The sequence below is a fragment of the Miscanthus floridulus genome, chromosome 13 (genome assembly GCF_019320115.1).
Source record: "Miscanthus floridulus cultivar M001 chromosome 13, ASM1932011v1, whole genome shotgun sequence".
Classification (NCBI taxonomy): domain Eukaryota; kingdom Viridiplantae; phylum Streptophyta; class Magnoliopsida; order Poales; family Poaceae; genus Miscanthus; species Miscanthus floridulus.
Genome location: NC_089592.1, coordinates 36,710,833 through 36,782,921, shown reverse-complemented (window position 1 = coordinate 36,782,921; position 72,089 = coordinate 36,710,833). Strand labels below are relative to the sequence as shown.

The window sequence follows — 72,089 nt, the reverse complement described above, 5'->3', positions numbered from 1 at the left end:
TGCTTTGGCATAGTTGTCTTCGTAATTACGACGTTTGCCACCCTTTTTAACGATGTTGACCTCATTGTCGTCTTCCCGAGCACGCTTGCTCCTGTAATCATCACGGCGGTTATGTCGCTGATTACGTTGGTCGTGGTGGTCGCAGGAGTCGTTGCGCTGGTTGCGGCAGTCAAAATTGTTGTTCCGACCACAGTTGTCGCGGTAGTCATCGTGGTGTGGGGGGTGGTCGAAGCGTGGAACCCTTGCTGCTTCTTCAATAATTATCTTTTTAGCATTGTCGGCGTCCGCATATTTCTTAGCGACGGCCAGGAGCACTGTGACTGATTCAGGTCTCTTGCAGAGGAGCTTGTCCCTTAGGGCATCGTGGAAGCAGAGGCCAGTGATGAAAGCCTCAATTGCCTTGTTGTCAGAGATTGATGGGACCTTGATGCGCATCTCCGAGAAATGCCGGATGTACTCACACAGTGGCTCATCTTTTCGATCTCAAATCCATTGCAGATCGTATTTGTTGCCTAGTTGTTCACAAGTAGCAATAAAGTTGTCGATGAAAGCTTGCTTGAGCTCCTGCCAAGAATCAAAGTAGTTCACCGGCAAGCTGACCAGCCATTGGTGACCTACATGGCCAACAGCGACTGGGAAGTAGTTAGACATGACGTGCTCATCAGCCATGGCTGATCTGCATGCAGTTTCGTAGAGCATGACCCATAATTCGGGGTTCTCCTTGCCATCGTACTTCTGAAGTTTCTCAAGCTTGAAGTTCTTGGGCCATATGACTTGGCGAAGGTGTGGAGTAAACTGCTTCAAACCCGATGGGCCGTGGGCAGTGTCATATTCCATACGGCGATAACTTTCATAGGATGCTCGATCGTTGGCTCTGGACTATTTAGCACTCACTTCTACTTGGTGCTCACTTCACCACCAACTAGTTGGTTGGGTTGATTGGTTTTTGTTTCTTCGCCAACCAACTGGTCGGATTGTCTGTCGCTTCATTGTTAGTTATGCTGGGGCTTGCTAGCTAAGTTGGGGACTCCTCGGCATTTGGTTTGTTTGTCGCTTCATCGCTAGCTAAGCTAGGGATTCCCTTGGTGGTCGAGTCTTGCTTCATCTTGTCAGTGTGCTATCAGCTCGCACCATGTAGTTCAGATCAGGGTGCTAATCTTGGGCAGCACATCTAGGTCTTGATACACACATATCAGATGACGTAGCAAGCTTTTAGATTTATTTTCTTTGACACTACTACAAGATTCATTCTTCATCTTCTATTAGGCCCAGGGACTAAGTGGCTACACTTCACCTAGCTGTGAATGTCGTGCTCTTTTCTTGATTTACCCTACTTATTTGGCTAAGTCATGGATGATTCCTTTCAAACGGAGTCTAAGTGGCTACACTTCGCCTAAGGTGGAGAATTTTCAAATTTTTATCTTGTGTCCCTTAAATCCTTCTAGCAAGCCTTACTTGGCTAAGTCTAAGATCTGCATACCAGTTAAACCGGTCGGCTTCAATTTTTACCGCTCAGTTCACCCGTTAAACTAGTCGGCTTCAACTTTCACCGCTTGGATCACCGTTTAAACTGATCGGCTTTATGTCAAACTGCTCAAACTTACTCAAGATGGCGTTGCTCAGCGGATACAAGGTGCTCAAGGACTAGCTGTGGGGGGTATAACCCCAGATACCCATGCAATGGACATGGGTCCGTAGCACCAGTGGTTTTCTAGCCCATATGAAGAAGGCGTGTGATGCAAGATATTGATCGACATGCATCACATGGTTTTAGGAAGGAATCTTGAAGATAGAGAAGGATCTATTCAGATATGATAGATATTGTATTCCTTGTAAATACTTACCATATACCCGGATAAATCTAGATCTAACTGACTTGTAACCCTGCCCTCCAGACTATATAAGGCAGGGCAGGGACCCCCTTCAAATTCATCTCATATACAATATAATACACCAAAGACACAGGACGTAGGGTATTATATTGATCAGACGGCCCAAACCTGTCTAAATCGCTTTCTCTATGCCTGTGTCACCATCCGGCTCCTATTATGTGCACCTCTACCAATTCATCTACTACCATGGGTATAACCCTCGGTAGACTGCCGACCATATTTCGTCAAAACTGGCCAGCCTACAGGTTGGACTGGTCGGCCCCACCTAGCAGCCTCTGCCTCTCTGCCTCGGCGTGGAGTCCTCTTGAGTCTTCTAGTGTTCGTTTCGCTATGGATAAGTGCAATTAAATCTGACATGTAGGTCCACCTTGATGGTTTTCTGAATAAACCCTGTAGAAAATACCGATTGACCAAAACTCATGGAGTTTGTTAGTTTATACCCCTAGACCTTCGTTGGTGATTATATTTATGCCCTTATGCATGTTATATTTATGGTTTATAATAGTTGTTAAGTACCATCAACAAACTCTACCAAACTCAACCTTTGCCTAGTCTCTTAGCAAAGCTAAACTTAGTAAAAGGATCAGGAGTTTAAGGATTTTGAAAATGTTGACGCAACTCCTCAAAAGTACACATGCGTTCAAACAAGAATTCTCCTCTAGATTAGAATAAACCAATCTGACTTTCAAACTTACCCATATTACCTTCAACCATGGGGCTTCTCAGCCTTGACTTTGGTCTTGAGTAATTGAAAGACAGAATGATCAAGTCAAGCACTATGTCTCAAGTCCTTTGCTCAACCATTATTCTAGAGTTTTTTTTATAGATTTTCAAATTAAAACTCAGAGCTTCCTTTGTATGACACTCTCAAGTCTCTCTATATATGTGGTATTTATGGATCCTCACCAAAGGCAAGTAAAGATGTTATGCCTTTTTTTCTCTTCCTACAATTAAAGCTTATGTGGAGTTCATAGGTAGGGAGAAAGCATAAAAGAGCATACCTGTAATACATGTATTGTAAAGTCAAATCTCAGAACCAAAGAGAGTTGAGTCATACAATCAAATCAAGATGTGCATGTGTGTGGATGAATGTGGTGGATATATATGGTGGTTAATTGTGGGGGGTACAACCCCAGATACCCACGGGCTAGACCACATGGGCTTGTGCCCCTAGGGGCGGCCCTAGCCCACAAGAGTAAGCCTTGCGGGGCACAACTCTGCTCGGCGCCTCCCTCAAGACACCGGGAAGATATCCTAAAGATACTACGAGATCTGTTAGGATACGTACGATCCCAAGATTCCTGTAATCTATTATTACTTTCTGGTTATCTCTTAGATCTAACTGACTTGTAACCCTGCCCCTCGGACTATATAAGGTGGGTAGGGACCCCCTCCAAACTCACGCAATATCATACGATAGCTAATACAATCCAATAGAACACAAGAGTAGGGTATTACATCATACTAATGGCCTGAATATGTCTAACTTGTGTGTCTCTGTTGCCTTCTTGTTCTTGATTACGCGCCCCTCTGCCGATCAATCTACCTTTATGGGATACCCCTAGGAGGACTGCCAATGATATTCTATCAATAGCTGGCACACCAGGTAGGGGTGTGCATGTTGTTTCCTTGTCGAACAAGATGGTTTTTTTCCTCAGGCTCTTCGTCCCTCCCACGGCCCAGCCAGATCTTCATGGTCGGATCAATCTCGTGGATCATTAATGCTGATAGAGTCTGAGAGCTCCTCGAGCTGGTGCAGATCAATTCTGTGCCGATCACCCACGCACCTATGACTACAAATCCAATCTTAGAACCACCTTCGAGGTTGCCTTCATCGACGACTCACCGCTCGCTTCCTCGCTACCAGAGGAAGCAGATCAACAATGATGATCTGATCGCATCCATCGATTAGGTTGGTCTAAAGCTCATCGACTTGCTTATCCATCACTGAATCGGCTCTGGACACTCTCATTCAACGCTGACCTCCCTCTAATCCAGATCAATCAGAAGCTGCTTGGGAAACTCCAGGGGTTATGGCCCTACCCTTTGGGATCACCAATGTCGCTGCCACTTACCAAGATTCCCTAAGGGGCAAATTCACCGACCAGGTTGGAGATATCCATCCTCTTGCTGACCAGATCGCCGACCAGCTCCCGCCAGCCGTCAACATGCTGCACATTGCCCGAGTTCCTAGAGCATCCCTCCAAACCATCCCGGAGGAGTGTCCGGCCACTATGTCCCAGGGCTCTACGGAGACCGTCACTGAAACCACCACCAAACTACTTCTTCCCCCTCCATTCTGTGGCGGCGCCATCTTCAACGTCAACATCGATAGCCCCCTCTGAACAGTGAAACCGAGGAGGAACGCACCGCTCGTGAGAACCAGAACATCAACCATGCATAGTGCCGAGCAAACAAGGTAGCCCTTGCGAGGCTGAGCAGTAGCTTGACTCACAAGGAAGGCCACTCCAGCGCAACCTCGATGACAAGTTTCTCCGTGTTGATGGCCACGATGTCTACAAGACTCCAAGCGCCAATCTGGCAGTGGCTACCAACGAGCTCACCTAGCTCTCGCAGACACCTAGGGTCACCAAGGTCACCGCCATGCTTAAAGCGGTGCACTGTCAGGTCAATGAGATTCGCCAAGTTTAGAGGCCTTCGTGCTCCACAACTTTGATTCACCGATTACCACGCAAAGATCCAATCACCGTCTAGGTCGCTTCACCGACCAGCACCACGACGACAAGCAACCCCTCCATGGCGGAGCTAGGGGGAACCACATCGAACATCACCACCAACATGACTAGGAGGTCGATCAGGACGTCCAAGTGCACCTCAACAATCTCCGAGATGCACGCCAACGTATCAACGAACGCCACTTTGGTCGCCATGAAGAAGAAGTACGCCACTGCCAGGAGTATGAGCAAGAGTACAGTAATCCTGACTCAGCTCTCAAGCCACTCAACACCGTCAATGCTACAGACGATGGAGCTACCAACCTCAAAGGGCCCCCAGCATTCACGAGGGTGCTCCAAACACTTTAGTGGCCCCATGGTTTTAAAATCACTGGGGTCGAGCCCTATGAAGAAAGGATGAACCCAACATAGTGGCTACAGGCTTATGCCACTACTGTCCACGCCACCAGAGGAGACACCAGTGTCATGGTGAGCTATCTTCCTATCATGCTCATGCCAACAGCCATGAACTGCTTCACAAGCCTTGCCCCGTACTCCATCGGATCCTGGGAAGAGCTGAAAAAAGTCTTCACCGACAATTATATGGCTACGTGTACTTGGCTGAGCACCAAGCATGATCTCAACCGCATCAACTAGAAGCTATCCGAGCTCCTCCATAGCTACATCAGACACTTTTCCGAGATGAGGAATTCTATTCCCAACATCACAGAAGTTGAGGTCATCACCGCGAGCTTCGCTCCAAGTTCAACCGCAAGCCGCCCATAGGGATTAGCGAGATGATCACGGCCACCAACTAGTACACCGACACCAAGGAAGTTGAGGTGCGCTTCAACAAGGATGTGGGCACTCATCGCCCAACATGCCGCTATGACAACCACCCCAACGATCGATGCCACAATGACCGCCGCTACGATGACCGTAGTTACCATCATGATAGCGGCTGTGATCGACCAGAAGGACCCAAGTCTAGTCAAAATCGCTGCCACCGGCTAGACCACATCGTCGCTGCCGTCAATGAACCTCGTGCCAAGCGCAACTATGATGAGCAATACAAGAAGATCCTCGATAGCCCGTACCCTCTCTACAAGAATTCTAGGCACTAGATGAAGGACTGTCTCGGCTTGTCTAAGGAGTTCCAAGACAAAAAGCTGGACGACGACACCAATGACAGAGCTAGAGGCTACCGACCACCTAGGGGCAATAATAGTGCCTTCTAGGATCATGACAAGGTGGTCGCCACCATCTTCGGGGGCCTCGCCTCCACCGAGAGCAGAAGAGAACGGAAGCTCGCTGCTTGGCGGGTGCTCACCGTCACTACGGAAGATGCCATCGCCAACCCCAGCTATCGCCCATGGTCTGAGGTCCCCATCACCTTTAGCAGGGCTAAACTAATGGGTGGACATCCCCTACATAGGGCGTTTCCCCCTCATCCTCGACGCAACCATCCAGAAAGTGCTTTTCAGAAAAGTACTCGTCGACGTTGGGAGCATTCTAAATCTCCTCTTCGCTAGAGCCCTAAAGGAGTTGGGCCTCGATATAACAGATCTCACACCCTCATACTCCTCCTTCTAGGGGTGTGGTACCTAGTAGGGCATCAAAACCGCTTGGAGAGATCACCCTACCAGTACAGTTCGGCATGGCAAGCAACTACCGTGTCGAGCATATCAACTTCTACATCGCCGACTTCAACACCGCCTATCACGCCATACTTGGTTGGCCAGCTCTATCCAAGTTCATGGTTGTACTGCACTATGCTTATCTGGTGCTAAAGAAGCCTTCGCTGGCAGGAGTCCTGGCCCTGCGGGCCAACCTCTCCATCACCTATGCCTATGAGACAGAGAGTCTCGTCCTCGTTGAAGTCACCGACCTCTCCATCCATATGGCCTAGTGTGGTCACTAACACCAAGATGGTGCCCACCGATGACCTGGAGATCCCATCACTAGAGCCTCCACGCGCCTCCACCAAGTGCAAGGAAACCAAGGAGGTTGGCCATGGCCTCGACGACCCCTCCAAGACCATGAAGATTGGGGCTCACCTTGACCCCAAATAGGAAAGCGCGCTCATCTCCTTCCTACGTGCCAACACTGATGTGTTTACTTGGAAACCTATAGACATGCTGGGGGTACCACGGGAGAAGATCGAGCACTCATTGAATGTCTCACCGACCGCCAAATCAATCAAGCAGAAACTCCACCGATTCATGCCAGACAAGAAGGAGGCTATTAGGGTAGAAATAAAATGGCTCCTAGCTGCCGGATTCATAAAAGAAGTGTATCATCCTGAGTGGTTAGCAAACCCTGTTCTCATTCAAAAAATAGAATAAAGAATGGAGAATGTGTGTTCATTACACTGATCTTAACAAACACTGCCCTACAGACCCCTTTGGTCTGCCTTGGATAGATGAAGGTTGTAGACTCCCCCACCGGCTATGAACTGCTCTCCTTCCTCGATTGTTACTCCAGCTATCACCAGATCTCCCTCAAGGAAGGAGACCAGATCAAGACATCGTTCATCATGCCTTTCGGTGCATACTGCTACACCACCATGTCCTTCAGACTCAAGAACACCGGGGTGACCTATCAAAGGGCCATCTAGATGTGCCTCGACCAACAGATTGGCGCAACATCAAAGTTTACATCAACAATGTGGTCGTCAAGTCCAAGACTGTAGATGATCTTATGGCCAACCTCGAAGAAACCTTTACCAACTTGAAAAGGTACCGATGGAAGCTGAACCCTTCAAAGTGCATCTTTGGAGTTCCATCAGGTATACTGTTGGGCTACATCATTAGCGCACGTGGCATCGAGCCCAACCCCTGACAAGGTCTCCGCCATCACCAACATGAAATGGCCAACATGCATCAAGGATATACAAAAGCTTACAGGCTGCATGGCTGCTTTAAACCACTTCATATCACGCCTCAGGTGAAAGGGGACTACCTTTCTTTAAACTCCTCAAGGCCTTCGAGCACTTTTCCTGGTTGGAGGAGGCAGACATAGCTTTCGAGCAGCTCAAGTTGTTCCTAACAAAGCCTTCGATCATGATGGCACCACATGGCCAGACGAAACTCTCCTGATCTACATTGTCGCTACTTCTCACGTCATCAGTACAGCCATTGTGGTCGAATGCGAGGAGGTCGGGCACTGCCTATAAGGTGCAACGTTCGGTATACATTCATCAGCGAGGTTCTTAATGAGCCCAAGACTCGTTATCCTTAGGTCCAAAAGCTGTTATACGCCATCCTAATTACATCATGGAAGCTCCACCACTACTTTGAGTACTACAAGATCGCCGTGGTCACCGAGTTCCCTTTGGGGGACATTCTCCACAATAAAGAGGCCAACAGCCGCATCATCAAGTGGGCGGTTGAGCTCGGCACTTACTCGATCCAATTCAGAAGTAGACCTACCATCAAGTCTTAGGCGCTCGCTGACTTCGTCACTGAGTGGACCGAGATCCAAGAGCCCATCACCGCCACTTGCCTCGAGCACTGGGTGATGTACTTCGACAGCACCCTTAACATCAACTGGTGCTGGTGTGGGCATTCTGTTCATCACGCCGACCAAGGATAAGCTCCGATATGTCCTTCGAATACACTTTCCAGGCCTCGAACAACACCTGCCGAATATGAAACATGTCTCCATGGACTCTAGTATAGCCATTGAGCTCAGGTGTTAAATGCATCATGGTATATGGGGACTCCACGCTGGTCATCAACCAGCTCAATAAAGACTGATCTTGTTCTAGTGAGAAGATGGATGCATATTGCGCCAAAATCAGGAAGCTTGAAGGGAAGTTCTACGATATCGAGTACCACCACGTGGTACGAGATCAAAATCAGCTCACCAACCACCTATCCAAGTTAGGCTCCTCTCATGCCATGATTCCACTAGGGGTCTTCGTTCAAGATCTTTTGGCGCCATCCATTAAGGAAGATAAGGAAGTTCAGGAAATTCCCCCCGCCGAGCAGCTGGTACTTATAGTACCTTCGCCAGCCACCGATTAGAGGGAACAGTTCATCAAGTACCTCACCAGCACCGAAGTACCCGCTGACAAGACTGAAATCGAATGCTTAATCCATCGAAGCAAGCATTACGTGATGGTGGATGGCAACTTGATGAGGAAAAGTGCTAAGGAAGGGATACTACAGAAATGCATCGCCCAAGAAGAGGGAGTGAAGCTACTTCTCGAAATTCACTCTGGTTCCTGCGGCAACCACGCGGCCTCGAGAAACCTAGTCGGCAAAGCTTTTTGAGCTGGTTTTTACTGGCCCATGGCCATTTTTGATGCAGAAGACCTCGTCTAATGTTGTGAAGGATGCCAATTTTTCACCAAGCAAATACACATGCCGGCACAAGAACTGTAGACCATCCTAGCTTCCTAGCCCTTCGCATGCTGGGGACTGGACATGATCGGGCCTTTCAAACCAGCACCAGGTGGTTTCTAGTATGTGTTCGACCTTGGGACTACATTTACTGGCTATCACTTTTGGGACTTCTGCAAAGATCGATGCATCTCCAGTCAAATACGTCTCTGTTGCCCATCCTAGAGCCAACGACTAGGTCGAACGAGCTGAATGACATGATCCTTGATGCCCTCAAAAAGAGTCTATATCAGAAAGAAGAGAAGCATCCAGGGCAGATGGCTCAAAGAGCTACCAGCTATGGTCTGGGGACTATGCACTCAAGCTAGTCACAGCACTGATGTGTATCCATATTTCTTGGTCTATGGCTTAGAAGCCATACTACCAGCGGATATTGCCTTCCGAGCACCTAGGGTGGAAAATTATGATGAAGAGCAAGCCATAGCTATTCGTATAGAGGACATCGACAGGGCCGAGGAAGAATGCCTAATCACCTGTGTCCGCACAACCAAATATCTAGAAGGCTCGCGGAGGTACTACAACCGCAACATCAAAGGTCGTTCATTTGCTATCGGCGACCTTCGTTCTCCATAGAAAACAAAAAACTAAAGGGATGCACAAGCTCTCCTCCCCCTAGGAAGGGCCTTATATCGTTAAAGAGGTTACTCGACCAGGGTCTTATTGCCTATGTGACTTAGACAGAATCGATGTCCTGAAACTCTTGGCACATCGAGCACCTTATATGTTTCTATCCTTGAAACTGCTCTAGATATGTATTCTCTGCTCCATGATGAATAAAGGTTTGGCTGCCATAATTTGTCTCCATTATTTTCTCCATTATGATTTAATCTCCACTTATGGTTGCCGAGCTCTAAGCTACTCCTTAACAAACTCCATTACAGGGATCGCCATAACTGCTCCGCCGCGTTTTCTCCAAATCTCCAACGTATTTCGCCGAATGGGTTTCTCCAAATCACCGACCATGTTTCTCCAAATCTCCAACATATTTCACCAAACAGGTTTCTCCAAATCACCGAACACTTTTCTCCAATCTCCAAAATATTTCGCCGATCACCGAGCATCACACATTATGTTATGTTCTCTGTGGAAAGACCTAGTCCCCAATCTCTCCCTACACATGCTATGGACTCTACGCTCTGTGTTATGGGTGGTCGACTATGGTTCATTGGTCATGCCCGTTCCTCCTACACGTGCATGGGCTCCGCGCTCGATGTTATGGACTATGGGCTAGCCAAGGCCGAGAGCTCAGTAAAGGACTAACTTCTCAGGACGCCACTTATACTATGTTTATCTCCAAGTTATTTCACCAACCTCTGAGTAGCACATGTTCCGCTCTACGCTCTATGGAGAAGGCCCTAGTCTCTAATCTCTCCCTACACAGTGCCACGGGCTCCGCGCTCTGCATTACAGGTGGTCGGTTGTGGTTCTTTGGTGACACCTGTTCCTCCTACACAGTGCATGGGCTCCACGCTCAACTGTTATGGACTATGGGCTAGCTAAGGCTAAAGAGTTTAGTAATGAATTAACTACCTGGACGCTACTTATACCACGTATAAATTGCGTTAGGGTTATCACTACAATGATTCTACACCAAAATACCAGCAAACTATGTAAAGAGGTACTTTATAACATTTATACATATACATAAATGTTTTCTGTGCTCTCGCGTGCTTTAACTGCCCTCTCTAGATGTTATAGGTAATATTCTCCGAGCCGATCACCGAGCTTCACCATCGCCGTCCGTCTCGCCGAACATGTTGATGTTGCCGGCCAGCTTCTTCGCCGCGTCCTCCACCTCATCCTCTAGCTGCTGGTGCTCTGCCTCGGCCATCCCTTCAGCAAATCTGACCCCTATCACATGAAGGTCAATAGTTGGATAGTGGGACCGAACCACCGCAAGGGCATGAGTAATGGCGGTGACAACGGTGTCTTGGTTGAAGCTCTTGAAGTTCTCCCACGCTGCCTTGCACCTCTCGATGACGGTGTTCGAATGTGGCAGGTTTGCCATCGGGCTGAGGAGATGCCTCTAGGTCAATGTAGTTGAGCACCAGTTTGACTCTAGGCGACTATGGCGTTGAACTTCTCCCTTTAGGTCCTAGCTTCCTGTACCAGCACATCAAATTGTACCTTGACCCTCTAATGATAGTCTGCAAGCATTACAAGGTTCCATCAAGCAAGGAAACTACTTTAGCAGTAACTTTGACCAGGAAGTACTCATTGTTCAGCTCCTCAGCTAGTTTGTCTACTCGCCCTGTCTCCTTTGCCTTCTCCTCTTAGAGTTGCTCAAAGGCTTGGCATAGTTGGCCGAGCTCTGCATCTTGCTCTACAAGCACAACAATCATCACCAACACTACGACTGTCAAGCAATACAAAAACATTCACCAATATGCCATACCTATCTTATGCTTGGATACGCTTATGAGTTGCTTGAACTTCTGCTCCAGTTGCATGGAAGCATTCACTAGTTGCTCGGACTTCCCCATAGCTGCTTAGACACAGCTGCCAGCTGCTCAGATAGGACCCCCTTCTGGTATTCTAGGTCATGTGCATTGGACTCAGCAAGGTCTCGCTCACGCTGGGCCCTTTGGATGTTTCTCTCCATTAGCTTCATCGCCTCTTTGAGTTTATCATTCTCCTCAGCGAGGGGCTCCATCCTCTTGATTAGCTGGTGCTGCTGCTCGGTAGTCTGAGTTATCCCCTACAAAACGCACAATGGCAATGATGAACTCTGATCTCCTACGTCAAAGACGAGCACTCCTGATGCAGCACTGACCTCGATTTGTTTCACCACTTCGGCAAGGGCAGACTATAGTCTCCTCATCTTCCTAGTGGTGTCCTCCTCCTCGACAACCACCACCTCATCGCCGTGCTTGTAGAGGATTCGAATAGATTGGGGTCAAGGTTCATCACGCTCGATCTCTTCCACCTCATCCTCCTCTGCTGTAGCTAGAGGCACCACCTAGGGGCTCAGTGGTCGAATAGCGTGTCCTGACCATGCCCTCCGATGCTTCAGGGAGCATTGTCTGCTCCTCCGGCACCACAGGCTTCTCTGCTCCAGATTCTAGCATGTCGCTGGCAACTCCAGCCTCTGCTCCCGAGGACCCTAGTGGTTCCCGATGTTGCCTCGAGTGCTGTCGCTAACCCATTCACCGTCGATGCCAATGGTTCATCACTTCCAAGTCCAGTAGAAGGGCTAGTTGACTCCTCCATAGGCTGCCGAGCACCTGGGGAATCCAGGGATGGGGTCCACTGGCATCTCCTACACCTCGGGGCCAACTTTTGGCTACTCATCATCCACCCTAGGGCTAGCCTTTGGCTGCTCATCAGTCTAGATGGGTGGGGCCGGATCCTCCATACGCCTCGCTCTGCATCTGATCACCTCATCAATCGCCAAAAAAACTAAGGAACGACGGCAAAATAACTCCAAGGCAAGGATACTTACGGATTGGTTTGTCGGTATGATTTCTTGAATCGGCGCTGTCTACCCGAGCCCCTAGGCACGGTCGTGGGGTCAACTCCCAGTGCTCTAGGGTGGAGGTCCCATTTTCTCCACCATCAGCATCTCCTTCGCCCATTGCTCTAGACTTCCTTCGCCTACTGCTCGGGGGCTCCCATCGCCTACTACTCGGGTACTCCCCTTGCCTGCTGCTCAGGGACTCCCCTTCGCCCGCTACTCTTGGACTTCCTTTGCCTACTGCTCAGGGACTCCCCTCGCCTACTACTCGAGGACTTCTTCGCCTCTCTTTAATCGTACCTCCATGTGCATGTTGTGTGGAGGTGCTTCAGTGTTCGGGGGAGGAGCCGCCAGAGCCTCATCATCATCCGACCACTTAGACATTGCTGCACTACGTGTCCGAGTAGGCTAGTCTCCGCCAAGCGAAATGCCACCCAGTTTAAGGGGAGCGACACTCACTGTCTTTCTCTTTTTCTAGGCCGGCTCGCCTGCTGCTGCCCTCTTCCCCCAAACTTTCTCTGACACTAGGGATGGACTCTCTAAAGAGATGCTGACGGCTCCCTCCTCAGGCTATGTTGGTAGCCTAAACATCTACTCCCCACGGCCAATCTCCCCTTCGCATGCCCAAGAAGTACACCGCTCTTTCCTACAAATGGATCTTCGCATAAGTGAATCAGTCCACTGCTCGGCAACTACAGAAGATAAAAAGCATCAGGAACACACAACTGAGATATTTACCTAAGGAGGCTAGATTCTTGCAAGCTAAAGGGCATCATATACCCTGACATGTTGAACAAGGCAAACAGAGCGAATAGCTCTGTAGCTCAGCTCTTGCACTATGTCCCTTGACAACATCTTTGGCCTCTCCTAGGTACCATCGGTCTCCCCCTTGAACCCAAAGGCGGGGTGGGCCCTCTCCTTATAGGGCTGGATGTGGCACACTATGAAGCTCACCTGCTACCAATCCACCATTGGTCTTCATGCCCTTAATTAAGCTAAGGAGCTCCCTCACTTGCTCCATATCAATGCTGCTTGGCATGTCTGACCAGCTCTTCTGGCTCTCCGAGGACATGGTTGGCATCACAGTGGATGGTAGGGTGGATCTACTTCATATAAAACCACCTGGCGTTCCACCCCTTCAGCGACTGTGTTTAGCGGCATAGTAAGATACTTGCCCAGCATTCCATCACGCAGCTGAAGGTACACTTCAGCCTACCACCTTGGAACCACCACTGCCTCTCTTCTTCAGCCAGAACAGGTGGCAGAATAGATTGAAGTGGGGAAGGATTCCGAGATACGCCTCACAAAAATGGATGAAGATCGAGATATGCAAAATGGTATTTGGGTTGAGATTGCACAGACTAACCACCTAGAACTCCAACAAATCCCTCAGAAAAAGATGAACAGGAAATCTCAATCCTTGCCAGAAATAATCCTCAAACACCACTGCTTCATCAGTATGGGGAATTGGGAAGGGCTCACCGAGGGCCACCCGCCATCCAGTAGTAACGCGGTCAGGAAGAACTCCTACCTCCACCAATCTGTTGAGCTCCACCTCTACCATGTGCAATGGCACCCACTCTTCATCATGCCTGACTTCAGCATGCACCTTCTTGATCTCATCTTCTTTGTCTTCATAGCTCCCTTCTTCGGCGCCATCTCTCAGATCTGGTTAGGGTTTGGCGGTGGAATGTGAATCTCAAAGAGTGAGGGCTCAGGAAGAAGACGAAATGACAAAGAGGCAAAGGTGGGAGCACGGGGTGTGGCGGCATGGTTATAAAGCACTTCCCCCACCCTAACCACCCATTTTGCATTCGAGGGTTTTTTGGAAACCGTTCCCATGATTCGTGTCTCTCTAAATTCTCCGCAACGGCAAGCTGGGCATTACCTGGGCTTATGCGCAATAGCGGCCCTGTATCACCCATTTATCTCCGCAATTTGTTACGGCTCGCCGCATATTCACCTGACTTCTCTGCCAACCGTTATGGCTCAGTAATTACTACTATACAACCATTACTCTGGCATTTTCTCTGTGATTCTATTTTCTCTATGATTTCCTCTTATAGGCTTGGGGACTGCATTAGCATTATGTCTCGGTTCCTCACCACATTTGGGATTTTTTCTTCAATTGACTACTGTTTCTGACCCTAGCACCACGTGACCACGTCATCTACTGTCAGTCTCAGGGACTAAGTGGGCACACTTCACCTTGCAGTGAATATGCGCTTTTCAATTTAGGGCTCTGCTCTTGGACTGGTTGCCTGCTCGGCTAGTCTTCTGCCTTTCTTCTACTTTCTAACCCTAGCACCACATGACTATGTCATCTACTATTAGGCTCAAGGACTAAGTGGGCACACTTCACCTTGCGGTGAATGTGTTTTCTTTATTCTAGAAGACTCCGTGCCTCTTGAAGCTAAAGAAGACTATCTCCTTTTCTCGTGGTCGGACTCTAAGTGGGCACACTTGGTCCATTGTGAAGAAATTTTTGATTCTGAACTTGAGCTCCTTACACCTTTATGGCAAGCCATACTTGGGTTACACTACTCGGCGATGGTTCACGCTGCTCGGTGACAGTTCACAACTGCTCGGCAACTACTCACAACTGCTTGGCGAGGGTTCCCACTGCTCGACAACTGCTCAACAACTCATAACGGTAGTCGAACCATGTGTTTGACTGCTCGGCTTTGTTCGCACCTGCTCGGACAAGCTCAAGACGACATTGCACAGTGGGTACAAGGCGCTCAGGGACTAGCTATGGGGTGTATGACCCTGAATACCCATGGCAGACCACATGGGCTATGCCCCCAGGGGCGGCCAACCCACAAGACTAAGCCTTGCAGGGGCATGACTTTGCTCGGTGCCTCCTGCAAGACATCGAGAAGATATCCTAAAGATACTACGAGATCTGTTAGGATACGTATGATCCTAAGATTCCTATAATCTGTTATTATTTTCTAGTTATCTCTCATATCTAACCGACTTGTAACCCTACCCCTCCGGACTATATAGGGTAGGTAGGGACCCCCTCCAAACTCACATAATATCATATGATAGCCAATACAATTCAACAGAACATAGGAGTAGGGTATTATGTCATACTGACGACCTGAACCTGTATAACTCGTGTGTCTCTATTGCCTTCTTGTTCTTGATTACGCACCTCTTTGCCGATCAATCTACCTTCGTGGGATACCCCTCGGAGGACTAGCTGACGATATTCTATCGACATCAACCTAATTCTACTATGCTCCTTGAAAACATATCTCTCTTTTGACACTTAGAAACATTTGCTAGAGAACAGGGGCTATCTTATTCATCTCTCTTTCTCTTTTTTTAGGGTGGGCATCTAAGTACCCATTGATTTCAATATCTCGGACACTTATCCATTTTTTCTCATCTCTTTTTTTCTTTCTTTTTCTTAATGAATAACTTTTTGCATAGCCCATGCTTCTTTTCTGCAACAAAACTTTTGAGAGATAGCAACAAGAATTTGGAGCATTTATTTGGTGGGAAATTCCTATCAAGAATATTTTTGGTGTTTACTCCCAGTGTAGGAGTAAAACCTTTTTGGGTGGATCTAAATAGAATGACATGTTATTGTGCCTACCCCTAGTAGTAGGAGTAGTGCATATTTGGGTGGTGTGTACGTGATCTTGGTTTTAAGAGCATGACTAACCTCTCATAAGGGTCAACAAAGCTTGACAAAACTCAATACAATGCAAGTAGCATATATGTGGAAGTTTTCCTTAATCTAAATATCATATAGGCTCTGGTAGGAATTCAAACTTTGTCATATAGGAGCTCATCATGTAGGATTTTCATATTTTTCAAAAGATAAATCTCCGAAACTTTAGTGTCACTTGGAACAAGATAAACAGCAGCCCAGACCTTCTCATATCATATTTGTCAATTACCTAGACTTAGATCAAGCATATGCTACCCACGAGTTCCAAATTCAGAGTAAATTGTTATATCAAAATAGTCGTATCTAAAACTCGGGAGAATTCAAGGCTGAAAACTAGGTACTTGAAAGGAATTACGATAGAGCTACTAATCATTTCCAGTGCAAGAGATTATCCTCATACTCCATTTATTTAGTTTCTTAAAAGTAGAAAACTAGACACACATTTTTTATTTTGTTATCATTTTTAAGATCACACCTTACTATTATATATATATGGCTAATACAAAAAAATATTTATTTTGCTTTTAGTTTGTTATGCATCTTTTTTATTTCATTATTATTTTTAGCACCTATATAGCAAACTTAAAAATAGCAAATGAAAAGAAATACTTAGCTAGATACATGGGGGATGCTCCTCCCCCAAGCAGGATGTTGTCACGGTCTTTCTTAGAGTGAGTTTACCAACAAAAGTCATTCTCATCTGTCTACATGTAGGGTTCCTTGTACAACAGGTGTGACAGCGGCTCGAAAAATTGTACTTTCGGATGGATGACTTTACTCTTGATCATCCTGCAAAATACTCCAACAAGAACATCAAAACTCATGGCACAAATTAGGATAATAGGTTAGTGGTTAGCCATTCAAAGATTTGTTGTCCTTGAGGGTTTAGATAGATTTCCTAATTGGCAAAGTTCTAGCAGGATGTCTATTTAATATTTTTGGATTTTCTTATTTATATAATGCAGAAAGAAAATATGCATGCATGATATATATATATATAGTCTTTAGGCCACCACAGTGAATATTCCCAGTGGGTGTTTACACACTGTAAAATTACTTATGTGGGGCTTAGGATTTTTATAATGTGATGATATACAATAATGAAACTTTTTATCTTCCTTTTCTAAATGCAATGCTAATACAGAAAAGTAAATATGCTAAAGTGAAAAGAATTCATGCAATGCTAGAAAGTAAATATGGATAACTACCGATGTTACCTCACGGCCAGGGTTTGGATTTTTGAGTCCTTCGGATAGGACTTGGCTGGAGAAAAATCCTTTACTCTTTGGGTGCATCATCCTGGTCTGAGCGATGGAGACTCAGATGGTTGCACATCATATGACAGTGTCTCTGATGGTGATGTCACCTTCTCTTTCCATACCTGCTTGGTCCGTGGACTTGACTTAGGCAGAGTAGGTTCATCTTTCATAGGTTCTTTAGGTTCCTCATCTTCCTCCCAACTTTTCTTTGGGGATTGATTCTTTTGGTTTTGGGATGATCGATGTCTCCTCCTAGAGTAGGACTTCTTTGGCTACTTATAAGTGGTATAACTATTAAAATAACAGCGTACCTTCTCTCTAGGGAATTGGAAGTGGACTTGTCTAGATCCGACATAGATGATCAGCGTTGGTAGTGTTGAGGAATGGTCTTCCAAGGTTGATGGGCATATTCGTCTTCTTCTTCACCTATGTCTAGAACCATGAAATTGGTAGGGGCCAATTGATCATGTATTCTTACCATAACATCTTTCGCTATTCCCTCCGAGAATCTGATTGATTGGTCTGCCATCTACAATTGTATATATGTAGGGAACAAAGGTTCGTCACCAAATAACTATTCATACATTACCTTGGACATTATGTTAACACCCGATCCAATGTCGTAGAAGGTCTTGTGGAATATTCTTTGTCCACCGGTACACTCGATCGTTGGTACGCCTGGATCATCCTTCTTAGCAAGGAATGGTGAAGTGAGGAGGTGGTCGTACTCTGATCTGAGTTTGTTGATCATGTTTACTGATTCTTCTTGTGACTGCCTAGCTTTGTTCTTCCTCCTTATCATGTTCTTCTTCTTCTTGGTCTCTATTATCTCTTCGAGTAGGTACGACATTTGTGGATGTCTAGGAGATTGCAAGATATGATTCTTGAAAGAGAACTTCTTCTTCTTTTTATCCTTGATTGTGAAGCAAATCTTGGCACTGTCCATGTAGATGATGGCTTTTATGGTTCTTAGGAAAGGTTGGTCCAAAATAATGGGTGCCCTTACATCTCCACCTATTTCCAAAACCACAAAGTCTACGGGAACATATGATTGTCCCACTCGAACAGTGGCATCTTCAAGAACCCCCTTGGGGTAGCAGAGTGACTGATCTACAAGCTACAAATGCATATTTGTGTACAACAATGTATCTCCATTAATTTGATCATAAATTATCTTAGGCATGATGTTGACACTTGCTCTGAAGTCACAGACAACTTCTTGGAAAATGTGAGGTCCAATGACTGATGGGGATGATAGGTCTTCCTAGATCGCTCTTCTTTTCCGACAAGGTATAATCTATCCACCTTCCCATCGATGGTTGTATACAGTAATATGTTGTATTGTGAATATCAACAAGATTTGTAGTTTCTAGATCTTCCGGTTGCCCCTAGAATCTTACCTTTGTCGGATGGAAGAACAACAATAGAAAACTGAGCTATTTATGATTCTATCATTTTATTAAAGCTATGCTGATTCTTAATGGTAGAAGTAAAGCTATCCATTCTATTGTTTAAGTTCTCTAGAATTTTATCATTGGTAGCTACCTTTCTAGATAATCCCTCCATAAGTTTGGATTAACGAACAATTAATTCTCTCAAGGGTGGCTTATTGAAATTATTAAAATTATTACCTTGATAGTTACCTTGGTAGTTTGGTCTCTGTTGCTGATTCCATCCTTGATTCTACGGAGGACAAAAGTAGTAGTTGTTGTTGACAAAGTTCACATCCTCATGGGTTTCAGGACAGTTGCTCCCTGAATGCTCAGTGTTTCCCCACACTTCACATGTCATGCGAGAATCATGAATGTGCATGACTTCTTGCTTCTCATTGGCCCAATCTTCAAGCTTCTTCATCATCAGGTCCGATCTTGGTAGATAGCATGTCTACCTCCTTGAGTTGATACATCCCTCTAGCTCTCTTGCGGGTTGGAACATGTTCTTCATTCTAGCCTTGATTGGAGGCCATCTTCTCCATAAGAGCTACTGCAGCTAGTATGGTGAGTGACAGGAATGCACCTCTAGTAGTAGCATCTATAGTCTCATAGGTACTATTGGTCAACCCATGATAGAAAGTTTGCATGAGTTGCCAATTCTCCATCCCATGATGATGACATTCCGCAATGTAATCTTGAAAGTGTTCTCATGCCTCAGGGATAGATTCATCATGCTGTTGTTGAAAGCTTGAGATTCTCCCACATAGAGCATTGGTCTTGCCTGTGGGAAAGAACTTTTGCTAGAAAGGTAGTGGAGCAGTTATCCCATGTAGTATTTCTATCTTTTTGTTGGTGTAGAACCATTATTTCACCTTCCCCAAGAGTGAGAATGGGAAGAGGCAAAGTAATATGGCATCTTGGGTTACTCCTTTGATGGTGAAAGTGCTATGGATCTTCAGGAAGTGTTGGAGATGTGCACTCGCATCTTCATGTGCCTTTCCACAAAACTGGCTTGCTTGCACCATGTTGATGAGGGCTGGCTTGAGCTCGAATCTATTATCTCCGACATTGACTATCAGTCTAGTACGGATGTTGGCCATAGTTGGAGCAGAGAATTCACGGAGTCCTGTTAGCCATGGCTTTAAATTCTGATGTTAAGCTTCACCTTATCTGGTTGTCTTCCAATTCTAAAGCTAGGTTTAGCTCTAGTCCTCCTGATTAATGCTTCTGGATAGTTAGCATAGTTTGTCGGAAGGTCAAAACCAATCATACATTACACTTCATAAGATATAAAAGTAGACATCACAAAGGTAATCCTGCTTGAAAGGAATCTGCAAGCACACAGATAATATACCATTGTAGCACTTCACCCGAGAGTATTCCAAGTATCGTTATTTATATTTTTACCACAGGAAAGGTCTGGCACGGATATGTATTGATAACTAATACTATTGATGAAGAAATAAACTATAATCAATGTTCTACTCATAACAGGGGTAAGTCATAGGATAAGATATATGATAAGTATTGATTAATAATAATGATAAATCACTCAGAGTACTCCTTTCTATGGCATTAGCATAGTCAGGTAGAAAATTAGAGGAATAATTCCTAAGTCATTCTTAATTACAAGTCAAAGCATACATTGATTAGTGCAATTATACCTAGTAATCATTGTTAAGATCATTGTCATATCTACACATAAGGGATATTACTAAGGAAGATTAAGAACAGAGCTTGTTCTTCCTTCGTAACCGGACCCTACGTGCACCTATATTCAGGGAGTGGACTACACCATTATGTTTTCTTGAGTGTAATTGGTATTGTTGAACTGCTGGTAGACTTGGTGTTGTCAAATTTTGAATGCTTACATGTAGTAGAAATATTGTTGCTTTATAATTCGAGTTAGAAGGGTTTTTAGACAAATTTTGTGGTTTGGTATGTTGCCTATTGAAAATGATGTTTGTTGTAGAAAGGGTTAATAACAAAGTTGTATAGAACTTCTTCATCTAGCTTGTGTTAAAATTTCAGGTCAATAGGCCAAAGGGTTTAAGAGTTATAGCTGTTTAAAGTTAGTTTTCCTGAATTGCTTGTTCTCTGGAATTTCTGGACAGCACTGGATTGATTACCTGTTTTAGTTAGGATAAAGTGTGAATTAGCCTTTGGTGATTAAATAAGAGTTTTAGAAAATTTTATAATCTTTCCATAAAGTCCAAGATCATAGCATTTGGATAAGTAGAACTTCAGTTATGATGTAAGCTTGTAACGGTCATGTGTAGCTTAGATATTGCATTGGGTGAAATTTATAAGTAGATAGAGAAGAGATATGCACCTACTCAGTTAGTAAGGAGTTAGAATTGTTATCATTTTGCTACTTAACATCATTGTTGTAGCACATACATTCCTCTATCACATCCTCCATGATCCTTCTTATGCATTCATGGGACTTACTTATGCATATGCATGCAATAGGTGCCACCGAGGAGATCACGCTAGTGGAGCTCGACGTCGATCCACAGGAGGAGCATCAGGAAGTGCAGCACCAAGAGGTTCCCAGAGAAGGAGAGCCTGAAGTTGATCACCTTCCCAAGTGCCTGGATCACCAGCCTTCAACGTTTGTGAAAGGCAAGCCCCGGAGCATTATAAGTCTCCCTATTTTATTAATGTCACTTAAAGTTATTGTGTTGCTGCATTACGTGACAGGAGTTGTTTGGAAACAATTGCTGCATAATACCTTCCTTGACCAGAAATATCTACCATGAATCCTATTTAAGTCCAAGAACGTTTATCATGCTTAGCTATGCTTAGACCAGTAGAAGTCAGGTGATTTCCTGTCACCTGCGAGCTATAGGTGATAACTTAATCATGGTTGGCTATATTGTGCTATCGTGGAACATAACCTGGTATTGTGGAATAAATGGAGACTGGGTGGAGTCTTATATGTGGTATTGTAGTGATTCCATCTGTGTCATTTAAGGACCGGACGTTGGAGGTCATCTTGTCATGTTGAACACAGCCTCTCACATAGTTGGCTGGATAAGTCGTTCCGACCACGAAGCTGAGTAGCTCAACTCAGGCCGGGGCCACGAGCGGTAAAAGTGCGCACCCTGGAGGTAGTAAGGATGTGTGGAGAGCCAATGGCGTAAGCCCAAGGGTGGGTTAGAGTCCCGATCACCCTTGGCAGATTGGTTGTATCTCTGAGGGCGCGGCGCTGGTCGTACCCACGATTGTACTTGAGTTGTACCAAAGGTGACCTAAGGCTACCTTCATGCGGTATGCCTTGGGTGTGTGTTAGGAATAATTCCCTAGCTAGGTAGGAATCGATTCGAATCGCCAGTCTTTCCCGGATAGTGAGAACTTGACTTGAGTTCCTTTCATCGTAGTAATTGATGGAAATGTTGGTTATGAGATTATGCAAGAACTCAACTGGATATGGTTATTATTGTGATGACATAATGGTACCCACATGTTTGGCATAGGATAGTTGCTAATCTAGTATGAGATAGGATTAATAACTGGTGATTCACAATAAATGATATGTTGGTTAACTTATGCCTTTTCTGCAAATAATGTCTACCAGCTCTACTTATAAAATCTTGCATACTCCTTGGTGTCGTAGTATATTAGTTGGACAGGTAAGTCTAGCTGAGTACCTTATCGTACTCAAGGTTTTATTCCTATTGTTGTAGATAATGTTATGTATCACGACTACTGTAAGAACTGCCTTGCTCCTGCAATGGATGAGGACTAGGACCATGGGCAATGGTCATTCTGTATTTCTTCTCATCTTTGTGCTTTTGGTTGGAGATGACTATGACACTGGCTTTGTATTAAACTACGTGTGATGTTGATGTTAAACTACTTTGCTTCTGCTACTTTCAAACTTGGTTTGTAATAATTATTCGAACTCTGATGTATGAGAAATATTTGTGAACTATGATGTAACATGTGATGGGTTGTGTTGAATCTCTACGATCTTGGTTTGTATGTTGGTTGTTTGAGATCCTTCGTGATTTCGTTGGACTACCGGGTTTATATGGGCTCAAGTATGACAGTTTGATCGCTTCGGTGATTGCTATTGTACTTGTGCTCTTATAAATTGGACTGGTTCTATGATAGCCATCTGATCACCTGGTGCGCCACGCCCTTCTAGGGGCTTTGATAGCAGGCCCCGATCCTCTTGGGATGGCCTTCGAGGGCTGACCTTCTGTAGCAATAGGTGGGGTGTGGGGAGCACATTGAGCTTGGGCGAGGGACCCTCATTGAGTCCATCGCTCAGCGGCTCTTGACCCAACTCTGGGGTGTTGGTTGGTTTTGGGGGTGCGCCACCTGAGCGACCGTCGATTTGGGGTTCTAGTTGCTCCGTCTAGGGAGCCAGCGTAGCCCCCGAGGCCATCAAGGGGCCTCCTTGCCAGTGGGCATGGAGGCTTCTGACATGTCTGTCCGCTGACGCTCTGTGTAGGTGGTTTAATGGCGTCTAGGCCATCATGCCTGATGGAGGAGTTAAGGTGTGCGTTCTTACACCATCCCACCTCATCTAGGAGATGGGATGTTGGGCCATGTGGAGTAGATCTAGCAGAGGAGGGGCCACAGTACTTGATGCCCATAGATCTGGGTCATCGATGAAGACTAGTCAGCCCGAGGGGATTCGGATCCCTCAAGTCCCGCGAGGAGGCATGCGTAGAGTGGGCGGCACGCTTGGTGGAAAGTGGAGTGGGGATTTGACGTCAATGCCCTCCTGACTCTGCCTTTACTACATAGCCACCATCATGCAACTGCTCCAAGGCATGTTGCGGGGATTGAAGGGACGTCTGGCCAGTACCCCGAGGCCTCTTTAGCCATCGATGGCTGATTGAAGGGCTTGGAGCCACCCTTAGTGAATCGACTAGGGCTATAAAGAGGGGTCCTAGGGACATGACGCCTTCTATACCCCTAGCTCCTTCACTTCTTCCTATCAAATCCAACTCCTAGCGGCCATGGCAGTAATGAAGTGCGATGCTTCCCTCCGGGTGAGCTTGGCTTCCTCCATCGGGCAATCGCTCCCTCGAGGGTGGAAGGATTCCAGCGATGAGAAGGCGATGGCATCATGCAAAGGGGGTAAGGGTTGGTGTCGAGGGACGATGTCCCTTCCTCATGTGTTCCCACCCTCGACACTTCCTCGACCATTCACGTCGCCGCGCTTCTTCCCCGCCTTCTTCCTCTATAGGGTGGAAGAATCCCATCGATGTGGATCGCTGGGGCTTCCCTCATTTATCAAAGGAAGAGCTCCCTGTCACCTCAAGGGTGATCGTCCAGCCTAGAGCAAAAGCCCAACAGAAGAGTGGATGAGGATAGTGTGGAGTTCTACCCCTCTACTTCACCCTTCATCGTCACTATAGCTGCAGAGTCGCTCCCGCCCCTAGGTCAGGGGAGCCTAGGTCTCCCTACACTTGTTAGCGAACTGTGTGATTCTGACCATAGATCGGTAAGGGTCGGGCAGGCCAGCGTGGTTGGTCTTGCTTGAGAGAAGCAGGGGGAAGGTACTAGACGGCGAAGTCATTGTCTGACCCCCTGGCCTTCATGGTAAGGCAGTAGTCCTCTAGCCAATGGTCTAGGTTGGTCTTGCTGTCATACTTGGAGATGTGCGTTGGTGGCTAGCAACACTTGGGGTAGGGAGTCGCCTGGATCGCTGCCCCGAACGCTAGAGGGCTGAAATGATCTGGGGTGGTGCCCTTGCCCCGTTGCTTAGGGGGTACGAGACTACACCTGAGCATGGCGTCTAGCCTCGATGGTGTCACGGACATCACGATCGTCACCGATCTAGTGGCATGCAGGGGGGACACCGAGGAGAAAGGTCATGTCTTCACTCCTACCAAGGCTTGGCACCCTAGGTTCATGGCCAGTCAGAGCTATTACTGGAGGGGTCGTCGCTGCTCCCCTCACCCCTGCCTATGGGGCATGAGCATGAGAGTGGTCCCTGTTGGTGGTGGTCATCGGCTAGGATGGCCTAGAGAGTGCGACACGACACCAGGAGGCAAAACTCTTGGCTTGCTGCTCAAGGGTGACATGGAGGAGCCGCTTCACCTCATTCAGCCACTCATTGGTCATTGGGTCTAGCATGTCGGAGATGTCTTCCAAATGGTAGGCGACAGCCACCATGTGGTACACAGCACAGGGAAAGCAGAGGCCGCTAGGAGCCCCCATGTGGCCATCATCATCATCATTGAGAGGGTGCATGGCTCCTTGCCATGCAAGGCCCTGCCTTTGGCGCTTGAGCTCCACCTTCACAATCTCTAGGTCCACCTGGAGAGCTCACAGGCAATCCTCCTTCTCCTTAAAGTAGGCTGCGTGGCTACAGGGACTCTAGTCTGGCGGCGTGAGCTCAGGTGTCTGCCATCGATATGGTAACACATGCATGGGGGGCATAGTAGTCGATGTCATCAAAGTCATACTCTAGGCCGTCCCTCGAGAGGATCTCAAGGAAGGTGTGGATCTAGGGGACGTCCACCCCCATGGCGCCAGAGAGGATGGTGCTTCTTGGCGCGTCACGGCTGATGAGGTGCTACAACTCTAGCTGGAAGGATGTCGTCGCATTCTAGATCCCAAAAGGCAAGTCTGGGAGGTAGTTCCAGAAGCGGTCAGGTGGTGGGAGCACCTCATCGGTGGTGATCTGGTGGTGGACATTGGGCAGCATGTAAAACATCTGGTGGCGGTCTGACACGATGGGGTTTGGGCCCAAATCATGCCAGATCTGTTAGGCCAGGACCTCAAGATCTGCTCCTAGAAGTCCTAGCGGAGGAGGCGACACTAAAAACTTGTTGCTCGCCGGTGCGGCCCCATCGAGCGGATGAAGCTCACCATAGCAGTCGGCGACGTAGGCCAAGCTCCCAAAGTTGAGGACCTGGCCTAGGGTGAAGGCACGAGCTATGATGAAGAACTCACCAGGGAAGCGGACACCACCGTCTAGGACAGTGCCGCTTGCTCCGGTGATGAGGCAGGTGGCTCTGGCCACCATAGAGCATGAATCACACTTGACGCTGCCCCCTACCTGGTGCACCAACTATCGCGGGGTTAGTGTAAAATCCTGGCCTAGGGCTTAACAGGATTAATAGGATACTCATACCAACAAGTTGCAACTTCTTTTCTGGAAGCCCATCTTTAAAGAACTCTAAGGTTAAGCGTGCTTGGCCTAGAGCAATTTTAGGATGGGTGACCAACTGAGAAGTTCTTCCCGAGTGCGCATGAGTGAGGACAAAGTGCGTAGAAAAGACTTGTGTGGGTCTATGAGGACAGTCTATGTCCTAGAAAAGCTGCCAGATGTAAGCGGGTCCGGCCTTGTAGAGGTGGGACGTTACAGAATGGTATCAAAGCCGACTCTCGTGGTTTCACAGGCACGTGTGTCATAGTTGCACAGACATGGTGTGCATGGCTGGAGTGGTCCTAGAGTGGTCACACAGCATGGCACATGCACTGGCACTAGACACACGGATGTGGCCAAGAGGGGATGTTCCTGGCTTGGGATTGACCGACGAGGGCGCCGGTCTCTTAAAGGGGTGAGGATGTAACATCCCGGCCCAGGGCTTAATAGGATTAATAGGATACTCATACCAATAAGTTGCAACTTCTTTTCTGGAAGCCCATCTCTAAAGAACTCTGAGGTAAAGCGTGCTTAGCCTAGAGCAATTTTAGGATGGGTGACCAACCGCGAAGTCCTTCCCGGGTGCGCATGAGTGAGGACAAAGTGCGTAGAAAAGACTTGTGTGGGTCTGTGAGGACAGTCTATGTCTTAGAAAAGCTGCCAGATGTAAGCGGGCCCGGCCTTGTAGAGGTGGGACATTACAGTTAGATCCACTACAAGCATAGTTCTTCAAGTTATTGTTAGAGTATAGGTCTCTGGTGACTCGGGTGGACTAAAAAACACAAGAATCATAGAGAGAACACAACGGTTTATCCTAGTTTAGGCCAATCGATGCCCTACGTCTAGAAACTGATGATCCTTATACTCGAAAGCACCCAAAATCATTGGGTTACAATTGAGTGTAGAGAGAGATTTGGTAGGGGGTTAGTTTGGTGCTAATCATAAGGTTGCCTCACCACTAGTGGAGTCTTCCCCTTGTCCAAGAGGAGGAAGATGATAGGAAGCGGTGGAGGAGCTCTCGGTGTCCATCTTTGGGTTGCTCTGCTCTTGGTGCTGAGCAGGGGCGGATGGAATGGAATGGAATGATCTCCCATTCCCTCTAGGTCTGACCTTCTGTTGACATTTCTTAGCATCACTCTTTACTAAGTTGTCATCCCTAGCATGATGTTAGAAATACGTTGTTGGTAATTATAAATGACACTTGAAAACTTAGAGGAAAATTATATATATATATATATTAAAGTATCCACAAGCGCATAGATAATATACCATCGTAGCATTTCAGCTGGGAGTATGCCAGGTATCGTTATTTATATTTTATCCATAGGGAGGAGCTATGGAGTTGTGTTGGCATAGATATATTGACATATATATATATATATATATTTATATATTTATGATAAAACCACTCTCATGCTACGGCAGGGGTAAGTCAAATGATAAATAAATAATAAGTGTAAGGTAATAATGGTATTTCAGAGATAGAAATTGAGACTCATAAAATATAGTACGGCTAAGCAGGAGATTTGTTAAGTGTAAAAGATTCCTAAGTCATTCCTTATTTACTAAATCTTTTGTACACCCAAGTATATACACTCTCATCTATAGTATAACTAACTTTGGATCTATGCATAAGGAACATTACTAAGGAAGATCAAGAATAGAGTTTGACTCCCTTCGCAACCGTGTTCTACTTGGTCTACAAACAGGGAGTGGACTACAAAGGACTCAATGGGAGTGTCACATCTGTGATCTACCACATAACCCAGACTACATAATGCATCCGCAGGCAAACAATATCTAAGCACCATGCTTACATAGTGTTGACCATTTAACTTACACGAGTACTGAGCTAAGAGCTTTGCGAACATATGCATAAATTCATCATCAATCATTACTATATCAAGCATATAACTAGAGCAAACTAGGAACATAATAAATAGCAACATAATATTAAAGTAGCATAGTCATAAATTTAGAGATACAATGGCTACACTAGTCTCCAAACGGTAGATCCGAAATCCTGAGCAATAGCCCACACTCTACTTGAACCTTGCTAGCTAGCCTATACTAGAACTTTGAAGAACTGGAGCTCTATTCTCTTGTCTTTAGAAACCTTAATTTTTGGTCTGATCTTGACATATGGCAGCATGCTTTGGAGGGGGGCAAGGGCTAGTTATATAGGCCGGAGCATCAATCCTGAGCCCTTGGATCAAACCTACTTGAAAGAACGACATAGATGCAATCCTTAAGGCGGTGGAGAACCAACATACGAAGGAGGGACTGCTAGGTGGGGACAGGGGGCTAGCCGACTTATAGGTGGGGCCAACTGGCCCCATATGTCAGTGCCTCAGCCTCCGCTTTAGTGTGGTGTCTTCTCAAGTCTTCTGGAACCTTCTAGGGTAGTTTTTGCTATGGATTAGCGTGTTTTCATTTGACAATTTGATCCCTCTTGACAGCTTTTGGGTTAAACCCTGTTAAAAAACACAAATTCATCAAAACTTGTGGAAATTGTCAGTTTAAACCCCTAAATCTATGTTGGTGATCCTATTTATGCATTTATTCAAGGTAAGTTAATGGTTTATGATTGATGATAACTACCGTCAACACCTTGTCCCTTATATAACGAGATAGGTTAGGTACATGGTGGTTTGGGGAGATGGGTCTATAGTCTACATGTGTCAGAGTCTAGGAGGGTCTTGCAGCGGTGTTCTATGGACCATGGTGGTGTCATGGAGCCAAAGAAGCCTTGAGCGTCGTCCAGCTGCTCTGTTCTAACACTCTGCGTGTCAGGCTGTGTCGGCTTGGACTAGCCTCCCCTAGGTGGACCTTCTAGAGTCTTCTTGGTGGCGAAGGAGGTTGGCTCTAGGGGCTGATGTGTGGGCCTAGGAGCCGCCTAGCCCCTAGAGGCTGTGGGAAGCTTGTCTTCTTGTGTCATGCCTCATGCGTGACCCTATCGTGGAAGTGGCCATCAAGGCCACGCCCAAAGTGCGGCGTCTAGGAGCCCTCGAGCCTCGATGGCTTGAGGCTTGTCATATTGCACCTAGACCTTGGCTAGCATCACAAGCTAGGTAGGAGGCAAGGCCCGAGCTCAAGTGTGTCATCGATCAGGAGCCTTAGGCCTAGGCGAGACCCTGAGCCCTGAGTGGGGGCTACACCATGCCCAGGCTCGGTCAGGTTTCTTCGTTGGAGGGTGCACATGAGCGTACCCAATGGGTATAGCCCCCGAGCCCCTAGGCGATCCTAGAGGGGTCGGTCAAGGGGTCCCTTCTATCAAGAATCATTGATCTAGAGGCTTAACATACCTATATGTTAGGATCTCATCACCCGCTGTCCATTACCCTGGTGCGATTCTTGGACACACATTGCCCTGGTGTAATACTTTGATACCCGCTATTCGTTCTCCCGAAGTGAACCTTGGATATGCCTAGAGCCTGACTAGAGTCCTAGAACTAAGTCCTAGAAGGACCTAGCTTGACAACAGTTGTAGCTTAACATACCTGTATCATGCAGAAGATTGCCGATGCAGCAACACTTGAGTTGTCTTTAAGCATGAAGCTCAAGGAGTTCTACAAGCCAATGTTCGCCAAGGCGCTATTCCGCACCCGCCTAGGCGCGCATAGTCGCTAGGCGGAGGGGTACCGCCTCGCCTAGGGGGGTAGGCGGTGCCCTAGGCGGCGCGGACGTCGGGTGGTGCCGGCGGAGGGAGGAGGTTAGGTGGAGGAGGTAGGGATGTTGGGCGGGCGGCGGAGGCGGAGGTGCGAACGTCGGGCGATGCAGAGGGAGGAGGGAATGTTGGGCGGCACCGGGGGAGGAGGGGACATCGAGCGGCGAGGGCGGAGCTGGAGACGTCGGGCGGCGGAGGTGTGAGCGGCGGCTGAGTAGGAGAGTGCGAATGGATGGAGGGATGAAGAAGTTGAGAACCGGACAAGGGTTGGTCGGTTGGATGGGCTTGGGCTGCTTTGTTGGCCTCTTTGACTAAGTATAGGCCCACTGCTAGGGTTGGAGAAAGAGAGAGGGACCAGGAGCTCTCACCGCCGCCGCCAGTCGAGCTCGACTCGTGCCGTCCCGATCTGCTCCCGCCGCCGGTCGAGCTCGCCCCACGCCACCCCGATCTGCTCCCGCCGCCGGTCGAGCTCGCCCCGCGTCTCCCCGATCTACTCCCACCGCCAGTCGAGCTCGTGTCGCGCTACCCCGATTTGCTCCATCGACGCCCGGCCGCCATGAGCTCGGACTCTTCCCTCGCTGCGGTGAGTCTTCCCGTGCCCCAAGCGGCCAAGCTCCTCATCTCCTCCCTCCTCTGTTCTTGCCTCCTCTGCTCCCCGCCGCCTCCTCCTCTGTTCTTCCCTCCTCTGCTCCTGGCCTCCTCCCTCCTCTGCTATGGTTCTCAGGCTCGCCTAGGAAACGCCTAGGCAAGCCTAGGCGCGCCTAGGCTCTAGGCGAAGGGTCACCGCCTAGATCCCGCCTAGCGCCTTTTTCAACCTTGCTACAAGCTGAACCCCTCCTACTTTTGACCATGCTGACAACCCAATCAAGGTAGAAGATTAGTTACATGGAATCAAATGAAGAGGCTTGAACTAGTGAAATGCATCGACAAGGAAGGTTTGAACATTGCCACCACTCAGCTTAGAGGCATTGCCAACTCATGATGGGATTGCCCTTGTGCTAACCACCCTATTCCCATCAACATTGGTTGGACCGAATTGCACAAGCGTCCGAAAGTACCACTCCATGGAAAGAACAATGGAAGCAAAGGCAAAAGAATTCTAGAAACTACATATGGGTACCATGTCAGACAATAGTACACTGCCAAGATCATACAACTAATGAGATATGTGCCTGAATATATGGAAATTGAGAAGCAAAGGAAGCACTACTACATGATGGATCTTCCCCAAGTCCTGCGAGTGATCTTGTCGCTCATGATTGCTCAACTTTGAAGAAGCTAACTAACACAGCTGTTCTCATGGAAAATGGATCTTAAGCATATTGCATTAGAGAAAGAAGTTGTCACAATGAAAAGAGAGAGATCTCCACTAAATCTTTGAAATTCAAGGCTTAGAGATGGAGATAGAAGACTACATGGACCCTCACCACTACGAGGCTAAGAACAACCTAGGCACACGATAGGTTTCTTAATACATGGGACAAGCATGCCAAGTGCACTAAGAGCAAGACATAGAAGAAGAAGGTGATTAATGTTAGCTACACATGTCGCTAGATTGGACACAAGGACCAAGTTTGCCCTCAACATCAAGTATCCATTCAATTTGGAATACCCAAGAGTCGACCTCCACCAGCTGAAAGTATGCTAGTCATATCATCCAGAGATAATGGAAGCTTAACCATGTCACAACCAAGAACATAATTGAAGCCCCCTAAAGTTGAGCTTGGAAAGATAGAAGTAGAGGGAGCCCCTACAATAGTCTTACTTGACTCAAGAGCTATTAATTGCACCTTGGAATGCATATCAGTGAGACTCAAGATGCTAGAATATATGATATTAGCAGATCCGACAGTTCTGAAGTCTGATGGTATTATTGATATGATTGTTGGAATAGGTTTTTGCGCCAAGCATAAGGACTTGAACCCTTACCCCCCTCGATTTGGTAGCTAAAGCACCCTAGAGGTTTTCGAGTATAGATTGATGCTACCCATCAGTTAGATGATACGGAGAAAATCTAAACCTCATGCCTTGATAGAGAGGACATTGCAAGATATGCCATTTTCTGAGTAACTGGACATCATCTCAAATGAGTAGCCTAGGAATGCCCCTTGATCAGGACATTGAGTTCGAAGTTGTTCCCTCGGATTGTCTAGTGTGCCCACATAGTTTATGAACAAGGAACAAACAAAGAACATGACGAGTAATTCAGAGTTGTGCTAGAGAAGCTAAGGTGAAATCGGTTGTATGCCGAGTTTGAGAAGTGTGAATTATGGTTTTAAAAGCTCATATGTGTGGACCATAGATAGAACTTTTCAATGGACCCATCTAGAATTGAAGCAGCCAATAGAATGGATGCAGCCATAGATTGTAACCATTATCAGGAGTATTCTAGGATCAGCTGGATATTGACTGTCGACCTTACTCGATAGTCATTAGAATTTTGTGGTATAATGTGATGCTCCAAGCAAGAATTAGGATGTGTTATTATGTAGAATGATCGAGTTATTGCTTATGCTTCACGATAGTTGAGAGATCATGAGAAGAACTACCCCATGGATGATCTTGAAAGTGAGCACTAGTTGTTGATCCCAAGATTTAGAAGCACTACCTGATTAGCAGCAAGTATGATAATTACAAGAACCTCAAGTACCTTTCACGCAAGATGAGCTAAATATGAGACAACGCAGATGGTTAAAATTGATCAGGGACAAGGATCTGGAGATAGAGCCAATGTGGTGGCAGATGATTTGAGTAAGAAAAGCTATTGCAACACCTTGGTTGCCACATAACGATTGCCTAAGTTACTTGAAGAGTTTGAGAAGCTGATGATAGTAGACACCTACACCCTAGAAGAGAATATTAGAGAAGCATAGAAATCATGCAAGGACATGCGAGAAATCAAGATACTTATGCAAGAAGAAAAGCCCCTAGAATTACAGGACCGATGAACCAAACACCTTGTGATTGAAGGATCAGCTATAGGTTCCACCAGATTAATGAATCCAAGAATCTATCTCAATAGAGGCACATATTTCTAGGTTGCGCTAAGGTGTATAGCGATCTTTGAGATAGATTCTGGTAGAAGGACATGGAACACAATATTGCAGCCTATGTGGCTAGATGCAACATTAACCAAAGAGTCAAGGCTGAACACCAGAGACCCGCAAGATTACTTCAGCCCTTGGACATTCCTCTAAGGAATTAGGAAGATATCAACATGAACATTACATTTGGCATCCTTTATGAACATTGCAGTTGGTTTGGACGTTACAATCAGTTTACCCCGCTCTCAGAAGGGAAATAACTTGAAATGGGTCATAGTCAATTGATGGACCAAGTGACTTGTTTATTCTTGGAAAAGTTGTTCTGTAACCCAGAACTCTCCACCCCTAGACTGATGGTTAGACTAAGAGGGTACATCAAATATTAGAAGACCTGCTTAGAGCTTGTGCCTTGACTTATGGATCATATTAGGTGGAAAGCCTATCTATCGCCGAGTTCTCCTACAACAATAGCTATCAAGCTTGTCGGAATAGGCCCTTGATAGTTGTTTGTAACCCCACTCGCATAGTTAGAAGCCAGAGAAAGACAAATTTTTGACCAGTATCGATAAAGGAAGCTGAAGAGCAAGTGACTAAGTCAGAGAGAACCTAAAAATAGAATAGACCCACTAGAAGAGCTATACTGACAAAAGAAGATGTGATCTCAGTTTCAAGGTTGATGACTATGCATAACTCGAGCTTGAAGTTAGCTGCAGTCAGTATCACCCCTTAGAGGCACCATGAGGTTTCACTGTTAAAAGCAAGCTAGCATCTCACTTCATAGACCCCTACAAGATGTAGAGTAGAATTGAGAAGCTTGCCTACAAGTGGAGCTACCCGCTAACCTAGTGGTAGTACACCCTGTTTTCCATGTCTTATAGTGAGGAAGTACCTAAAAGTCTTAGAAGAACAAATCCAGACAGAAGCTCGGCCAGATCTACAAGACCCGCTTGAGTACCTTGAGCACCTTGTGAAGACTTTGGATTGAGCTATCAAAGAAACCACAAGGACAACAATCCCTTTCTGCTAGCCCTATGGAGTAGCCACAATGAATGAGAATCAAATGGAAGAAGTAAGATGGACTTCAAAAACAACACCCCCACCTATTTACTGACTGAGCAACACCATAATCTCAGGGATGAGATTCCTATGAGGGGGGAGGACTATAACAACCTAGGGTTTTCGAGCATCAAAAAATGCGAGCTTTTTAAAAAATTTCCTGCAATGTGTGAAGCATGTAGTCTCTAGGTCAAACCTAGGTCAAACCCACTAATAAATTGTTGCATTCATATAGAATTGATTATAGGAGAGTGTCTATGTTCTTGAGTTGGGTTTTGTGTTTGAAGTTTTGTTTGGAGTTGGAGTGCACAAATTTGTAGCAATAATCCCTCTCAAACCCCCTTTGAATTCATTTCAAATCTCTTTCAAATTCCATCTCAAAATTCCTTGACTCTTAAAGGGAAAAATCCATTTTTCCCTTTTCCCCTCCTCCTAGCCCTAGCCGGCCCACTCCTCCTCCCCTCTTCCTTCCTTCCTACGCCCTAGCTCATTAACCGACTGGCCCGCTTGCCTTCTCCTTTCCAAGCCCAGTAGCCATGCTGGTGGCCCAACTCGCCTCCCTCCCTTCTCCCGCCAAACGGCCCCAATAGCATAGCATCGTGACCCGCTAGCCCAGCCCTAGCCCCCATAGGGCTGAGCTCCCACACGCCCCTGCACCCCAACCCTAGCGTGCCTCGCATCGCACCTCAGCCACTGCCTGCCTGCTCACCTGATGTAGAGCCACACCCCATGCCTCGGTGTCCGTACCACCTGCCCGCTAGATGCACGCCACATGTCCCCACTCCCACATGGACGACTGAGGATCACCGGCATCCTCCTAGAACCCTAGCTGGCACCTACAAATACCATTACCGCTCCTCTGTTCTTTCATTCCCCACCGCCGCCGCACTCTCTTCCTATCTCCTTGCTCTCCGTTCTCTGCTGCCGGTGGTGCCAGCCGTAGCCGGTCGTGCAGACACCACAGCCAGCCACATCGTGGTCAGTCGTCCTTGGCCACACCACCGTGCCACCTCTACGTCCATGCCGTGCTCTGCCTCCGTCTGCATCATGACCTCACCGTGCCACGGAGCCGCACCATGGCATCACCTCCCCGCTCTACCTCTACAACCACCACCACCACCACCATGATGTCATGCCACCAGCCTCTTGCTCAGCGTCATGACCATGCCATGCCTAGGACACCGAGCACTGCCTTGATGAGCGCCTCTACGACCATGAGCACCTCGCCTCCATGTCCATGCTGCCTTCTACCTCACCTCGCCACTAGCCTCTCCTTCCTATTCGTGACACCACCTCCTCTATCCATGCCTCGAATGGGAGCCAAGGATGCCGACCATGTCGCATCCTTGCTCCGTCCTCATCGTGCCTATGACCCCATCCTTGCTGAGCACCCTGACACCGAGCCGCTACCCCTCACCGGGCACAGAACCACGGCACTGCGCTTCACTTTGTCACCACCTTGATAGCACCCCCTCACCACCAATGAGCTTCTCCTCCATCGCCGGTGAGCCCCAAAGCCCAAGGCTCTGCCTTTTCCTCCCTTTCATCGATCTTGCCATTCTTGTCTAAGACCGGACTTTGTGTAGCCATCTTTCACCGTCATAGGAAGGTCAACGACCTTGCCGCACCATTGCTTGGGAGATGGATGATGATGCCACCCCATCGGTCCCCTTCCTCACCACTGGAGTCATGTCTAGTGGCAGCAACCGCCTTCCGATCATCTGCAACAAGCCATAGCTAGCCGCAGCAAGCCGTAGCTAGCCACAACCAGCCAATAGCAACTGTAGATAGCCATTGCTAGCCAATAGCAAGCCGCAGCTAGCCATAGCCCACTGGAATGTGCCGCTGTAGCCCTCCACCTCCAAGGTCAAACCTTTGAACCCTCGCCGACGCCATCCTCGATGTCGGCAAAGCTCCTAATTTACATTTCATTGCTCTTTCATACTTGATGATGCATGATCTATCTATATCATTATCTATGACTATGTCGTGCCTTCATCGCGCGGTCTATCTTTTGTGCTATGGATATGTGCTACTCCTCCATCATTGTTGTCATGTTAGTTAGTTCCTATGTGTTGTGTGTTTGTTTGCTTGTGGACTGAGCCTTCGAGCCATGTCGAGGGAATTGTAACTTGTTCGATCATTTTGGTCATGGGATTCATCCTGCCGTGGCCATGATGCCGAGCGTAGCACGTTCCCTCATGCTTTAATTGACTTTATAGTGCTATGATCATTAGCTCCTATCTTTGTCCATAGGACGTGGCCATTGTGGACTCGATGGCAATATTGATGCGGTTCATACCCGCACTGTTTCAAGCCCTCTATGACCTAGTCTAGTGGGAGAACTAGGGGACGACAATCACTAGAACTACTGAAGCCAACTCGTGTAGGTATAGCTTGTGGTTGCGAGTTCAGCCTTGCCATGACCATGGAGTTGTACCTCTCTTTTGCTCTTTTATGTCTCTTTTCTTTCAACCCTCGCCCGTTGCCATGGTGTGTTGGTCGAGAGAATGTGGAGACCATTCTTCTATCTTCTCTCCCCCTCTATCGATCCCCGTCGATCTAGTAAGATGTGGATTGATCTTCTTGTTCTGATTTCTTTGGTTCGTGTCTATTACCATAACATGAGGATCAAAGTGCCATGGAACCAAAATCCCTTTTCGAGTGTTTGTGTATGTTAGTGTTTGTTTGTTGCTCTCTTAATTCCATTCCTTCGATTCACATTGATAGCTATGGCGAGTGGATCAAAGGAAGGTGAATCCCTACCCCTCTCTTTTGGCTCTTTCGTGCTTGAGCCCCTTGTATGCTTGTACCTCTTATAGACCTTAGCACTCCTTGGGTTCTCACGGTGACAACCACACCACTAAGATCCTGAGGCATGCCTTAGTGCCATTTAGTGCACATTGGTCGAGGTACCCTATGAGTGGTTGAGCGTTTGTGTTCTCTTGTGTGTCACTCCTTCTGATGCCCCTGTCTTTTTCCATGGCGTGAGGGTTGGAAGAAGTAGATCCACCACCCCTCTCTTTTCTCCTCCCTGTTCCATCCTCTCCTCAGTTCTCATCGATTACAATGGTGTATGGACTAAGAGAAACTAAAACTTCCTCTCTATCCCTCTTGCTTGCAATCTTTTTGGTTCCCGTCAATATCCATGATGCCCGAATCAAAAGAGCGTGAGTTGTGGTGTTTGCTTTAGTTCAGCTAGACTCTAGGCCATTATACTTAAAGCCATATAGGTCAACACGATTGGCCTAGGAAGTACTAGCTAGGCTATGACTTGAGCTTGTGCTTAGAGAACCACCACTTCTGTTCCTACCCAAGGATCAGGCGTCCGCCATGAGGGCTAGGTCTTTTCTTTAGTGTTCGTTTGGTGTTCTTCTATCTTCTTTGTCTTGTTGCCTTTTTAGAGTATTGATTGTTCTTTGCTTGTCGCTCTAGCGAGGTAGTTGCATCACGGATAACATTGATCAGACCGAAACTCGTTGGAAGAAGGAAGCGCGGATGGCAGCAGGACTTGGTGGAGAATGACTATGAGTACATTGTGGATCTTGACAGGTGCCACATCCCACCCAACCTCGTAGAATCTTATTAGACATGCAATAATGTAGCAGCTAGTGCTTTAATTTTATGCAATAAACTATGATAGGATGCATGGTAGAATTGCTTGAAAGCCATTACCTTGACGCAACCTTTACCCCTGCACACCCGTTGTTAGGATAGATGCTCGCTTACTACTTGCTACTTGCTCTCTACTATGCATTATATCTATGATGTGATGCCTGGTGGAGGATTGTTTGTGAGTGGTTATGGCACTTGGTGCCAATAATATGGTAATAACAACTAGGGAGATCTTGGCGTGTGTCTTGGGTGTGTGGTGAGGGTTGAGTCGACCGGACAGGATTCTACGACGAGCCTTGGTGTGAGTCTTGCCGGAGTGTGACCTGAGCACTCCTTGAAAGGTGTACCTATGGCGGGTACTGGTTAGTGGTATAGATTCTAGGGGAGGACTGTCTTCGTGGAACGAATCCCCAGAATGGAGGTGCAGTTGAAGCATGGGGTGTTGGATCCCCAACGTGAAGATGTCTTGTCTGGTCACCTTAAGGACTTATATGTTCTGGGAACCGGTTCATAGGAACCTACATCCACTTGCTCCATGCGATAAGGAGACGGTTGTGGACTAAACTTGGGGCAATGCCATTACTGCTAGGTTGTAGTTGATAGTGTGGGAGGTAAGGGCGTTGGAACCCGATCCTTTCTAGATGTGTAGTACCACTGTTGGGCCCGGTACTACGTCTCACAATCTTAACGTGCCGGTGTTTGATCCAGGGTGCCTCAGGGCTGAGTGGCAGGATTGTATTGCTCCAGTTTAGAAAGCAAGCACAGAATCAGCCTAGACGACGACGATCAGTCGATGATGGAGGATCTGGTGGTAGTGTAAACCTCTGTAGAGTTTTGGTTGATCGATCGATACATATGCCGCCTTTTTACGGCTATGGACCTTTCCTATGTTACTGCTTCACTTGACTAGAGAGAGGAGTCCTTTCTTCTTCTCCCCCCTTGGTTTGTTCAATTTCGGCTATTAGCCGTTAAGGCAAGGTACGAGAGGGAGTTGCCCTTGCCACCTAGAGAGTGAGAGTGTCATGAGATGTGTGTGATGGGATGGGTGAACGTGTGGATGAGATGGGTTAAAACTTGATGAACTATTATAACATATTGATGAACATGCATAGGAAAACTACAGCCATATATAGTCCTTTTGCTCTACCCTTGCATTCCACTTACCACAAAGCAACGCAAAGCATAGGGTGGGAGCTAGTGGCCAGTACAAATCGTACTGAAAGATATTTGGCAGGTTTGGATGTCATCTGCAACGACAACCCTTGAGATTAGAAGGGTTAGATGGTCTTGTTCCTGCGCTCAAGTTTGGTTGAGGAGATGAACTCTATGCCCGCTGATGCTCTATGCCTACTCTGATGATTGCTAGTGAAGGAGGAGCCTTCACTCACTGACGCTCAACGTCTACCCTGATGATAGTCCAGTGAAGGATAAGTCTACTCTGATGAAGCCCTGTGTGCATTTCTGCTAGATTAACCTTGTACTTATGTGTGTTACCAAGAGTTGTAATGCCTTGTAAACTTGTACTTCCACTATGTATGAACTGTGGTATCAACTGTTATTTGATAATGTGACGGCTTGGTCTCCTAGAGTATCACATTATAATTCATATCTTTGGATTTTCCCTTCGTGGAAAATCAGGATTGTCACACAAATCTTGGCCAGAACGCCTTCAGCATGTTAAGGAAGTTCTGACAATACTCGAAAAGCATCAGTTTCATGTTAAAATGTCTAAATGTGCCTTTGCTAAGCAGCAGCTCACATATTTGGGGCATACTGTCAGTGCAGAAGGAGTGTCTACTGACCCTTCCAAGATTGCAATTATTAAGGACTGGCCTACACCACAGAACATTAAGGATTTGAGAAGCTTCCTTGGCATGGTGGCTTACTACAGGAAGTTTGTACCCCAGTTTGTCTTATTGAGCAAACCCCTTACTGAGTTGTTGAAGAAGGGCCATGTGTTTATCTGGACTTCAGCCTCTGATCGAAGCTAGTTTTCAGGCATTGAAACAAGCCCTCATGTACACACTAGTCTTGGCCATGCCAAACTTTGAGCTGCCTTTCATTATTGAAATAATTGGAGCTGTGCTTCAACAGCAAGGTCATCCCATAGCATATGTTAGTAAGGCTTTAGGGGTAAAGGCTTGGGTCTCTCTACTTATGAGAAAAAGTATCTAGCTATTATAATGGCAGTTGATCATTGGCGACATTATCTCCAAACTTCACCATTCATCATACTTATAGACCAGAAGAGTTTGACACACTTGGAAGATCAAAAGCTCTCCACTCCATGGCAACACAAAGCTCTCACCAAGCTAATGGGTCTGTCTTATGAAATCATGTATAAAAGGGGGCTGATAATAAGGTGGCTGATGCTCTTTCATGAGTCAATCCTGATGACACATATGAAATTGCTGCTATGTCTATCATTAAGCCACTCTGGCTTCAGGATATTTAAGAAGCTTATCATCAAGACCCACAGGCTACAAAGTTACTTGCTGAACTTTCAGTTTCATCACCTTAGGGGCATTACTCTCTTCAAGATGGATTAATCAGGTACAAGGGAAGGGTATGGATTGGTTCTCAACCATCTCTACATTACAAAATTCTGTCCTCCTTGCATAGTAGTGCCATTGGTGGTCACTCTGGTTATGAGGTCACTTACCATAGGATCAAACAACTTTTTGCTTGGCCTAGACTTAAACAAACTGTGAAAGATTTTGTAGCCCAATGTAGTGGGTGTCAACAAGCCAAATCTAAATTTGTGGCTTATCCTGGGTTACAAGCCCCTTTGTCCATACCCGAAAGAGCCTAGCAAATGATCACTTTAGATTTTGTAGAAGACCAAGGTCTGCTTGTTTTAACTGTATACTTGTCATAGTTGATAAGTTCTCCAAGTATGCCCACTTGCCTTGCCTTATCCCACCCATTCACTGCATTCCAAGTGGCTATACTTTTCATGAACAGCATCTTCAAATTACATGGCCTACCCACTTCTATAGTCTCAGATCGAGACAAAGTTTTTACTAGCAACCTACGGTAAGAACTGTTCAAACTTTTGGGCACTCAGCTGCGCATGAGCAGTGCCTACCACCCACAAACCGATGGCCAAACGGAACACGTCAATCAGTGTCTTGATACATACCTTCGTTGCTTTGTTCATACCTGCCCCTCCAAGCGGTCTCAATGGTTAGCATTAGCAGAGTATTGGTATAATACCTCTTTTCATTCTTCATTGGGCAAGACTCCATTTGTTGTTCTTTATGGACATGAACCAAGGCACTTTGGCATAGATCTTGCTCAATCCTATCCAGTTGATGATCTGAATACTTGGTTGGAGGAAAGGGAACCGATGCAACATCTAGTCAGACAACATCTGGTCAGAGCTCAAAACAAAATGAAAGTGCAAGCTGATAAGAAACGCACTGATAGAGCATTTCAACTTGGTGATGTAATCTATCTCAAGGCACAACCTTATGTTCAAACATCTCTGGCTACAAGATCCTCTAACAAGCTTGCATTTCATTTTTTTGACCTTTCATCATTGTTTACAAGATTGGTCCCTCTGCTTACGAGCTGCAACTTCCAGTTGGCTGTTAGATCCACCCTGTTTTCCATGTCTCCCAACTAAAGCTGGCAGTTCCACCAAACACTGTGGTAAGCCCTGAATTACATGACAATACTGTTGAGCTGCAGGTACCCTTCGCAGTGTTGGATCATCGCCTTCACAAGCTGAATGACACTGTCGTGCCTCAAGTGTCGGTGCGTTGGTCCTTCATGCCACCAGAACTGTCTACATGGAAAGATGAAGCTCCACTTCGCAAATAGTTTCCACGTGCGCCAGCTTAGGGGCAAGCTGGCACTCAAGAGGGAGGAATGTCATGAATGGTGCCCAGGTGACTGCATCTGACGGTATTGTCTCTGAAGAAGCTGATATCCCTGATGAAGCCGATGCAGCTGGAGAAGGTGGCCATTCTGAAGGCGTTGACAGAGCTGGGCCAGGAAAGGCGATACGGGCCAGAAGGAAGAACCCAAGAACGACTGGGCCGGAGTTGGAAGGCAGCCTAGCTGGCTCCTTCATGTAACAGCAAGCTGGAGGAAGCAAACTCGAACTTGGTCATTTCTATAGACCGAGCGTGAGGGATGCGGCGGCGGCGAACTCGGCATCTCGCTGGAGTTCGAGACCTTGTATCCACTTACTCTATCGTAATACTATATCTCGTCGTAGTCCGGTAACAGATCGTCTTCATGAACTCGACGTTTCTTTGGAGGCATCCGCATGAACAAACCTTAGCTTCGTTGATGATGGCGGCCGCAACCTAACAGCTACAATCAAGACGAAATAGATGTGATTCATATGATGAGATATATAATACCTATATAGCTCATAGGCAAAATATTCAACGCAAACAATATTTTCGGTGTAATCTGGAAAACCCTTTGCATCCTCTAGTGCATATGTCAATGAAATTTGTTATTTTCATATGAATTTTTGCAAAACGAGTTTGAATCTCAAATTTTGTGACAGTGCACATCTATGGATGCATTATTGGTGTGCATAGTTTCAAATTTTTTGAAAACTCCAAAGTATAGTTTTAATGGGGCTTTCATGGATTGCACTGAAGATGTTGTTTGCACTGAATATTTTGCCTCATAGTTTATTCACTCCTACTTCTCTGCAAGTACAGCAAGTTTTTTATATGCCCTACGACTGAATTCCATTTGAAGATGAAAGTATTTTTTAACCTTTCCACTTAATTCTAGAATTAGTTCCTGACCCACAAAATTTTAGCTTCAGTCCACAACAAGTTGCAGGTATGGTCAAATTGCTCCTCGGACCCATCGAATTGGATCTTAATTTTAGAATTACTCCTTAGGTCTACATCTTGACTTATTTTCATGCACCGTAAAATTTCTTTGCAATGTGGTCAGTAAGGTTTTATTTATTCCGATTTGATAGGCCTGAGGAGCTACAAGCCAAACAAGTTGTATGTCACGATGTTTTGTTACTCTTTGTTTAATTTTGTTTTTCTTATAATTTTTTTTTGCAAATCTTATGCTGCTCTTTTGAATTGAAGAAAAAATATACCCAAGCATGAGCACCTCTCCTCCTGCGCAAGCATCCGCAGCAAGCCACATCCGCCAAATAAGCGAGGAGGAGCCGGAATTTTAAATCTTGTCCGGAGGTGTAGGTAGATTATAATTTTTATTTTACAGAACTTGAGAAGGTAGAAGCCATGGATGGATGAGTGGGTCGATACATGTGAGGTTTTCAAGACAGCGTGCTAGGAAGAGAGGTAGGCGGAGAGGACACTGGATACAGTTCCGAAAATGCATTGTCATGTGCTGCTGCTGAGTGCTGCTCGAAGCTTCTGCCGTTTGGTGGGGCGTCTGTGAATGATTGCCAGCATCAGCCGTCGCCGCACCAGACGAACCAATCGTACTCTCCTCCAGCAATCAAATCGAAAGAAGCAGAGCAAGAACCACAGTACCATCACATCAACCACTTATGTACTCCCTTTTTTAAAAAAAATTTAGGGTGGATTTAGTTGGGGAGGAGAAAATTTTTTTTGTGTCATATCGGAAGGATGTCGGGAGGGGTTTTTAAATACTAATAAAAAAACAAATTACAGAACTCATCAGAAAACTGCGAGACGAATCTAATAATACTAATTAATCGGTCATTAGCACATGCGGGTTACTGTAGCACTTTAAGGCTTTTCATGGACTAATTAAGCTTAAAAGATTCGTCTCGCGATTTTGTTGAGAACTGTGCAATTAGTTTTTTTTCGTCTACATTTAATACTCCATGCATGTGTCTAAACATGCTCTTTTACTGTAGGAAGCAAAAATTTTTGAAAACTAAACAGGGCCTTACTGTATTGTCATGCAAATGCCAGAGAATCTCAGTTTTGGCCTTGTTTACATCAAGGCTGGATTTTATTATAATAATGTATCTTACTTCCCCGTGTCTTTTTTTTTTTCATTTTCGCTTTATGAAAAGTCAAACGAATTCAACTTTGACCAAATATCTACGAGAAAATATTCATATTTACGGTACATAATTAATATCATTAGATAAATCGTTGAACCTATTTTTATAATAAATTTATTTAAAGATACAAATATTACTAATATTGTATATAAATCTAGTTAAAGTTGATAAAGTTTGACCCGCACGTTTTTCACCGTGACAAACGTAAAGGGATCGGAGGGAGTATAATCTAGCCCTAGTGTCAGTGACTAACGAAATGAGTGATCGAACATTTGATACCGTTTTCCTTGAGTCTGAAACTACGCAAATCCAATTCCATAGAACAATTTTCCCGACCAGGCAGACTATTCGTAATTTAATCACCCAAATCCAATGCCCGCACCGACGGTTGTGATTTGTGAACAGAGAGAGAGATTTGGCGGCAACCCGACAAGAGTAAGCAAATGCGCCGCACAGCACTCATGGAAAACGCAACTTGTGCGGCGTCCGGTGCGCCACCACCAGAGGGACCAGAGGACGCTGCCACACTACAAATCCCGTGCTTGGCTGCACCAGATCAACCGCACGGACGGCCCAGCGCTGGTGTCTGAACAAGCTCATCATCATTTCTAAGAAGCCGATCGATCGAGCACTAGCAAGTACAACACACACCATCAACGTACAGCTATGGCGCGGCCGACGTCGACTCCGGCTGCTCTGGTCGCACCGTCGCTCGCGGTCGCCGTCCTCTGCCTCGTCGTCTGGTCTGCCTCCGCGGAGTTCTGGCTCGACGAGTTCACCACGGACGGTGACGTCCGCAAAGACTACGACCGTTCCGGCCGGCAGGTGGCGTCGCTCGTCCTCGACCGGCGTTCTGGCGCTGGCTTCAACTCCACGCGCAAGTACCTCTTCGGCGAGTTCAGCGTCGAGATGAAGCTCGTCGCCGGCAACTCCGCCGGCACTGTCACATCCTTCTACGTACGCCGCCACCATTCCGTTCAACTACTGTACGTTTTATTATTACATTCCAGCAGTGGTGACTATAGCTGTGCATGTGCAGCTGACGTCCGGCGAGGGCGACGAGCACGACGAGATCGACATGGAGTTCATGGGCAACTCCAGCGGCTCCCCGACGGTGCTCAACACCAACGTGTGGGCCAGCGGCGACGGCAAGAAGGAGCACCAGTTCTACCTGTGGTTCGACCCGGCCGCCGACTTCCACAAGTATAAGATCATCTGGAACGACAAGAACATCATCTTCCAGGTGGACGACGTGACGGTGCGCGTGTTCAAGCGCTACGACGACCTGCCGTACCCGGATGCCAAGCCCATGGCGGTGCACGCCACGCTGTGGGACGGCAGCTACTGGGCCACCGAGAAGGGCAAGGTGCCCATCGACTGGTCCGGCGCGCCCTTCGTCGTCTCCTACCGAGCCTACACAGCCAACGCCTGCGCCGTCGTCGACGGCCGCAGCACGTCGTGCCCCGCCGGTGGGAACGAGTGGATGGACAGGCAGCCCGACGACACGGACCGTCTCACCGTGGCTTGGGCGCGCCGGAACTGCTTGCAGTACAACTACTGCGACGACGGCTGGCGCTTCCCGCAGGGGTTCCCCGGCGAGTGCGCCCGCAACTGATGATCCATGCATCTGCTGTCGAAGTCTCGCCGGCCTCATCCGATCCGATCATTACTGCAGATATTAGGCATATTCCTGTACGTGTTCTCGATGGAGTTCGTTCTTTTCTTTCCTTGGGTTATATATTCTTGTAATTCTTTTGTACGTACGCACATCGTGTCGTCTGACTCAGAAGGAGCCCAGCAGCGTGCGTCCTGGATCTGGATGCAGATCGCTGGTAGTAGTTCTTTGACTTATGAAAGAAGAAGAATCATTTTTGAGGGTATGTTAGTCGTCGTGTAAAATCTCATTACAGAAACTGAGGAATAAACATCAGAATCCATAAATCTTGCCTGGCACTACAGTTACAGAGTGCGATCATAGATCGTGTGTGCATCTCGATCAATGCCAGATGGCAGATGCTGTACGTTACGACTCAGATCATGCAAGCTTCTACAGATTCATGTGCGCCCACGGTCACCACCGACAGGCGACAACATGCCATGGCATGTGCTCTCTCTATCGATTCGGTGAATTGATCTACAGAGGATGCATGGTTGGTGGTGGGTGAGTAGGTGAGCTGGTCAACACCGAATGGACAAAACGCGAAGGATCCGGCCTGGCGCACATCATATGCATGTGCCACAGCGCCAAGCGTCTAGAACAAAGCGACGCCCACTGCATGACCACACGGCCACTACTACTCTCGATCCGGACTACCATGTCCATGTCAACACTCAACACAGCATGGTTAAATTTGGCCCTCCACAATGTGAGCCAAGAGTGATGCCCAAATAGGTGAGATAAGATTGTTCTAAAAAAAAAAAGGTGAGAGAAGATTGGAGCATCACTTTGCATACTACAGCACCCGATGCCAGGTTCAACCGATGCTCAAAAAATGGAGAGCGAGGCAATACCAGGCGCCGGTGCTCAGATAATATAAAACGATTATCTTCGTTTCTGCATCGTTGCTCGGTAGTGCAGGACGCCAACGCAGGAACATGTGTATCTATTTTTTTATAGCTTTGCTTTGGGGTCCCAAGCGATGCCTATGAACGCTTAGCACTACAAGGTGTGAAGAGCGATGCCTGATTCTCAACTGTGAGTCCCAATTTCTTATCTGGCTTCACTCAACACTGCGGAAGGCTAGGACGACCTCGGTACGACTGCTGACGTGGTCCATCGAGCTTGCCTAGAGGACACTACTTGTCAAGGCGTTTTTGAACATCTAGCTCCCCGATGATGTGACGTGAGGCTCATATCTTATCTTATGTCTGGAACAATGCAAACAATCCTACATCCATCTATGTTTGTGTCCTCCACAGAGATGGATTTTCCTTTATATACCTTCAGTTTATGCACCCAACAAACTAACATAATTAAAATCAATGGCTCATAGGCCTTCCCCGTAGCTTCACCATGATCCAACGGATGCAGTCACTTCGAGGCTTCAACGCACCTTCCCCTGCACACGCCGCGCTGCCCATGCGTGCGATCCTAGGTACGATCCCCACTTTCTAAATCTCGATTTCTCTAAAAAAACACAAAACTTCCCCGCGCCTTTGCCTTGCAAAAACGAAGCGATGCCCTCTGAGAACCCACGGGGATGTCAGTCCAGTGATGGCGGCGATGTCGGAGCATGCTGTCTGCGAGGCGGGGTAGGACACGACACAGTGACGAGGACAAGCTTGGCGAGAGGGCGGCCCGGGCATCACATGACCATGCAGCATATGCGGCGAACATGGATTCTCGGAGTGCCACGGTGTAGGGCTCTGGGTCGACGGGGTTGTTGTTACGAACGAGGTATAAGAATATGAAGTAAAGAATCAAGCCACAGAGGAGACACATGATTTAACGTGGAAAACTCCTCCGATGTGAAGGGGAAAAACCACGGGCACCAGCCAGCAACAATCTCACTATCTCAAGAGTTTTGGGTTACACGCCTATGGCGGCTTACAAGAGAATCAAGTCTCCACGAAACCCTAGCAAGGGTGTATATACCGTACCGTACCGCCGGCTTCAGACTCCGCCCCCCGCACCCCCCCCAAACACAGGGGCGAGACCCGATGGGCCGGCTTCAGACTCCGCTACGCTCCGGCCCAAGCCTCCGGCGACGGGCCTCCGCTTCGCTCCGTCAGAAGCCTGGCCTATATCCTGGAGTGAATTTGGAACAACTCCAACAAACTCCACCTTGAGACAAATTCATCTTGTATCATAAATCAACCATTCATCCTGAACATAACAAAGATAGAAAACCACTGGTGCCAACAATAGTCTCTTGGACTATCCAATTAAACCAACTAAAGCTTGAGCACAGCTCAAACTTAGCAATAGGAACAGGTTTTGTCATCATATCAGCAGGAATTATCATGAGTACTAATCTTGCATACCTTCAGCTTACCTTCTTCAATCACATCACGCACAAAATGATACTTGATATCTATGTGCTTAGTTCTCTCATGTAACATCTGATCTTTAGTGAGGTAAATTGCGCTTTGACTGTCACAGTGCAAACTTATGCAAGATTCAACTCCACAAAGCTCAGCGTACAAACCTTTCAGCCAAATTAATTCTTTGCACGCTTCACAAATAGCCATATATTCTGCTTCAGTAGTAGACAAAGCAACAACTGACTGTAAAGTAGCCCTCCAACTCACAGCACAACTGCCAACAGTAAACACATAACCTGTAAGTGATCTTCGCCTGTCCAGATCAGCAGCATAATCAGAATCCACATAGCCAATAAGACCCTTATCAGTTCTTCCAAACTTTAAACAGGAATCTGCTGTGCCTCTGAGGTACCTGAAAATCCACTGAACTGCCCTCCAATGTTCTTTGTCAGGATTAGACATATATCTACTAACAAGACTCATAGCATATGACAAATCTGGACGAGAGCAAACCATGGCATACATCAAAGACCCAACAGCACTAGAATAAGGAACCCTTGACATGTATTCAATCTCTGCATCTGTACTAGGACACTGAGCAGCTGACAACTTAAAGTGAGGTGCAATAGGGGTACTAACAACCTTAGCATTTTGCATGTTGAAACGCTGAAGAACTTTCTTGATATAATTTTGTTGACTAAGAAATAGCAAACCAGATTTTCTGTCTCTACTAATTTCCATACCAAGAATTTTCTTAGCACTACCAAGATCTTTCATATCAAAACCACTACTCAATAGCTTCTTTAACTTAGTGATTTCAATCTTACTCTTGGCAGCAATCAGCATATCATCAACATATAACAGCAAATATATAGGTGATCCATTAACATGCTTGATGTAAACACAGCTATCATACTTAGATCTTTTAAAACTGTGTGCTAACATAAATGAATCAAACCTCTTGTTCCACTGACGAGGGGACTGTTTCAAACCATACAAGGATCTCTTCAACTTGCACACATATTTTTCCTTGCCAGGCACTATGAACCCTTCTGGTTGGTCCATGTATATGTCCTCCTCAAGCTCTCCATGCAAAAACGCAGTCTTCACATCTAACTGCTCAAGCTCAAGATCATGTGAAGCAACAATACTAAGGAAAGTACGAATTGAACTGTGTTTTACCACTGGAGAGAACACATCATTGTAGTCAACACCCGGAATTTGACTGTAGCCTTTAGCAACTAACCTTGCCTTATACTTTGGAGGCTCGCTTGGAGATAAACCCTCCTTTCTCTTGAAGATCCATTTACAGCTGATGGTCTTCTTATTCTTAGGCAAAGGTACAATCTCCCATGTACTGTTCTTCTCAAGAGACTGCATCTCCTCATGCATAGCAGAAATCCAATTCTCAGTATCACCACAACGAATAGCTTCTTTATAGGTTGCTGGCTCATGAACATTCTCCACCTATTCAGCACAACTCAAAGCATAGTAAGACAAATTACACTCTTCAATAAGACGCTTAGGAGGTGCAATTGTCCTTTTTGACTTGCGTTGAGCAATAGGTAAATCCTCCTCTAACTGCAAAATAGGAGGAGTTTGCTGAACATCATCATGAGCATCATCCTCAGCAACATCATTATCATGGTCACCATGCTCATCAACAGGCTCCACCTGCACACCTGTATCATCATCAACATGCTTCATCTGCATGCGCATACACTGCAGCTCTTTTTCTGGAACATGATCTGAGGGCAAACTGTCAGTAAACATCACAGATTCATTGAAAACAACACTCCTGCTCATAAAAGTCTTTCCTGTTTCAGGATTCCACAATTTATAGCCTTTGACTCCCGAACTATAACCAAGGAAAAGACACTTAACAGCTCTAGGCTCTAATTTTCCATTATCAACATGAGCATAAGCAGTGCATCCAAAAACTTTCAACTGTGAATAATCAGCAGGTGTACCAGACCATACCTCAATGGGAGTTCTTTTATTTAGTGGAATAGAAGGCGACCTGTTTATCAAGTAACAGGCAGTATTAGCAGCTTCAGCCCAAAAATGCTTGCTCATCCTGGCATTAGACAGCATGCAACGGGCCTTAGACATGATGGTTCTGTTCATGCGTTCAGCCATACCATTCTGTTGTGGAGTATGGGGTATGGTGTGATGCCTAACAATGCCTTTCGATCTGCAATAATCATTAAATTCACGCGAATAAAATTCTCCACCATTATCAGTACGAAGCAATTTTACCTTCCTTTCAGTTTGCCTTTCTATCATTACTTTCCAGTCCTTAAAAGCAGCAAAAGTATCATCTTTCTGTTTCAGAAAATAAGGCCAAACCCTTCTAGAGTAATCATCAATAATTGTAAGCATGTAACGAGCACCACCAAGTGAGGACTTACGGGAAGGACCCCATAAATCAGCATGAACATAATCAAGAGTACCTTTAGTGGTGTGAACAGAAGTGTTGAAATGTACCCTTTTATGCTTCCCGAAAATACAATGCTCACAAAACTTTATTTTACTCGAAGTGCAGCCATCCAGCAGGTTTCTCTTCATCAATTCTGCCATACCATGGTGACTCATATGTCCCAAATGCATATGCCAAAGGTTAGTTTTACTAGGTTCATCATTAGTAACAGCAGCAACAGCGGAATCAGAACCAGGTAAAGTACACCCTCTAAGGACATATAACTTTGCAGAATTAAGATCACCTTTCAAGCAAACAAGAGAACCTTTTGATACCTTCAGAACGCCATCTGAACCGGAATATTTGTAACCTTCTGCATCAAGCGTGCTCAATGAGATAAGATTTCTGGACATCCCTGGTATATACCTGACGTTTTTCAGCGTGCGTGTCATGCCATCATCAGTCTTGATCTGAACTGATCCAATCCCCACAATGTCACACGGGTTATCATCTCCCATCCGCACAACATCCCCTTTCTGCACAGGCTTATACGAGCTAAACCAATTTTTGTTAGTGCAAATATGAAATGAACATGCGGAATCGAGAATCCATTCATCATGACCAGCAACACAACCAGCAAATACTACCAGACAATCTTCAGAATCATCATCAGACGCAGCAGCAGCAACAGAGACCTTACCAGCTGTTGGAGTATGAGAGTATGTGTATTAGGCCCATGAGGCCCATGTATGACCAATATACATTGCTACCCTCCTTCTAGGGTTAGCCTGATGAAATCACAACTCTAGCATGGTATAGAGCTAGGCTTTCCTCCTCCCCTTCCCCACCCAGCCGCCAGGCGCCGCTGGCCGATTTCTTGCCGCCGCCATGGCTGGCCGCCCTCCCCCTCCCTCCCCAACCTACTTCCAGGCTTTCCCCTCCCTTCCCTACCCGTCCTGGGCCCAGCGCGCGGGCGCTGGCCTCCTTACCGCGGACGCGGAAGGCCCGGCCGCCGCCGCTGTCGCTGCGGCCGCGGCGCGGGTGCCGGCGCAGCCGCGGGCGCGGGCGTGGGTGGCCCCGCCGCCGCTGCGGGCGCAGGCGGCCCCGCTGGCTGCGGGTGCGGGCGCAGGCGGCCCCGCCGCTACGGCGCGGCGTAGGCAGCCCCGCCGCTGCGGGCGCGGGCGCAGGCGCCCTTCCGCCGCTGGGCGCGGGCGCAGGCAGCCTGGCCGCTGGCCCTGCCGCACGCGGGCGCGGGCTTGGACAGCCTGGCCGCTGCCGCCGCCGCTGCTGCGGCAGGGGCGGGCGCGGGCGCAGGCAGCCACGCTCCTGCCGCTAGGGGCGCGGGGGAGAACCTGGAGCCTTTCTTCTTCCCCGCTCCTCCTCCTCTGCCGCCCTCTGCCCCTCTCCAGACGGCAGGGGCCAGCTCCGCTCTCGCCGCTGCTCTCGTGGCTGCACGGGCTGCTGCTGCTGACAGCCAGGCCCGGGTGCGGGCGGCCGCCCTCGCTTTGGAGCGCGAGCGCGATGCGGCTGATGCCCTGGCCCGCCAGATCGCTGAGGCGGAGCAGCTCCTCGTCCTCCCTACATCCTATGACACCGCGGCCACCTCCTCAGGCTCGACGGGTCACCGCGCGTCTCACACCACGGTCATCTGGCACGACCCGGCCGACCCGCACGTCGCTCAGCTCCACTACCAGGCCGAGGGTGTCCAGAACATCCGACTTCTCGTCCCGGTCGTCCTCGAACCTGAGTCGCCCTCTTACGCCCGCTGGAGGGACCTGGTTCTCCTCACCCTCCGCCGCTACGCCCTCGACGACCACGTCCTAGTCGACGCCTCGGTCGCAGTCCAGACCTCATCAGTGGCTGCGCCTGGACAGCGTCGTCCTCTCCTGGATCATCGGGACGATCTCCCTAGACCTCCACGACCTCGTCCGCAACTCTGCTGACGCTCGCCGGGCCTGGCTTGCGCTCGAGGGCCAGTTTCTGGGCAATGCCGAAGCCCGGGCCCTGCGTCTCGATGCGAGCTTCCGCACCTTCGTCCAGGGTGACCTCTCCGTTGGCGACTTCTGCCGGCGCATGAAGAGCATGGCGGACTCCCTCGGCGACCTTGGCTGGCCCGTGGAGGACCGCATCCTGGTCCTCAATGTCCTCCGCGGGCTCAGTGACCGCTACGCTCACCTCCGGACGTGGATCACCCGGCAGAGGCCCTTTCCCTCCTTCCTGTAGGTCCGTGACGACCTTGTCATGGAGGAGCTCACTCAGGGCGTCCAGCCAGGGTCCACCTCCACGCCAGGGTCCTCGTCTTCCTCGACTGCCCTGGCCGCTACTCCTCCGGCGCGTTCCCTCGCTCCACCGCCGTCGTCACTTCTTGGTTCTCCTCCTCCCGGGCCGGGCGGGGGTGGGGGGGGCCGTGGCGGCCGCCGTCGCCGTGGAGGGGGACGTGGGGGCCGCGGAAGCCACCACACACCAGTGCAGTCGCCCTCCGGAGCCCCTACGCCCGCGACCCCACGGGGTGCACCCTGGCCCTCCTTCCACAACCCGTGGTCGGGGCGCATCTACATGTGGCCCTTCCCGGCTCCAGGCGGAGAGCCTCGCCCACCAGCAGCCTTGCTCACTGGAGCTCCTCCAGGGTTTCACTCCCCGTCTGCGTGGGCTCCACTTCCCGACGCATCTTCGTGGGTGCCACCTCCCGACATCTTGCCCGGGCCTGTCGGTTGGAACCCGGCGGCCTTGGCCAGATCCTTCAGCACCATGGCCCTGACACCGCCTGCTGGTACCGACTGGATTGCCGATTCGGGTGCCACTTACCACACTACTCCAGACCCTGGTATACTCTCTTCTTTTCACCCTCCTTCTTCCTCTCATCCTTCGTCCATCATGGTCGCGAATGGTTCGTGTATTCCAGTTACGTCCGTGGGTGCCGCCGGCACTCATGGTTCCTTTCGTCTTCCTGACATTCTTGTTGCACCCTCTATGGTTCACAACCTTCTTTCTATTCGTCGTTTTACAGCTGACAATTCTTGTTCTGTTGAATTTGACTCTTCCGGTCTTACTGTGAAGGATTTGGCTTCCCGGCGTCCTCTTCTCTGATGTGACAGCACGGGACCCCTTTACACCCTTCGGTTTCCGGCGTCTGCTTCCTCTTCAGTCGCCGTCTACTTTGTCAGCTGCCTTCGCCGCCACTCCTTCTTCCACCACTTGGCACCAGTCGGCTTGGCCATCCTGGACGTGATGCTCTGACGCAGCTTAGTCAGCAGTTCCGACATTGGTTGTACTCGGGCTCACGATGAGCACTTGTGTCATGCGTGCCAGCTAGGGCCGTCATGTTCGTCTCCCTTTTTGTTCTTCTTCTTCACATGCTACGCATGTGTTTGATCTTGTACACTGCGACCTATGGACATCTCCTGTCATCAGCATTTCTGGGTATAAATACTATCTTGTGGTGGTTGACGATTTCTCGCATTATTCGTGGACTTTCCCTTTGCGTGCGAAGTCGGATACTTTCACCACCCTTCTCCACTTTTTCGCCTGGGTGTCTACTCAGTTCGGCCTCACCATCAAGGCCGTCCAGTGTGACAATGGCCGTGAGTTCGATAACGGCACCTCCCGTGCCTTCTTCCTCTCTCACGGTGTCCAGCTGCGCATGTCTTGCCCGTATACCTCCTCCCAGAACGGCAAGGCCGAGCGCATGATTCGCACCACGAACGACACCATGCGCACCCTTCTGCTCCAGGCGTCGCTTCCTGCTCGCTTCTGGGCAGAGAGTCTGCACACCTCCACCTATCTCCTTAACCGCCTTCCTTCCGCTGCCTGCCCGGCTCCCACACCGCACCACGCTCTCTTCGGTACCCCTCCTCGGTATGACCACCTTCGTGTCTTCGGGTGTGCGTGTTACCCTAACACCACTGCCACCGCTCCCCACAAGCTGGCTCCCCGTTCCGCTCTGTGTGTCTTCCTTAGGTACTCCCCGGATCACAAGGGGTACCGGTGCTTTGACCTCACCTCCCGTCGGGTCATCATCTCTCGCCATGTGGTGTTTGATGAGTCTGTCTTTCCCTTCTCCACCACCACCACCCCATCTCCCACCCCCGATCCGGACCCCTTCTCTTTGTTTCCCACTGACACGGTGGTCCAGCCACTTTTACCGCTGTCTCCTGTAGGTACTGCTTCCCCGTGCCCCTCGCCGGGCCCGTGCCCCCGCTCGCCACCCACCAGTGACGCCCCTGGCCCTGCGCCCTGCCCGGGTCCGGAGGCGTCACCCTCCGGAGCTGCTCCTGCCCCTACGTCCACAGCGGGTACAGAGACGCCGCCTGTCGCACCTCCTGCGCGTTTCGCCCAGCCGGTGCACGTCTACCGGCGCCGTGTGCCGGCGGCACCGCTGCCTCCGGCATCACCGGGGTCCCCTTCTCCACTGGTGACACCTACACCACCAGTGGCCCCTTCTCCGCCGGCGACCCCTACACCGCCGCCGCCGCCTCAGGCTGCCCGTGTCGTGTCACCGGTGTACCACCCGCAACTCCTTCACCGACACCCGCGACATGTTCACCCTATGGTGACGCGACACGCGGCTGGAACCCTGCGGCCCCGGGCTCTCGCGACGATGCCCGACGACTCGTAGATCTCTCCTGTACCCTCTTCCGTTCGCGACGCCTTGTCGGACCCTCATTGGCGCCGCGCGATGGAAGAGGAGTACGCGGCTCTCCTCGCCAACCAGACATGGGATCTGGTGCCCCGTCCACCCGGATCCAACGTTGTCACCGGGAAGTGGATCTGGACACACAAGCGGCGGGCTGATGGTTCCCTTGAGAGGTACAAGGCTCGCTGGGTTCTCCGGGGTTTCACTCAGCGCCCTGGAGTCGATTATGATGAGACTTTCAGCCCCGTGGTGAAGCCGGCCACCGTACGCACAGTGCTCTCACTGGCTCTCAGTCGCTCTTGGCCCGTGCATCAGCTGGACGTCAAAAATGCCTTTCTCCACGGGACTCTCACCGAGACGGTCTACTGCAGCCAGCCAGCGGGGTTTGTTGACTCTTCTCGTCCGGACATGGTCTGCCGGCTCAACAAGTCTCTCTACGGGCTCAAGCAGGCCCCCCGGACGTGGTATTCTCGGTTTGCTGCTTTCTTGCTGACACTGGGGTTTGTGGAGGCCAAGTCAGATACGTCCCTGTTTATCTATCACCATGGAGTTGAGACTGCCTATCTGCTGCTCTACGTTGATGATATTGTCCTCACAGCCTCCAGTCCGTCCTTACTCAGCCGTGTCATCGCCTCTCTTCACCAGGAGTTTGCTATGAAGGATCTTGGTGTGCTCCACCACTTCCTCGGGGTCACTGTTGAGCCTCGCCCCACCGGCCCTTCTCCTTCACCAGCGGCAGTACACTCTTGATATCCTGGAGCGTGCTGGGATGACTAACTGCAAGCCCTGCTCTACTCTAGTTGACACACAGGGCAAGCTGTCAGAGGCCGTGGGAACCGCCGTGGCAGACCCCACTGCTTACCGGAGTCTTGCAGGTGCCCTTCAGTACCTTACCTTCACCAGGCCAGACATCACCTATGCCGTACAGCAGATATGCCTTCACATGCATGATCCCCGAGAGCCTCACCTCACTGCGCTCAAGCGCCTCCTCCGCTACCTCCGCGGCACTGTCGACCACGGCTTACTCCTTCAGCGGTCTTCCTCCACCGAGCTCGTTGTCTACACTGACGCCGACTGGGCCGGGTGTCCGGACACTCGGCGCTCTACCTCAGGCTACGCTGTCTTTCTGGGCGGCAACCTGGTGTCCTAGGTCGTCCAAGCGCCAGCCGGTGGTCTCCCGATCCAGTGCCGAGGCGGAATACCGAGCTGTCGCTAACGGCGTGGCTAAGGCCTCCTGGCTCCGACAGCTCCTTGCCGAGCTCCACAGCCCTCTCTCCCGGAGCACGCTGGTCTACTGCGACAACAGTCAGTGCGGTGTACCTCTCCACCAACCCTGTGCAGCACCAACGGACCAAGCATGTGGAGATCGACCTACACTTTGTCCGTGATCGGGTTGCTATCGGCGATGTTCGGGTCCTCCACGTCCCGACCACCTCCCAGTTTGCCGACATCTTCACCAAGGGCCTCCCGTCATCGACCTTTACCGAGTTTCGCTCCAGCCTCAACATCATTGGTGGCTAGTTGCGTCTGTGGGGGGGGATCGTGTGATCGTGTGTGCTTCTTTTCATGACCAGTCTGTAACTCCGCTGCGCCGGTAGTTCAGACTGCGGGGGGGTGTTGGAGTATGAGAGTATGTGTATTAGGCCCATGAGGCCCATGTATGACCAATATACATTGCTACCCTCCTTCTAGGGTTAGCCTGATGAAATCACAACTCTAGCACCAGCCAACTTGTTTTTCCTCTTCTCCTTATTCTGTACTTTTCTGCAATCCTCAACATTATGATTTGTCAGCTTGCAATAAACACAGAACTTTTTATTACCATGCGGCTTGGACTTTGAACGGCCTCTCCTTTCGTAGTTCTTTCTACCATCATTGCCATCATTGGAGGATCTGTTTTCAGTTCTGCCTCACATGCAAAGCATCGCCCTTGGAGGACGACGTCCCGTCATTCTGCACCATGCCTCTCATCTTCTCCCTAGACTGGAGAGCCTCATAAACTTCCTTTAGGGTTAGTTCATCACAGCTCAAAAGTATGGTGTCACGAAAATTTGCATACGAATTTGGCAAAGAACATAGCAGCAAAAGACCTAAGTCCTCATCATCATACTTCACCTCCATCGACACTAGGTCGGCGACGATCTTCTTGAATTCAGCGATGTGGCTCATCACTGAATCCTCCTCCTTCATCTTTAGGGTGAACAGCTTCATCTTCATCTGCATCTTACTGGTTAGATCCTTGGACATACAGATCGATTCCAGTTTCAGTCGTAGTTCTGTAGCAGTTTTCTCTTTCAGACACTCCTGCAAAATATCATTATGAAGATGCAACTGAATTAGGGCGAGCGCCTTCTGATCCTTGCGGATTTCTTCTGGAGTCCACTCGGCCTTCCTCTTTCCGAAACTATCCAGCGCCTCATCATAGTCATGAGTCTGTGCTAGAATCCCCCGCATCTTGACTTGCCATAGCGAGAACCGCGTGTCGTAGTTCAGCAGCGGAAGATCGAACTTCATCGACGTCGTCATGAACCCTAACAGCAACCAAAGCTCCGGTACCACTTGTTATGAACGACGTATAAGAATATGAAGTAAAGAATCAAGCCACAGAGGAGACACACGATTTAACGTGGAAAACCCCTCCGATGTGAAGGGGAAAAACCACGGGCACCAGCCAGCAACAATCTTACTATCTCAAGAGTTTTGGGTTACACGCCTATGGCGGCTTACAAGAGAATCAAGTCTCCACGAAACCCTAACAAGAGAATCAAGTCTCCGGCCCAAGCCTCCGGCGACGGGCCTCCGCTTCGCTCCAGTCAGAAGCCTGACCTATATCCTGGAGTGAATTTGGAACAACTCCAACAGTTGTGGCATGGATCAGGAACGACCTCGGGCGTCAGGCGACGTGACATCACCACACGGCACGACTCCCTGCGTCGTTGGTGGACCAAGCGTCGGCAAGTGGAAGCATGGGGCGCGCGAGACGCTCACGCCCTAGGATTTCTCCTCGTCTGCCGACAATTAGGCCATGGTGGCCTGCAGGAGCGTGCGGGCCGTGGCCTAGGTGGGAGTAGAGAAGGGTGAGCGGGCTAGCTACTGTGGGCCTTTCGATTGGATGCAGCTAGGCTGCGCGGGGTGTAGGAGCCGGTTGGGCTGCGTTGGTGACTGGAGAGGGAGGAAAGTCTTGACATGAAGGGAGGGAAAAGGAGTGGGCCGAGGCCAGGCGGTGAATGGGGGCATGCTGGGCCCGCGAGATGACACTACAAGAAATGCATGGCTTTTTGACGTATTTAGTATGACAATAGGTCATAATGTCATTATATCATCCGATTTATGACATTATGTTTTAGGCACTTCGACTTAGTGACAGTAAAAAGCTGTATGTCACAAAAAACGTCATATAGCTAGTCCAATATCATCCAATGACGATATTTGCTACGTCACAGAGGTATTTTATGTGTCACAAAGTCTAATTTACAAATGCCATTAATATATGACAGACTTTATGTATCACAAAATAATTTTGATCTTTTCAAACATTGTTGTCCATGATGGCATGTTCCACAACAACTGGTCATGTGGGTCCATATAATTTTTTATTTTCATTGGTTTTTTCCAACATATTTTAGCCCATTCTGTATATATTTCACAGCCCACGTTGTTAAATGTGGCACTTTATTTTATATATACGCCTAATCACTATAGTAAAAACATAAACAAAATATAAGCCTAGTTTAAATGTTTTTATTCTGAAGATCAGACTTTAACCGGGTTCACCAAAACTTCTCTGAAAAGTAATTAAAATGTATGCATGTGAAAAATTTTAAATTTATGTATATATGTGTGGGTCTAGTATACAATGAGCCCTAATTTAAATGTATTCAAACTTAATCTTGATAGTTATATATATATATATATATATATATATATATATATATATATATAAATGTGTGGGCCTGTATTTTTATTTTTGTTTTTGAGTTTTTTTCTTAAAAAAGCGAGAAAGAGAAGAATTTCAAAAGGAAAGAAAAAGGAAAATTAAAAACGTGGGCCTGCGGGCTTCTCGGCACGTCCGCGGCTCCACGGCCCGGCCCTGCACTCCCGCGCAGCTCCCCGCGCGTGGTGTATCTTTTCATCGTGTGGGGGAGTCCCCAACGTCATTTATTTTTAGAAAAAAAAATTGTCAAAAAAATGTGCAGGTTATAGGTTTCGGAACTTGCCCTACAGCTATTTCTGTAGGGAATCCCAACCACTAGACTACTTGCACGTTGCTATGTGGATACATAAATTTATTTTCATAAATTCAGTAACTCAGAACGTTTGATCGCAGCCAACCTATAAGAAATCAGCCCAACAGCCGCAGTGCCCTTGGCCCATCACAGCAAGGCTTCTCATATTTTGAAATTTAAAATTTTAAGTTGTCCAAACAAATTCGAATAAAGAAATGATCAAAACAAAAGTTCTAGATCTTGTTGAGTTCTAAGAATTCCTAGTTGACGCCTTTTTCATTTGAAATCAATTACTATTGTAAAATTTTCTTTGAAGTTCTCATAATTTGAAATTCAAATTTTTGAAATGTTCAAACAAACTAGTATGTAAAAATGATTGAAACCAAAGTTGCAGATCTCGATGAGTTCTAAAATGTTGTAGTTGATAACTTTTTCATTTGAATTCATTTATGGTCCTAAAATTATGTTTCAGGTTCTCATATATTGAAATTTAAATGTAATAATATCTAAACTTTGTTAGGAAAATCTACAAATTTGCATGATAACATGATTTTGGTGTATAATGATTGCATAAAAAAATCAAATTATTTTAACAAAGTAGTACTACACATCCTTCACATATGCATACATTTCTCACATAGTTATACGACTAAATGAGAGATGTTTTGTTTGTAAAGGGTGTATAGTCCCACTTTATTAAAATTATTTGAAATTTTTATGGAATGCTTATAGACCAAAAATATGTCGTAGTGTCAATTTGTAAAATTATCTGACCAAATTTAGTTATTATTACATTTTTTATGCTCAACTCGAGAAAGGACGTGGAATTACCCCTTCAAAATAATATAAGTTTGCATCTACCTCTACCAAAATTGATTCATTGGGCCTTATGAGACCAAGTATAAAAATTTGGTACAAGCCTGTGTACAAACCTACAAGGCCCTACCCAATTAAGACCCTAGCACCTTCCCACGGAGCACATTGCACATACATACACATACTAACCTTATACTCTTGTCCTCTCGCCTCACATCTCTTCTCTAACCGCCAGCCGCCTTCATGCGTTTTTCAAGATGTAGCTATATCAGCTTGACAACATTGTTAGTAGCATAATGTGTTTCATTGGATAAATGATCATATGAAAGCACAAGGGTGTCATGGTTGATCTTGAGATTGGTTTCATCAAACCCAAGTCAAACTTCAAATTTTCCAAAGGTTATAACATTTTTTAACTCATGTGTTTTTACAAATTTTTATGGCGAGTTTATAATATGTTATCATGCCGGTTTGTAAAATTTTTAGACTAAATTTGATATTATTATAATTATTCTGAGGTATTTAGAGGTAAAAGGTTGAGTCCATCCGTAAATGCACACATACCCCTAAACATAGCCCAACAAGAGCCTAATTACGATAAATAGGGAGATTAATGGTACTAAAATTAAATACCTAGAAAATTACAAACTTAAATTTGGAGATGACTTAAAATTACTGGGCATGTAAACTCATTCAACAATGCTTAAAATGGAACTTAAATAAATAGGAAATTATAAGCACTTCAAAATTAAACAAACTTAATTTGTGACCTAATTCAACCCAAGGAAAAGAAACTGTGTGGCCCTAAAGACCCTTTTGGCCTGCTTAGCAACCCGTGTGGGTTTCAGGCTCCAAACCTAGGCTTGGACCTCACTTTCGCTTGTAGGTCACTGAAACCCGTAGGCCAGTTAAGGCAGTGAATGATCTAAGCCCTAGATCTGAATCCAACGGCCGAAGTTCGTCCCACCAGGAACAAAACTAGCTCCACTCGCTGGACTCCCCAAACCCTAACCTGATTTCCTCCTTTCTCGTCCATTTTGGAGGCACGACCACCGCAAAGAGAGAGCAGGCAGACGAACGACGGCAACCCCAGGTGAACGGAGCACTGCTAGGCTAATCCGTGCTTCCCCCTCTCTCTCGATCTCATCTCCACCACCAAGCCTTCCTCTCGATCTCAGCTCCACTACCTAGCCTTCCTCCGTCGCGCACTACACCGTTCGGTGCAGGAGGGCTGAGATCCGATGCGAGCGGGCGGAGATCTGATGTGGTCGGTTCCTTGGGTGCTTCCTCAAGCAGTCAGCGCCCCTTTGTCGGTGCTAGGCCGTAGCACATGGTGGAGTGGCATCGGGCCAAATCCTAGCGTAGCCATGCCGGTCCGTCTTCGTTGGTGCTTCGGCTCATCTCTGAGGTGGCGGTGGCAACAACAGCGTGGGCTGGCTCGCATCTCGGCGGTGGCGGCGTCGTCGTGATCCGATGCGTGTGTCTGGCTCGCATCTCTGCTGTTTGGCACGCTTCGCAAGTGCATCAGTAAGTAATACACGTAACCTGTATGCTTTGCATTATGTTGACATCGACAACTAATACCATGCATCTTCCTATATGCTTTGCATTCTTCTCCACAAAAATTCTAAAAATTGGTTGAATCGACAGGAGGGCCTGTGCAGCCGATGGATGCGCCAACATCTGCAGTTCTGCACCACCGGTTGCATAATATGGTAAGCGCTGTCTGGTCCTCTTTTTTTCACATATTCTTTAGTAGATTGGTCTCCCATATAAATGAGTTAGCTTCTTATTCAAGTCGGCATCTACTTTCGTTTAAATTTGTAACAATAACATATCGTTAGATCGTTGTGTCTTCATTTCACATAACTGGTGGTTTTTATTTGCAACCCATCATCCTAACTTCTGATTTCTCGCTCACTCATGTGCAGGAAACAAGAACAATGGAAAAGCTATCGGAATTGATGAACTTAGCTATTTTATGATTTTGGTATGCTCTTGTGTTTTTTTTGTATGATTTTGATAAGCTCCCACTGCAACGTGGTGTGTTTTGATGCTTTGAAACTTGTTAAATTTGGTTAATCTGAATATGATAATGGATGTAATCATACTGGGTTGTGCATATGCTGCCGGGTGAACTGTAATGAATTTGTTATGGTTGATTTTAATCAGCTATTTTGCTGTATAATTTGTCTTTTCGGGCAGGCCTAAAAACCATGGCCTAAAAAAGGAAAAATGGGCTGGCCCAAAAAAATGTTGGTTGGGCTGTTGTGTAGGGCGAACAGAAAATATGGGCTGAAAATCGAAAATGGGCTGCAATTACAAAAAAAAAATTATATGGGCCCAAAAAATAGAAAAAATAAATAATGAGCTAGCCAGCAATAGCCCAAAAATGTTTGTGGCCCATGAAGAGACTGCATGCTATGTGGGCTTTAGAAGGCCTGAATTCATTTTGTGTCGTATATATGGCATTAAAATCTAATGTCATATACTTGTGACATGAAATATTTAAACGTCACAATGAATTTGTGATGGTAGCTTTTTGACGTTTGGATTTTCATCAACTAGATGTCATAAATCTTAAATTGTGACATAATTTGCATATATTATGACATAATAGAATGTCAAAAAGCCACACATTTCTTGTAGTGTGAGGATGTGCTGACATAGTTTGGGAAGAAAGGAGACGACTAGGAGATGCTAACATGAATTGCGTTCCATTTTTTAACGAGTGTAGTTAAATGTACAAGTGGCATTTGAGAACATTATTAAGTGCAACATTATATAAATTATCTCATCATCAAGTCCAATTATTCTCACTGCAATGGTCAAGAAGAGAGAACAACCAAACAATTTTGTCTAAAGACTTTAGGCTTTCGAAAAGCTCTCAATAGAGGTGTACAACCATAACCACATGGACACCAAGGATGAACCTCCATACCAATGCCCGGATAAGGATTGTCTAAAGGTTCCAACCTTTCCTCAATGTGGCTCTCAGATGCACGAACAATATGAATGGGTACCAATGTAATGGCATCTCATTTACACTGCGTCACCCATCATGCCAAATCCACACGATAAGCAAGTCACTACCAAATACTTGGCTTACTTCCCCCATAAGTGATGTGTGGTCTGTATGGGTGGTTACTCAAACTTACTATCCCATGAACAATCCTTAGCTACTCCACATTCTACATCACTTGACATCCAACACTCACACCCCACTTGAGTAGAGATTAACAATTGATCATCACTTAGTTATCTCAAGTTAAGGGTTGGACGGTTGGTCCTTAGTCATGGTGAGCAAGTTGATTCAAGTTGAATCCCTTGCAAGTTTTATGTGATTACTTGACATGGTATAGCTCCTACATGCATGAGAGTGAGTTCCCACTCACACTCAACTTGTATGAAAGCTAGCCAACTAGGCAATTAAGCGACACAAGCCCCATGATTAAGTAAAGGCTATGATTAACTTAAGTGAGTTGGTCTAACTTAGTGAAGCATGGTTAAATAGCTTGTTGTTTTAAACAGAATGCAAACTCATGATGAAAAACAATATGTATCAAAAGTAGGAGTAATAGTAGGGGTGGATGCCTGTCATGAAGTCCCAATGACCAAGGGTGATTATGACTACCCATACACGTTCCTCACATAATATGTAGGCCTAAAAACCCAACACATTGGAAGAGTTGGAGATCAAAAAGCGGGAAAAGTGGGAGATGAAGTGAGATACTTGTTGTGGATGATAGAGAATCATCTAAAGGTGGATTAGTAATGCATTGATATTTATTTGAATACGTGCTAGGGTGGTTAGGTAATAGGGTTAAGGGTTAAACATTTTAAAATTCATTTAATTCATCGGACGGTCCATGGTGGTGATGGATGATACGTGGGAACATTCTCGAAGTTGGCAAGTTTGGTGTAGGCTCTGAGTGCTTTGGCGCAACGTACCAGTGAATTGATGGACAATCTATTGGAATGCACAACATGTCTTAGAATGATTCGTGCATGTAGTGACATTGTCATTTTCAATGTGGTTGTGCTCGCGGATGATCCATAGAATTAGCGGATGATCCATTGGTTCATAGACTGAGAGGGGTGCTCCAGGGAAAATGAATATTTATTTCTTTAGCGGATGATCTGCGGTTCTCATGGACGATCTGTGGGAATACTAACCGTGGAGACTAAGTATTGGCTGTGATTTGGTGAAGTGTTTGCTTTGGTGGACGATACATGCTAACGGCGGATGATCCATCAAAACGTCGACAGAACCAATGTTCTTCATTGTTCATAGTATGCATAAGTGATTCAACTCTAGTTTATTGTGGATGTTGTTTGCCAAGCATGAGCAGGTATTCTCTAGGGGTGTTTAGGTGACATGTTGGGCTAGTGATTGCTAGGCTTTGAGCTCTAGTAAGCAAGTGCATCTAGTGATTTCAATTTTGGAATTCATTTAAATCATGAGAAAATGAGAGATTAATTCCTAAATTGGGCAAGACAACTTATCTTTGAGACTAGGCCACCTAGATCAGTGAGCTGCTCTTGCTTATCCTTGCTTCCAAGCAAAAGAGATGGATTTGGCCATTCAAGTGTTTTCTTGCCAAAAACCATAGAAATGCATTAGAGAGAAATCTAAGAAATCCATGAGATGATTGAGCTAGGGATGATCTTTAACTTAATTACTCTTGAGATGATGGAGAAACTACCAAACTTCATCTTGCATCCATGCATAGGGAACCAAAGGTTAGGTTTTGAGAGATGATTTCAAGAAATGAGAGGAGAGAGCTCTTGAGCTCACCATGGATAGAGATGGAGATGGAGATGCTCTTGATGTTTGGGAAATTGTTGAATCCTTCTTCTTTTTCTTCTCTTCCTTCTCTTCTTCTCCTTTCCTTTCTCTCTCTAGTTCATCCTTGTTCTTCATTTGTTGAGAGAGAGGGAGGGGAATGGGAATGAGGGGGTGGGTGGGAGAGAGTGAGAGAGGGAGCTGAATCTGCTAAAGATCTTTCCCATTTTCATGTTGACATGTGGGATCAAAGGATGGGAGAGAGAGAGAGAGATAACACATCCAAATTGATTCTGCTGCATAAATGATCTAGTGAATTGTTCGTGGAAGCAGCGGAACGTTCCGCTAAAACACAGATTTTGAGGATTTGATTTAGAGAGAGGGGTTTGGCATTGAGGCCCATTAATCTTGTCTTAGGGGTTGATAAACATCTTTAGTGAGATTGGGAGGGTCACTTGGGCATATTAGTTGAGTTTCTTCTCCAAGTCCACTACCAGTTGACCGAGGTTGACCTTAGTTGACTTAGGTTGACTTGGGAGAAATGATAAGGTTGATTAGCAAATTTGGAGTTCTTGTCCTAGTAGAGAGCACTAGGAACCTTTTGAAGAGATCGATAAGGTGAATTCTTGGGTTGGGAGGGACTATGCATAGTCATCAAGGAGGTTCTCGAGGAAGATTTTAGTTCAAACGACTTTGGGTCATGACAGAGTGCCTAAACCTTCCACTTGAGAGCTCCTTCGTTGTGTAGTTTGTTAACCACACCACCTTCTCCAATGGCCCTCCAATCCATAGATTTGTACCACCTTTGAGCTCCACTTGCTCACCGGTACTGCATGGTTGGTCCCACCATGTCTTCTTTCTTCCAATAGATTGCAGCTTCACCTCTACGACCATTAGATTTTTCAACAGTCTTTGCAGCCATGCTTAAGATTTCCTATCACTTGATATCTTCCATCAATCTAGATACATTTCATAATTACCTACCCCTTGCAAGTAACTCGCATGACTCCACCTTGAAGTGATAAGCCATAACCTTGGAGTTTAGAGACCTCACAAATATTAGATTCTTCTTCAAGACTAGGTGTCAGATATATGGGACAGGGGTACCTGCACCGCCCATATATGTGACCGTCACCAAGCTATTGGCCCAAGCAGCCATCAAGAAGGAGGCCCACAAGGGCTGACGTGATCAACCAACATGAAGGCCAAGGCAAGTCAAGATGGGTGAATCTAGACAATAGCTAGGATCAATCTATTGCGCATATCATGTAACAAACTAGGAACTCAATCCCCTAACCCGATCGCCCTCTCTATAACCCTACATCTCCTGCCTATATAAAGGAAGGTAGGGACCTCTGGCTCAGGATCCATCTTCCACCTATTCTAATCTACTACATAGCTAGGAGCAACATCCCCTATAATTGAGCATATGAATACAAGAGCAACTACACCACTAGAGTAGGGATTAGCATGCACCGCGCCCTGAACCAGTATAAATCTCTATGTCTCATGTGCTACCATCTGATTCCATCTATGTGATCATGTTGCTGGATATTATCGGAGCAAAACAACCTGGCAGTTGGCACGCCAGGTAGGGGCCTTTAGCGTTCAGACTAATTTTGTGTTTCAAATGGGAGTTGTCTTCAACTTCGATGAAGAACCGAAAGAGGAGCAGCCAGGGAAGAAGATAACCTTCGTCAAACTCGACTTCATCACTGACCAATTCGGGGACTTGTGCCATCAGGAGCCCAAGCCAACTGAAGAGGGGGAACAGTCCCTCTAGATCCATGCTTTCACCACCACACTAGAGGAGGCTGTAGACACTAGACCAGATGCCCTCACAAAGGTACCTCAAGTGCTATGCCCACCTTTTCGTTGAAAGGTGAGCCAGACCCCACTTTTCACATCAGTAAAACCATGGATCTCGACTCTACTTTAGATCCAGCAGCAATACCTCACCATCATGACCCCCGATCTTCAACAAGAATTGGGCGAATGACAACAATCCCTACCAAGACACTCTCATGGGCTATGGTGGAACCCATCGAACCTCCCACAAAGGAACATCAGCCGTAGGAATCGATAGACCAAGACGATGCCGATGACACCCCCGATCAGCAAGATTGGTGGGACGATGCTGATGTGTCTGGACTCTAATGGTGACTAGATACTCAAGAACTCAGACTCTGATGGTGATGATAATGAGTCCATCTCACGGGTGTAGGGCACTAGCACCAAACCATCGTTGGACGAGCAGCCAAAACTCAGACAATCCCCTTCAACAAAAGGGTGTGACCTCTCCCCCATCGAGAACAGTAATGGGGTGGTGCGACTGATTACTCGAGCGCTGACCTCACCTTGGGAAACTCCCAATCTCAACCATACACCTATACCCAATGATCAATGGCTGTGGAAAAAAGGGGGGGCTATCATCTCTCCTTCATCAAGAACAGAACCCCCAGTAGGCAACAAATTAGGATTGTTTAAGGGAAGGACTCATGCAATCACTAGAGCCTCCCATACTAAACAAGGCTAGAAACTCTACGAGTATGCCTGTATGCATAACTATGTGACTGCACCAGTCATCACATCATGTTCTCGCCTGTCCAATAGCCAAACTGCTTTCAACCTGTCAGTCATTTAGAACTAGGAACTCGAGGCTAATCGCTCCCTCCACGAGCAACAGTAGGCCTCTTCCAAGTAAGGAGGACAGTGCAGGGTCATGAGGACGGAGGCAACTATGTCACCTCCCTCGACTTTGAACTCGACACCAACTTCCATCCTTGGAGACACAATCAGATTGGAAGGATTCACCAAGGATTTGGACAACACCCGATGACCATTAGTTATGCCTACTTCACCTTTACTTGTTTACACCAAAATTTGGGAAGAAGAACATGGGAATTCAAAATTTCCAAGATTGAGTCATCAAGGAATTGATTGCATAAGGATCGGTATCAGCTGATTCAGATGCGGCACTGGATCGGCTCTCTTTGGATAACATTAGCAGATAACATCAATGAGCTATGGTTGGCATCGAGAAAATGTCGGACTCTACAAAAAGGGAAAGATTAGGGTCTAAGTTATCTTAAGTTAGGAATGTTTTCTCTTATACCAAAGTTTGTAATAAGTCGTACTTGAGTAGGATTCATGCTTAGGTTTCAGTTATAAATATTAGACCCCGGCTATTGTAAAAAGACATCCAATCAATCAATACCAATTACTTTTTTCGGCTTTACGCCAACCCTTAGGAGTAGGAGTAATGTAGATCCTGGTGAGTTCTTCAACAAGTAGGGTTGCATCGGTCCGGCCGACCTTCAACTTGTCTGTAAGTACCATCATGGCTTATACTTCTGTTTGTAAGGCTACATCGACCTAGCCGACCTCTTGCGAGCTCTAGTACAAGCTAGTTATCGACTCTTATCTAGTATAAGTATGGCTGCATCGGTTAAGTTCGACCTCCACTGCTCGAATTAGATTAAGGTCAAGTTATCGGCTCTACCTAGGTGTGGCATCCTTTGGGTAGATTCATTAAGTTATCGATCTTGCTGATGTTCTTATTGTCATTAATTTCAGCAATATCAACCTACCCATTCGAGATCGATCTAGATCAGCCTCACATCCTTTTTAATCCATCATTTATTTTGTTACATTGCGACAGTTCTTACTTTAAACGATGGATTATGTTTCACCGGCTATTCTACTTCAATCTTGATCGTGCATAGTATGCGGTTAGGGTATGTCTGATCTTGAGAAGATTTACTAGCTAGTTGAATCTGGTCTATAACTTGCTATTATGGATGCAACGATCAGGTCGATCCCCACTGTTAGTACTTCAGATTGGAGGATGCTAGTTGGTAGGTTTGCTTTTGACCAAGCTTGACCCTGGCTGTTTGTTATGCCTGCATCAGCTAAATAGTCAATTGTCTATGCTTTAACGCCTACAATGTGTCTCCATGATTATGTTAAATATGAATAGATCTATTTATTTTAAAGGTTTGATTTGTTGTCTTTATCATGGCTGCCATCGATCCGGTCGAACCCCACTGTTAAAGATAATAGGTTAGGTCTGATGAGTTCATAGATCTGTCCTTGTTAAATAGTCAATTGTTCGCATGCTGTAGTCCCTTTTCTACCTGAATCGGCTATTTCAGCCGATTCGCTTGTGCTTTCACACATATAGCATGTCTTTCAGAAAACCTATCAATGTATAGATGGTTTTATGGATTCTTTGGTTTTAGTTTGTTATTATCATCATAGCTGCCATCTATCTAGTTGAACCTCACTGTTGATGGTAACAGATTAGATTCAGAGCGTTTGTTGATCCGTTTGTACTAGACAGTCGATTTGTCTACATGTTATATCATTTTTTGTTAAACTCATTGGCTCAATGCTTTACACTAGTGATATCCACCTAGCTGATGACATTATTTATATCTGCGTGCATTGTACTTGTCATCATAAAATCAATCATAACCCATGAGCTTTATAGTCCGTAAAATAGTCGATTTCTTCACGTATCAGCTATTTAGTTGATTTCCCCGTCTGGCTGCTCCCAAAGCGGCACACTTGGAACTGTCTAGGCAAAATCGCCATGTTCCACCTTAAATTACTGATAATCTTTCTCTCCTTATCAATTACAGGTCAAATTGACTGCATGCCTTTGGGAATTCGTAGGGCCAACTGGTCCTGCGTTGAAGCCAAGCGGATCTCCAGCCTTGCTCCATCAAGCAGATCCTTCTCGCTTGCTGTGTTCTAGGCGCATCGGCATGTTTTTTGCGCCGACACACGTTCTGGCACACCCGGTGGGATACCATAACCGTCATGGCAACTTACAACAACAGTGACATCCTCATGGTGCCTTATGAAGACTTACCCAATGAGGATAAAGATGTCATCAATAAAGCTATAGAAGAATTTTAGAACAAGTGTTTCTTACCCTACTCCAAGACACGTGATAATAAAGTTGTTCAAAAATATCCGCTACCAAGAGTTTTGATGCATGCGCAGTCAGATACAGACGAAGCTGAGGATAGGCGTTTCTTCATGGATGCTGTAAACAAATCTATTCATGAAGCTATTTTGAACCATAATACAGTTTCCTTGAACACATTCCACAATACCATGAAGGAGGTGTTTCATGGATATCCAATTGATCAGGTTGGACCGGCTTACTACAACATCCCACATCTATCAACTCAGGGGACTAATCAAGCCGGTACTAGCCATCAAGAAGCAGCACTAACTAGTAATGATGATGTCCAGGCAGTTCAGAGCATATCGGAGCAAGTTCAAGGTGCCACTATTAATCAAATGCAAAATAATCCTAGATTATCAATGCAGCATATGCAACAGCCGACGGGGCAAGTTCAGAATCAAATGATTAATTTTGGCACAATAGGCCAGATACCATCGTCGGCTCAAAAAATAGCGCCATCAGTTCAAAGGATTCATAGAGATATAGATCCTAGCATTTACAATCAAAGACTTTAAGCAGCAAACCAGCAAAGGACACAATAGATAGAGATTCCATAAGGATATCATTATGGTATTGATTACAATACCCTTCATATGATTCTAAATCCAGGGTATCAAGGTACCCGAAATTTTAATCCGCCGATGGGTCAGTAGTTGCAAAGAAATCTAGATTCAAGTGCTGATTAGTTGTTGCTCAGAGTGACCAAGATGATGAAGAATTAGGTCGGTTTGAAGCTAAAAGGGTAGACCTTTTCATACAAATGTACATATCCAGAGTGGTATGATTTGGTCGCTCTTCCTACAAATTACAGGCTCCCAGAGTTTGCTAAGTTCACTGGCCAAGATAGCACAAGCACAATAGAATATGTCAGTCGGTATCTTACACAGTTGGGTGAAGCATCCATTGAAGAGGCTCATCGAGTTCATTTCTTCTTCTTGTCCCTATTAGGACCAGCCTTTACTTGGTTTTCGTCGTTGCCCAATTAATTCCATTGCCAATTGGGCTGACCTAGAGAAGAAGTTTCATACATATTTCTATACTAGGATAGGAGAAAAGAAAATCACAGATTTGACGACCATAAGGCAGAGAACTAATGAATCAGGTGTCGAGTTTCTTCAGAGGTTCCGAGAGACCAGAAATTTTTGCTTCTCATTGAACTTGACTAATGATCAACTAGCTGCTTTAGTCATTCAAGGAATATTACCAACATGGAGAGAGAAGCTGCTTGGGCAAGAGTTTGACAATTTAGGTTAGTTGGCTCAACGAGTGGCAGCACTCAATAGCCAATTCTAGAGTATGCGTAGAGATACCTGATTCTAGAAGAGTGCCGCAATCACTGAGGCTTATAATCCATGTCCAGTTAGTGACAACAATGAGGACGATGAAGAAGAAGAGGTTGCCATAGCTGAATGGAATTAGGGTAAGAAGAGAGTAATGCTGCCAAATCCTTGGGGAAGAGGAGTCGAAAAGAGCTATGATTTTGACGTCACAAAATTGGACAAGCTCTTCGATTTCTTGCTTGAGAGGACATATCAAGTTGCCCACCAATCATATTATGTTACCTCCTGATCAGTTAAAGAATAAGAAGTTCTACAAATTTCATAATGCTACTTCTCATTCTACTAACAAGTGTAGAATTTTTCGGCAACATATACAGAGGGCTATTCAGCAAGGGAAGCTTAAATTTGATACACCTCAAAAGATGAAAGTTGATGATAATCTTTTCCCAAGAGATCTGAACATGGTTGATGCTAGGTTGCTCAATGGGAAGACTAAAGTCCTAACATCAACTAGGTCCAAAGAAGCTAGAGCCATCGACCCGAAGATGCAAATATCGACTGATGAATATAAAGAGATTAGAAGGCGTCGTGACCAATAGAAGAGCCAATATGAGTAGGGAAAGACATCAAGGAACAGGACAATAAGGCCACGAGTCACATCTCGAATTTTATTGAATAAATGGCAATGGTAGAAGGAAAAGGATTATCAGTGTTGGTTAGAAGAGAAAGAATACCAGCATCAACAGGAGAAAGAGAGGCATGAAAGAAAACAAGCTGAATCACATTGGAATTGTCCTTTATTTAGACATTGTTGGAATGAAGGTTTGAAATTGGCTACTAGAAATAATTGCCCAGAGTGCAGTAAGCAATATTGGGTGTTTAGGCAATCTCAAATCAACCATCGGTCTATCCATGCTCAAGATGAGTATCATCGTAATAATATGGATCAACGCTTAAAAAATAGAAGTTTTCACGATCGGCTTAGAAAGCGAGTTGTTGATCAAAATTGGGCTAATTATGAAGAGGAAGATAACGAGGAAGAGTATGTTTGGCAGGAAGGGCAATGGTATCCAGGAGGTTTGACAAGAAACCAGAAAAGAAGGGTGCAACGCCGAAGGAATAGAGAGCTAGAATAGGCTCAAGCATCTGGTAGACCTCAAGTGTGGCGTGCTAAACAAATAGCCGATATGGGTCAAGATTTGGCTAATCTTCAAATGGCTTTTTCTATTGCTATCAGAATTTAGAGCTCTAGCAGACCAAGAAGTCTATTTAGATTTTGATGAATTAGAGTATGAGGAGATAGTTGCCAAGTTGACAGTTGTACATCAAGCTATATTCGATAAGCCAGTCAAGCATCGACACTTAAAAGCTTTATATATGTAAAAGGTTTCGTTGAAGGGAAGCCGATGAGCAAGATGTTGGTGGATGGAGGTGCTTCTGTCAATCTTATGCCTTATACTACTTTTTGTAAACTTGGCAAGGGACTAGGAGATCTGAATGAGACCAACATGATGCTTAAGGATTTTAGGGGTAATGCATCCAAGACTAGGGGGCAATGAACGTCGAATTGACAATCAGAAGTAAATCTTTGCTCACCACATTCTTTGTCATTGATGGAAAGGGTTCATACAGTTTACTCCGTCGTGATTGGGTTCATGCAAATTGTTGTGTA

General features: G+C 46.7%; 2 protein-coding genes, 1 non-coding gene and 1 pseudogene across 3 annotated transcripts; all 4 read left to right on the top strand.

The window, feature by feature from the left end:
• Window positions 1-19,467: 19,467 nt before the first annotated feature.
• LOC136502339 (small nucleolar RNA R71) lies at window positions 19,468-19,576 on the top strand. The gene has a single exon (XR_010770500.1). It is a non-coding gene; the product is annotated as a small nucleolar RNA R71 (small nucleolar RNA).
• Window positions 19,577-43,812: 24,236 nt separating this feature from the next.
• On the top strand, window positions 43,813-45,040 carry LOC136501308 (xyloglucan endotransglycosylase/hydrolase protein 8-like). Its single transcript, XM_066496812.1, has 2 exons — window positions 43,813-44,252; window positions 44,335-45,040. Exons 1-2 carry the CDS (start codon window positions 43,962-43,964, stop codon window positions 44,908-44,910), a joined length of 867 nt encoding a protein of 288 aa, XP_066352909.1. The 5' UTR covers window positions 43,813-43,961; the 3' UTR covers window positions 44,911-45,040.
• A 6,578-nt stretch (window positions 45,041-51,618) lies between these two features.
• On the top strand, window positions 51,619-52,790 carry LOC136498964 (proline-rich receptor-like protein kinase PERK10; annotated as a pseudogene).
• Window positions 52,791-55,100: 2,310 nt separating this feature from the next.
• LOC136499734 (uncharacterized mitochondrial protein AtMg00810-like) lies at window positions 55,101-55,481 on the top strand. The gene has a single exon (XM_066495284.1). The coding sequence runs from the start codon at window positions 55,101-55,103 to the stop codon at window positions 55,479-55,481; it is 381 nt and encodes a 126-aa protein (XP_066351381.1).
• The last annotated feature ends 16,608 nt before the right edge of the window (window positions 55,482-72,089 follow it).

What these genes read in the sequence shown, in the direction of transcription:
- LOC136499734 (XM_066495284.1), top strand. Translation starts at nt 55,101, where the DNA reads ATGACTAACTGCAAGCCCTGCTCTACTCTAGTTGACACACAGGGCAAG.
- LOC136501308 (XM_066496812.1), top strand. Translation starts at nt 43,962, where the DNA reads ATGGCGCGGCCGACGTCGACTCCGGCTGCTCTGGTCGCACCGTCGCTC. An exon ending in GCACTGTCACATCCTTCTAC is followed by an intron (nt 44,253 to 44,334) that starts GTACGCCGCCAC and finishes GTGCATGTGCAG; the next exon opens with CTGACGTCCGGCGAGGGCGA.